Here is a 72,089-nt window from a genome sequence, read left to right on the forward strand (position 1 = left end):
TACTCATACAATTCAGCACCACAACATCACATGAAATCATATAGTACATACATAACCGAAATCTACTTCTTATAAATACTACCTAATATTATTCCTTTTCTCCCCCCTTTATAATCACTAGTGCAATTGTATATTACTTAACAAAAACAATTCTATATCGTACAAAATATTGAATAATGTTACCAAATCACATGCGTCATAACATCCATGATAATGTAAGTATAATTCTAACCAATATTACTATGTGGAAAATTACTCGGACTTGAAACACATTCCTCCCAACCACGAATTAGGTTCACGAGTTCCCCCCAAGCTAAGATATGCTTGCCAATTGAACCAACCACACCATTGATTCCTTGATGGTTTCTTTTATAAGTTTCCTTCTCAATATATTTTAGCAGCATCCCACTTTTGGAATCCTTGATGGTTTCTTTTATAAGTTTCCTTCCCATAGATTTTAGTAGCATCCCACTTTTGGGTCTCCCAACCCTTTTATCCGAGGCCTTTCATTTTTCTTGTTTTTTCAAAAAAGTCTCTTTCCTTTTTCTTTAAAGCCCACCTTTTTCTCCCGCAACCCTTTATTTAACCTGGACTTACCATCTTTCTCCAACTAAGTGATTTAATATGATATTTCTCTCCCTTCATATCAAATCTTGTCTATTTTCTCGTAAGGATTTTTAGGAGATATTTAGGGAAGATTTATCGTGAGTTTAACCACCAATATTGTTTCCAACTTGGAAAGAATCTTCTAACTACGATGTTTCTTTTCCGAGTAATTTCAAACATTTTATTTATTAATAATAATTTATTAATCACATTATAAAGAGTTCCATAGATTACATTATTCATAAATATGATATGGCTCCCCTTTTCATTCATTCAAATAAAAATAATTATAGTCCATGTTTATAGACAACCATTTATTAACATAGAAAACAGATGGGTGTTACAGAAAAAAAAAAAAAAAAAACACATTTATTGAATTTTGCATGTAATTGATTTCACACAATGTTAGTAACACTATATCCATATGTTGTTTATGTTCTTACAAAGTAGTAGGTATGTTTGTAAGCCCAATGGGAAATACTGTGAATTCATAAAGTATGTACCTGGTTCGAAAATTAGTTTTTGATATATTATCTTCTTTAATTCTCAATTAGTGATAAACATATATGAGATCTATCTTAGGAAACAAAGTTACTCCATTAACTTGGTCAAATAAATCATCTACTTGAGGCAGGGGATATTAATTTTTAATAATTAGCTTATATCGTTGATGATAATCAATACATAGTCTAAGCGTCCCATCCTTTTTCTTAACGAAAAGGACTAGTGAAGCCCACTGTGATACACTGTGTTTGATATGACCCTTTCTTAAAAATTCTTGCAACTATATTCTTAGCTCCATTAATTCCAATATACTCATCCAATTAGGGGCCTTTGATACCTATGTTGCTCCCAGTATTAAGTCTATGGAGAAATATATTTCCCTCATAGGTGGCAAACTAGGAATCTCATTAGGGGATACATCTTGATAACCCTGTACAACTTCCAACTCCTCGAAGGAATTAACTGACCTTCTTGGGAGTGATATTATATTTTAATAGCATAAAGTTGATATCCTTTTCTAGTAGCTTTCTTTAGTTGTAACATGGATATTTGATGCACTGAAATGGGCCTAGGTATGCCCCTTATAGTTTGTGTTTCCCCATATTTAGTGGTCTAAGCGGCTATTTTATCAAATCAATTGATAATTTCTCGGTGACCCTAAAACAAGTCCATTACTATTAGGACATCATATGAGTCTAAGAGTAATATATTTAAATTTACGATAACATGATTTCGATTTAATACAATTGAACATGCTTTTACCCAACTTGCAACCTTACCCTTTGCGCCAGTACCTAGCTAGACAAGCCATGAATTTTTATAATTTTAAGCCACTAATTTAAAATCTTCTACAACTTGAGGGCGAGCATAGCTCATAGTAGCACCTGAGTCAATTAATATAGAAAAGATTCAGTTACAGATATTACCTTCAATTTCCACCATAGTGGATTGATGTTTTTCCTATCATTCTTCCAATGTTTCACTACGGTGCAGAATGTTCTCGACTACATCATTGACGGTGGAGGACTCTTGGATGTTTTGTACATGTAGTGTTGATTTCTTGTTGTAGGGATAATTTCATAAAAGTTGGTGTTCACCACAACCACAACACTTTAACTGTTCTTTGTACTTTATGTTAAGCCCTTTATTAGGTTCAATTTATCTAGACCCAGTTTGAGTCTGCATTTGTGATTTTTGGGACTAATTATTATTTTTACTAAAACTCGGATGTTGGTTCCCCTTTCTAGATTGTTTAAATTCTTTAGTCATCCATTATTTTCCACCTACTAGAAATCGATCTTTCTTTTATTCAGTGAGGATTTTGAGCACTAAATTTTCTATTTGGCCTTTCGGTAACATATTCTCACTTTTCGGATAACCTCTCCCATTATAATAGGGTTATCATATTTAATCCATTCCTTAAAATAATATGGAATATGGCTAATAAAATGTTGTATTTTTACTTTTTCTTCCTTTACATAGGACACATATCGCAACAGATGTATAAATTTGGTCAGCAACTCATCCATGAATATATCTCCCAACTTTAAATGATGAAACTCATTTTTCCTATCAGCAAAATATTGTTCAGTCATGTATTTTTCCTTAAAGAACCGCTGGAATTCCTCCAAATTAAGATCCTTCCCTTCCAGATTATGAATTATTCTGACATCTTTTCACCATAGGGAATATTTTCCTAGTAACTGGTAAGTGGCTAGTGTGGCCTTCAACTTAGTAGAGTAATCAAAAACTTGAAAATATATGTTGATGTTGATAAACTATGCTTTTTCTACTTTCTCAAACTACCCATCATATGTTGAGGGCTTGATTTTTCGAAATTCTACATGTAATTCCACCAGTGGGTTTTTCTTGTATTTTCTATGGAATTTGGAAGAGTTATGCTTCTCCTCTTTATAATTTTCTTCTTGACTCTTATTCATCTCCTCAGATGTTATCTTCTTTGATATTTCTCCTATGTTTTCTCCTTCTCTCACAATTTGCACAGTCTTATGATTAGACTTTTTCGTCAAACGTTTGATTATTGTTCTTGTTCTATGATTTCTTTCAACAACTGCTCATGCCCAGTATGTAGATTTATTATTTTTGTTTGAATATTTTTCATCATGTCCACTAGTTCTATGGTAGGTACTTGTGCCTGTTGGTCCAGGTACACATGTATTTCTTCCTTGCCTATGTATGTGTCTCGATATGGATCTGCCATTATATTTACCTTTGAATTAGTCTTCACTATATTTATTTCTATTTGAAAGCAAAAATTCATTGTTAGACAAATTAATGGTTAGATTAAAGATTAGAGTTTTTGAACCTAATCACTCTGATACCACCTGTCACATCCTTATTGTATTAGGGTATTATGATGTACAACATAACTCTTTTTTTTATGTGTCACAACAATGAATTTAGTTATTTCATTACTTTATGGAAATTACACACACAAGATACATTCATATTGTGGAAACTTAGTCCAACTTAACACTTTGTTTCATCACAAATATGTTTGGGTGATGATTAATTTTCAATCTTCTAAGTTGCAATTGATACAAGCAAGGTGTGTGTGTGTGTGTGTGTGCGTGTCTATATATATAATTATATTATTTCATTCGACGTAACTATATAACATGGATTCTATAGAACTAACTTCTCAAAGAAAAAAACTATGGTATCCATATTTATATGACCATGTCGATCGACTTTATAGTGAATTTTAATGATGGGGTATCAAACCCTATATACCTCGCTACGCTCTCTAAGGATATGAGGTCTAACATTGCAGCAGTTCTTTAACTTGATCAGATGAAGCCGTGGCATGTGTCATTACATCCATTTGTTATTTCAGTGGTGAGGTCGAGACTCATCGATGACCCACATGGCTCAGGTTTTGATCAACGGTGGAATGGTTTAGGGTTAGTTTTTGTAACTGACACTGACAATCTCCCTGCTCATTCTAGCTCATTTGCACTCGCACCAGTGAGGGTTTTCAAATCTGGAATATTTGTTTGGTATCGATAAAACCCTATACAACTTTCCACTCTTAATCAACTTTTTTGATTATGTCAAATTTCATGTTTTGTCCTTTTGATTGAATTTCCCCATAGGAGCTTGTTGGTGCACTAATTTGGTAATCTTTTCTCTCTAATGAAGAATTTTCTTAATTCTTTTCTTGTTTGTTTTTGTTGCAAAATTTCTAAGTTCTTATTGTCATTTGTATATTTGTTAATCCTCACCCTTTGAATTCTGTCTCGACAGGGTTGCCGTCGGTCTAGGGTTTTGGGTGTGACTCTAGACAACCTTTCCGAGTGTCAGTGTTTAACATCAAGGTCATCGATGAACATGTCTCCTTTTAACTTGTTCCAGGTATGATTTTATCCTTACTAGTGCCTCCATAATTTCACATCTAGGTTCTAATTTTTTTTCTTGTTTTTAGAAAGAGGGTTATATATATACATATATATATAGTGAAAATGCAAGAATTTTGGGTCTTATTTTCCATGGTGTTTGAGCAAGTCAAACCCTTCTACCTCTGCCTTGATTTAGCTACAATGTTCACTATTAAAATTGTGCACTATTGAGTTTTTTATTACAAAGCCTTAGCATGCTCTTAACTCAAATTATGTATATTCGTTTGTAATTATAGGTACGTATATATGAGGGTTCTTTCTTCGAATATTTACTCTTTCACATGGAATCTCACAACTTATACTTCTCGGCTATGTCGCTTTCCACGTTCTTCCAAACTATATCTTATTTATCATTGAAAAGTATGGGGTTCCCTATCTTGGATACTAAATCATCTCCAGGGTTTCAAACTCATATTTTATTATTTTTTTCTAAAATTATTGAAAGGCCTTATAATGGCCTCTTTGTAAATAGATCTCAATTATTAGTATGGCATGCAATTGTATAGTTTTATATAGAGATGGAGTCAATACTTTGCAATTTTTTCTCGACTCCTCTGGTTATGGTATTTTAATAATTAAAGTACAATTTTCCGCATTCACATTGGCTTGCCATGGTTGTGTTTCTCTGGTTTGGTTGGACTATATGACTAAGTCATATAAAATTCAATACTCATTTTTATACAAAATTTATATTAGTTATAGATTATTGTCTCTTTTATGAATTAGTAAATCCTTTGTGTTCACCTTCTAGTAAGGGTTAACCAGTCCCTTTTAGTTTACTTTCAACACTTGCTCATATTTCATGAATTACTTATAATTATAATCTAGCTGAAAATAATGCAAATTTTACTTTTTTTTTGCTTCGAAATGTACAAAGACAACTATATACATCTGCTGAATGAACATAGTTACATATCAAATGGGAACTATTACCTCAAAACGGGTACTCAAGCCCAAAAACCCCCCAAAAAACATGAAAAAAACAACTCAAAAGTAAAAAGTGTTGATTCTGCATCACCATTTTTTTTTAGAGTCAATTTTCTATTTTTAAAAAATAACAGTAAAAAACAATAAAATCCATTTTGTTTGGTGCAAAAAACACCTTGAAATCGAAAAGTGTTGATGTCAGAATAATGTCTTTTTTTTAGGGTACATTTTCAACATTTTTTAATAATGACGTTAAAAATAAAATATCATGACTCTGAAAAACTTTAAATTTCCAACGATTTTCAAGGATGACATTAAAGATAAAATATCACGTCTTTGAAAAGCCTTAAATTCCAACGATTTTTAAACCTGACATTAAATTTAAAATATCACTTCTTTGAAAAACTTAAAATTCGAACAATTTTCAGGCATGGTGCTAAGAAAAAATACTTATAATTGTTTTCAACCATAGCATTAAAGATAAAATATCACGACTTAGAAAAACATTAAAATCTTGACAATTTTTCAACCATGGAATTAAAACCAAAGCTTATAACTACAAAACAATCTTAAGTTTTCAAAATATTTCAAGCATGACACTACGGAAAAAATGTATGACTAAAAAAACTTTAAAAATGAACCCCTGAATGTACGAGTTATTATATCAAGAGTAATTTTTTTAAATGCTAAATGTATAGCGATTTTAAAATCTTAGCCTAAGACAACTTGATACATTTCAAAAAAATGAAAAATCAACTATCAAATTGTGCATAATGCGATTGGGTTGCTAGACAAGCATCGACGCAAGCCCTATATATATATATATATATATATATATATATATATATATATATATATGAAAGATACATAAGAAAGCAAAATTCAAATATAAAACATATATAGAAAGGACAAAAAAAACTATACACTGTAAAAAAATTAACCATACCATGTAAAGAAAAAAAACCAAAGTAAAATCAATATAAATAAATAAAAAGGGGGGAAATATTTCAAAAATAGACATAATTTAAGAAAAAAAAGTTAAAGATTAACGAAAAAAAAAAAACAATTTCCTTTTTAAGTTAAAAAAATAAAATAAAACATTAAAATAATAATAATTTAAAAACTTAAAAAAAATTAAATCTCCTCGGCCACCCTGAGGCCCGACCAGCCAAGGGGTGGCAAAGGGACGATTCATGACAAAAAAAATTCAAATATCAAACAATATATAATAAAGATTAAAAAAACAAAAAAAACCAAAATTAACTAGTGGAAAAAAAAAATTAAAAATTAAAAATGAAAAGCAAAAACCATTTTTTTAAGCTAAAAAAAAAATGGCAACCCCATTTAAAAGAAAAAAAATTAAATAATTTCCAAAAAAAATATTAAATAAAAAAAAAAAGTTAATTTTTTTTGTTGAATCAAAAGAATTAAAATTAAAAAATATATATGAATTAAAAAAAAATATTCAAAAATTCAAAAAACTAAAATTGAAAAAATAAAAAAAAAAAGACCCGCCACCCGCCACACCTCCTTCCGCCCCACCCCACCATCACCCTCCATCCCTCCCCCTCTCCCCCTACTCAACCCCATGCCCCTCGCTCGCCCTCCACCCTCCCTCACCGCCCCACTCCACCCTCCCTTCCACGCTTTCCATCCACCTCCTTCCTCCCTTTCCCACCCACTCCCCCTCCCTCCCACGCTTTCCATCCCCCTCCTTCCTCCCTTCTCCACCCCACTGCCCCCTCCCTTGCTCCCTACCTGCCCCCTCCTTCCCTCTCCCCTTCCCTTCCCACTCCGCCCTCCCCACTGACTAGGGCCCCTTGCCAGCGGCCAAAGCACCCCTGGCGGGGGGCCTCGGGTAGGTGGATAGGGCTACGCGCAGCAACCCCCTGCTCGTCTGGGCCTCCTGCCAGTGGCCAAAGGGTTGCAAATTGATTCATGGAATTGGATTGCAACCCTTTGGCCACTGGTAGGGGGGTTGGTTACGCGCGGACAACCCCCACCCGCTAGTGGCCAAACGGCTGCAGGTCGATTCTAGGAATCTGCCTGTGACCCTTTGGCCACTAGTGAGGAGCTCGGGCGCGCAGCCTCCCTGCTTGCCCAGGCCCCCGGCTAGCGGCCAAAGGGTCATATGCTAACTTTAGAAATTGGACTCCAACCCTTTGGTTGTTGGTCGACGGCCTGGGTAGGCAGGAAGGGTGGAGTAGGGAGGGTAAGGGGTTAGAGGGAGGAGGTGGGCGGAGAGCGAGGGTGGGAGGGGTGTGGAGGGGGTGGCGTGGGGTGGGGAGGGAAGGAGGAGGAGGAGAAAGAGGGGGTAGGATTGGCTGTGGAAGGGGAGGGTAGGAGCTCAGCGGTGGGGTGAGGCAGAGGGATGGAAGGCGGGTGGCAAGATCTTTTAAATTTTTTATTATTTTTTTTAAGTTATTTTTCTTGTTTAATGCATTTTTTTTAGATTTTTATAATTTTAATATAAAAAAAATAAATTCCTAAATTTTTATTTTATTTTATTTTATTATTTTTAACTGTTTTATTTAAATTATTTAATTTAAATATAATTTTTTCTTTTTTATTTTTTATTTATTTGATTATTTGTTTGTTTGTAACCTTTTTTTTATTTTAATTTTTTTTGTAATTATAATTTTTTTTAAATGAGGATTTAATTTTTAATTTTTAATTTTTAACCTAAAAAAATGGTTTTAGATTTCTTTTTTGGTTTAATTTGTTTTCCCTTAAATTAATTTTTTTTTGAAAAATTTTCTTTTTTTTTTCTTTAATCTTTTATTCAAGTTTTTTGTTTTTATGAATTAATTTTATTTATTTTTACATTTTTATGGTTTTTTGGCTTTTTTTTTTATATATTTTTTGTATTTGATTTTTTTTTGTCATGTTTTTTTAATTTGTTTTTTTATGTTTTATTATCAACATGAAATCACCAACATTTAAAAAAAATTATCCACACTTAATACATTAGAAAATTTTAAGTGTAAAATATAAGCCCCCTAATCAAAAAGGGTTGATGCTCATCAACACTTTTCAAAATCAAGATGAAAATCACTAACAAAAAAAATTGTGTTCACACTTGATACATAAAAATATTTAAGTGTAAAAAATAAGCTCTCTAAAAAAATTATGTTCACACTTGATACATAAAAATATTTAAAGTGTAAAAAATAAGCTCTCTAAAAAAATGTGTTGATTTTGCATCAACACTTTTCAAAATCATCTTGAAAATCACTAACATTTAAAAGAAATGTTCATATTTGATACATAAAAAAATTTGAAGCGCAAAAAATATGCGAAGAAAAAAGGTGTATTCTGAATCACCATTTTTCAAAATAGGGTGATTTTTTTCTACCTCAAAAAAACGTGTACTAGGTAATTTTCTCGTTTGATCGGTAACTATGTTAATGGAAAAAAAGTGTTTTCTGAGACTTAAATCTTGTTCATATTTTCTAGAGACTTTTGCTCATTATATATATATATATATATATATATATATATATATATATATATATATATATATATATATATATATTCTATAATATAAAATCCTCTTCCTTTCATTCGATGTATGCATTGTTTTATGGCTACGATATTTCTTCTTACTATCTTTTACACATGCTTTCACTTACTGGTTATTAAGAGTTTACTTACAGGGACCACAACATAGATAGGGTATATATATATAACATATTCATCAATAATATTATTTCTATACATATTTTATCCACTTCCATGACACCTCCAAGAAAGAGAGAAAAGACAACAATTGAACAACCAAAGTGATGCTCGTAATCCTTAACCTTACTCTTTTCGTTTTTTTTTAATCTAATATCTATTTTCACTCTCTCCATAAATTTTCATCCTATAGGGATTAGGATAGAGGATTATTTTACCCTTTTACTCTCAATCTCGCAACAGAAGTTGCCCTTTTCACTTGTACCATATGTTTTTCTATAACGAGTTAGTACAGAAGAGAAATATGTTCTTCATGCATATGAACTACATGTTTAAAGATAATATCTCTAAACTTGTACTAATTATCAATAACTACTCTGCATCAAATATTCAACTTTTCTATCAATACCCGTTTTCTAAACAGTAATCAATCAATCACATAAATCATTAATTATCTACTTATCTAAAATTTCCTAGAAAATGTGCCAAAGGCTTCCATGTTCCTCCCAACCTACGTACTGGATTAATAGCTAGTTCCCCCTGAGCTTTCTCTCTAGTATTAGAAAAAAAGATGGAAATTTATTTTCACAATTCACTTCCTAACCCTTTTTGTAACGTCCTGCAATAAATTTCAGGGTTCAGCTGGTTTTTCTCTCCCACTAGTTCCTTTTCAGAATCAATTGTCTCTCTCTCCCACAATTCTTCTCCATAGACTACACCTCATGACTTTTATCTCCCATCATGAAAAAAAAATTCTTTTGGTTCTCTCTCCCAAAATTATCTTAAATATTGGCATATGGGAGGGTTTTCCTTTTTTTGGTCTTGCACCCTTCTCAGCATAATTGTTTTCCTGACAATTAATAATTTAAGTCTCATGTGCCAGCCTTCAACACATTTTGAATGATCTTTTTCTTTCCTTTTTTCTCTTAACACATAAAAATAGGTTATTTTCTCAATAATTAAAATAAAATAAAATAAATATTCATCAGCATGTCACATTCGCAGTCATTTTTTTCTAGCCAATAAGTAGTGTAAAATCATCAAGTAATTGTTCAGGGGTATGACATCTTTATAAAAATTGATAAAGTAGAGGCACTAAATGTTCAATAAAACAATGAAGTTGGCAACAAAAAATATTATTCAAATGTAATGTTCCCATTGAGCTATATGAAAAAAAATATAACATAAAATATAACATTCTTAATAGTGTTGATGTAATATGCAAAAAATGTACAAAACAATCGTGAAACTAGTCTCCCATAACTCTACACCAATGCGCAGTATAATTTCTCAGCAAAATCACAACTCCTACATCAACCAATGTCCAATTTGTGCCATGTGAAATAACAGGAACAATAGTAAATTTTAAATATAGATGTACAAATTTATTAGCTTTAATAGATCAATTATAAACAAGACAATGTTCATCTAAACAATTAAACAAATTTGAGTTATTTACAATTCTCATACATAGATTCCTACACTAATGCCTCAATAATGATAAAAGTAGTTTGACACCAGTAACCAATGGTAATCATTTACTATCAAAGCCTTAACGAGAAAAATATTTCAATGAAAATGAAAATGAGTAAACGAATTAAAGTAATAGTACCCTAATCATTCAATGTCAAATCATAGTGGACCAAAATTATATTAAGAAAATATAACTTTAGAGCAATGCATAGTATACTTTCTCAATAGAATCAGAACCTCTATTTCATAATCGTGTCATTATTTATATTCTTTCCAAGATTTTTTCTAACTTGATATCCTAACAATAAAAGAGTATGAAAGTAAAGATTTGTTTTAATTTTGACCCAAAATAAACAATTTTCAGCCTATGTAGGAGGTTTGAACTAGGAAATGTAAAAAAATTACATCCAAAAAAGCTCTCTGGCCCAACAGATACCATCTAGAGTAATAGGAAAAAAGACCAAGAGTCGAACGATTTAACTAGATGAGGATACCTCTACCCAAAAGAGAGACCATATGTCCTCTTGGAATTTTCTGTGTGTCATTACATAAGATTACACAGAAAAAGGAATATAATATCTGGGAGACAATATGTTATGGCCATCCCAAAATCTACCTCAAGAAATTATTTTCGCATTGCTATCACTCTCTAGGGTCTTCCCATTACACTAGAGTGGGTTTGTAGTAATGATGTTCGTCAAGAGTGTGGTGCCTTGTGGAGATTGGTTGATCATACGTCATTGGATGCTCAATTGACTGTAGGAGATGGGATCCAACGTAACTACTAGTGTGGAAAACACTGCTTCCAGAGGGACCAAGATTCACAGTGGCATTTTTAGATTCTCCACGAGGATGTTGATCCTTGGGTGACTAGTTATGAAGCCTAGAGCGATTTGCTACCGATCCAACTAGATACTGCTAATAAGATGTATGAACAATTGAACTTGCTAGCGAGGAGGAGTATTGGATCTCCATGCCTAGATATCCAAAATCCCTGTGAAGCACAACTCATGCATGAGTTAAATGGAATTTGATATTGAGGATGTCGCCTTCAATTGAAGCAGGAACATCTTCCTGGTCCCTATACATTCGACCAAGAACATTGAGAATATCCTAGAGGTGGTTTCCCATCCTACAAAGTTCATGTTCCTCTACGTCTACAACCATTTGATGACGGTGACTAGGGATACCATTGTCAATGTTTTCATCACCTTGTCCATGCTAGGGGGGGAGTGGTGGTCTCCCCCTTCATCTTCCTCCCTTGCAAGGGCCTTAGTGTTCCCTTACCATGTTAGCTCCAATGATCTCAAACTATATTCACTTGTCTACTATGGATTGTTGAATTTTGTTTCCATCCTCTGCCTATGTTGGTAGCCTCCTATACATGCTTCCTAACTTGCCAAGTAGAAGTATGAATGGTATGGATCAATTCAGACCATGAACGCAAAGGGAGGAAGTGCTTTCCACCTCCACCTTGCCTTGGACAATGAGCACTAGGGAGAGTATGTGAATGGCAATGTTGAACCACTGAGTTATGAGTTCTAGGGGTGATCATCATGAGGAATGTGATTTCTCTTTAATGGTGTTACATCACCCAGATCGAGGGAAAATGAAAGTTTTTTCTATTTTAAATTAATTTTTCCTTTAAATAATTAAAAATTTTCAAACATCTAAATTTGAATTGTTGTGGTTAAGAAGGAAATGCAAAGATATCATGACTTCCACTTTTTCTCCTTGACGCTAGTCATGGCGTGGCTTCGAACTTTACATTTAGTTATGCTAGGTATTCTTATCATGGAATAACATTTTCTTAGTTTCCATGTGATTTGTAACAATAGAAATTGAAATCTCAACGTTAGTTAAAAAGCTGCAACTTTTCTTTTTCACGTCCTTGGCCAAATTTAATTACTTGTCAAGATCCACACTTTTTGCAAATGATGTCATTGAATGGGAGGTCCGCAATCACAGTTTTTCTCCCCGCATCGTCTTAATCGTGCACACATATTTTCCCATTCCACACAACGTTCTAAGACTCCATAGAATATTGCGGAAACAAAACATGCCCATTGATGATCCACGATTCCACCGAGCTCCTAAGTTATACATTATGGGGGTGATTGTCAAGAGGGTCTATATTGCTTTTTAATGGAATTATGTCACCAAGATCTGGGGGACATGAAAACTTTTTTTTGTTTTAAATTAATTTCTCCTTTGAACAATTAACCATTTTCAAAATTCTAAACTATTCTAAACTTTGAAATGCCCAGGCTAAGAACGAAATACGTAGATGTCATGACCTTTACATTTCCTTCTCGGCATTTTCTCCTTAACATCCACCATGGCGTGCTTCAAACTTTACGTTTAGAATTCCTAGGAATCCCTGTCATGGAATAACATCTCATCAGTTGCCATACTATTTGTAATAGTGGCTATGGTCAGCTTTGCATTAGTTGAAAACTTGAAAATTTTCATTTTTTTATCATTTGACAAATTTAATAATATAATAATAATAATATCTATTTTTAAGGTCACAGCCAAGCTAGACACCAAATTGGTGTATGAGACCCCCTTGTTTGTGGGACAAGGGACCCACCTCCACGCAGCAATTTGACTGCTAAGTCTATGAAAGCATACATACTCTACCCCCCTCTGATTTTGAACCTATGACCTCTTACGAGGAAACACATGCTCTTAACCATTAGGCCCACTCAAGCTGTATACTTGTCAAGATCCACACTTTTCATGAATGGTGTCATCGAATGGTAGGTCGGCGATCATGGTTCTACACCCCGCACTAGATTACTCATGCACACATATTTTTCCGTTCCACAAATTGTTCTAAATATTTTAAAAATTTATTGGGAAAATCAACAAATAATTTACAAATTACTAAACATTTACTGTGAAGCATTGTATAATAATTATTGTTATGTAAAAAAATCAAAAACATCGAGAAGACTCCATAGTAGATTGCAAAAATGAAACATGCCCACTGATGATTTTGTTAATTGTCAAGATCCACGATTTTCATGAATGACGTCACTAAATTATAGATTTTCAATCACAGTTATGCCCCTCGCACTACCTTAATCACCCCCGCATAAAAACAGAGATTGTGTTTCTCTGCATCTATCCGGCTTGTTTAATATATTCATCAGCTCAAGCCCTAAGACTAGGCACTACTCTGTTTCTTTGGAACAAAAGTTTTCGTAATTGATTTCTTTCGTGAGCAACCCTCCTTGATTTGCTTTACAATGTTGCGTACTACCCCCACAAAATAAAACAAGAACAATTATCAATCAATTCATAAACTTCCACTAATCATGCATTTCAATTCATGTGGTAATGATAATTGATAAATAGGTTTTTTTAGATCTCCAAAAAAACCACGAGGCCAGAAAGTGAAAAACATGCATAATACACCATATTTAGGTGCATTTATTACGTCAGATCCCATTAATCATTAATTATCGAATTTTTCTTTTTGGTTTAATATTTTTACGTCAATAAAAAGAAAATAGTGGTCAGCGTACGTTCTATTCCTACCATGACAAAGGGAGAGTTCAAACATAAAACTATTCTTATCATGACAAAAATAGAGTTAAAATATAAAAATATGTAAACTTATAATAAGAATAGTATGAAAATTTTTAAAAGTAATTATTTATTTACAAAGTTTTATTAAGCCATGTCAAAACCTTACACCTTGGGAATGGTAGGACTAATTGAGCACAAAGATAAAATAACAAAATTTTACTATGGGCTCGCATGATGATTCAATATGGACTCGGATGATGATTCAATAGTTAAACTTTAGAAACAGAAAAATGAAAATTTTATTTTTAATGAAAGTGAACGCTGTCTATGGGGCTTTGGATTGATGGTGAATGGGTGCACTACTAAAGCACTCCTTGTGATAGGTCACTAGTTCAAATCCCTTGTGGGTGGTTACTTACCAAAAAAAGAAAGTGAAGGGCATGAAAAAAACGATGTTTTTTCATAACACTTAATCTAACCGCTCATCTTAATTCTTTTACATACACTTTTTCAAGAGAGGGATTGACTTATGCTATAGGTTTTTATTTAATTACTTTATCCTGCCAACTAATATAAAATTATGAATGTATCATGGTTTTTTGAAGTCAAAGTTTGAAACTCATAAAATTTGGTATTTTTTAAAATCAAATACTCTTAACTAGCTTCTACTCCTTAACCTGTAATCTTTCCAAGTGCAAATTAGCTCTCTTAAAATTTGATTTCTACTTGAATTATTTTGATCCGTCAAAATTCCCATTTAATTCATTAATTCCCAAAGTACAACAATCATATTGAATAAAATTTTACTAAAGGTTTCACTTCAAAAGAATCGCGTCTTCATGTCATCATTCCATGAGAGACAAAGAAAAAGCAACATTCAAAGTAAAAAACTAAGAGGAGGAAAATCATCAAACCATACTTTCAAATCAAGCAAAAAAAAATTAAAGGTAAAATAAGACACTAATTTAAAATTTTCATATATGGGAGATTTATGTCAAAAATTAAGGGAGGTGATGAGGTCTCAACAATACCCTGTTTAAAATGTAGACAATTTTGTAGACTACTTCTTCCAAAATGTATCAACTAGATTGGCTTCATTGAGCATTTTCTATCCATTTCCTGCATTGTTATTTCTTTCAAAAACTTCATTCATGATCGGAACTTAAACAAGAATGCAACAAATTACAAATATAACCATAAAGATAGACATGCAACGGAAATAACACTCCAGTTCAATAAATATCAAATACTAAAATATTCTTACAAACAGAATGCAAATCAAATTGGCTCGGACGATGGTAGCTTATCTCTGAGAAGACATGTGATGGCTACATGTATGTGAATTATGTTACAATGAGGCTTGAAGTCCTATTTATTATTTAGAAACAATGGAAAACCCTAAACATCCAAAAACCTTACCCTAGGAGATGAAGTGCCAAAACTATTGGCCCTGTTTGGGTAAATTGGTATATCAACTTCCCGGGGTCGTAACTTTGGCATACGATTTCCATTTGACGTGCACAATACCTCATTAGAAATATCTATTCGAGGTTTACCTCTTTTTAATACAAACATGAGACACAAACTCATGTTTCCATGGTTTTCCAAAAAAATGTCATTTGGGGCCTCAAAACGGCTCCAAAAGTTCATGGCCTAAAAACTCCCAAAAATAGTAAACTGTGCTACAATTAAGGAAACAAAAAATTTAAAGAGACAGCGTTGGGGGTCCAAATGGAATAGACAATTGGCCACCAATATCCACCTAGATTAGTCCTCCCCCCTTAGGAAGCAATGGTCCCCATTGCGTTGTGTGCCTCCATGAGATGGGGAAACTTCTTCTGAACTTAGTCCTGGGTGAGCCACATGCTTTGGTGCAAGAGTTGACCAGCTTTGACAACCCGATACAGTTGGATCTTCTGCTGGTGAGTGTTCTTGATTTGTTTCCATGATCCAATCAGTTGTGGTTTGTTCCATGCAGTCTGGGTTTAGCTCTGTTGGTGTGAGTTTTTCTGCAATGTCGGATTTGTCCAACAATGGTGGAAGGTATGGTCAAAGGTAGTCTACATTGAAAACTAGGTGTAGACCAAGGAAAGGTGGAATACTGAGCTTGAAGGAATTTACCCCTACAACCTTGGTGATGGTGTATGGCCCATATCAGAGTGGGCGAAGCTTGCGGTGGGGTCTAGTGAGGCGCTCCTTCTACAAATATAGCCAAAAATTGTCGTCGACCTAGAACTTGTGCAACACCTGATGTTCATCATGACACTGTTTATACTGAGCATTAGTTCTATCCAATATATCATGGACCTGCTGGCAGATGTGTTGAGTGTTCTCAATGAAGTTGTTAGCCTTGTCGACTTTGGACTAGACATGAGTTGAATCTTCCTGAGTGGATACAAATGGTATGACCATATCAATGGGACATAATGGCTGAAATCCCAGCCCTACTTGAAAGGGGTTGTTTCCTGTTGAGCTATGGAGAAATTTGTCATAGCTGTGATAGACATAGGGGCAGTTTTCATCCCATGCGCATGGATTATTCGAGTTGTACATTCGCATAATGTGTACGATCATCTTGTTGACAACCTTTGTTTGGCCATTAGTTTGGGGATGGAAATTCATGGGCTTAGCAACTTTGGTATCCAGCATCGACCAGAGACTTTGCCAAAATTCACTTAGGAATATGTTGTCCTAATCAAAGAAAATAGAATATTGGATCCCAAAGCGTACCCACACTCACTTAAAGAAGACCTTAGCAATTCCCTCTATTGTGATACTCTTCTTGCAGGCCGCCATAATAGCCATCTTAGAGAATATATCTACAACCACAAAAATGTAGTCGTTGTCGTTCTTCGTAGAAGGAAGTCCCAACATGTAATCCATGGAGATGGATTCCCAAGGTCGAATAGGAGTATGCAAAGGAATATATAGGCCTTACTTCTTGATGGTTAGTTTGGCAATGGTGCAAGCGGTGTAGAATCAAATGTACTTCCCAACATTCTGACGAAGGTTTGGACAATAAAAGTACTTCTGCAATACCATCATTGTTTTCTTTACTCTGAAATGTGTAGCGACCATACTGTAGTATGCCTCCCACATCATCTTGGCATGCTCACTTGAAGGAACACAGATGTGTCTCAGGTGGCATAACAGTACATCCTGGATGTGAAAATTTGGAACTTTCTTACCTTCCATGAGTGTCTGATATGTGTTGCCAAATTCTGGATTCCTATTGTAAAAATGCGGCCAACCCAAAGGCTTGTGCTCATAGGATTTGAGCACAGTGATCAATGCCATGAATGGTGGTCAACTGAGGTAGTATACAACATTATTGGTGTTTCCCTTCTTATACTTAATGTTCAAATGGAATTGTTGCAGGTATGTGGATCATTTTTTATGGCGATCGTTCTGCAACTTCCCTTCCTTGTGTATGAAATGGATGGGTCGGTGGTTTGTGTGGATGATTTTTTCCTTCCCTAGAATGTAATGCTTCTATAGATGAAACACCTGCACAATGGAATACATTTATTTTTCATAGGTGGGATACTTTCAGGCTGTGTCTAAAAGTGTCTCATTGTGGTAAGCCACTGGATGCTCCTGCTGAGTAAGGATTGCACAAATAGCATAGTTGGAGGCCTCCGTCTCAATCTCAAATGGTTGTTGCAGGTACGGTAATGTGAGCACTTGTGCAGAGTAGAGGCAATGTTTCAACTCAACAAATGCCTTATGTTGGGTTTCAGACCAAACTAACTTTTCTTCATCCTGCCCTTGGTGACTTGACTTAGAGGTGAGGTGATATGAGACAACCCCAACACAAACTTGCGATAGAAATTGGAAAGACCCAGAAAGCTGAAGAGCTCTGTTAGAGTGGTTGGGTCTCGGAAATCTTAGATGACTTGTATCTTGCTTAGGTTCACATGAACACCCGAATAATCAATGAAGTACCCCAGATATTGAACCTAGGTAAGGCCAAAAGTGCATTTCTCCAAATTGGCACACAACTTGTGTTGTCGCATGGTTTGGAGGACCTATCAAATATGGTGGAGGTTCTCTTCCCAACTCTCACTGAAGATCAAGATGTCATATAAATACACCACCACGAATGCATTGGTGAAGGGTCGCAATATGTCATCCATCAATCTCATGAAGATTGAGGGTGCATTTGTCAACCCGAAAGGCATGACAAACCATTATAAAAGGCCCTCCTTGGGTTTGAATGCAATCTTCCATACATCAGAGGGTTCGATAGGCCTATGGTGATAATCAGACTTCAAATCAATCTTGTTGAAATATTTGGCCCCCTTGAGCTAGTCCAAAAGGTCATCAATATAGACGATTGGGTACCTATTTCGTACAGTGATCTCGTTCAATGCCCAAAAGTCAATACAGAGTCTTCGGGTCCCATCCTTCTTCTATACCAATACATTTGGGCTCCCACAGGGTGATGAGCTTCGTCTGATGTTCCCTTTCTGCAACAAATCCTGAATCTTCCTCTTAATCTCATCGTTCTCCAGAGAAGAGCATCAATAGATCAGTCCATTAGGTAGCGGCATGCCCAGGGTTAGATCGATGGAGTTCTTGACCTAACAGTGTAGAGGCACCGCCACAGGTCAGGATAAAATTTCCCTGTACTCCTCCATGACCTTGTCCATCTACTGTTGTTGTGTGGAGGATCCCTATCTGGAAGTTGTGGCCACAATCTTCTTCTTGGGTTGAGGTTGAATCATAAGGAAAATAAATTTCCTGGTCTGTGAAATGATCTTACTATATTTCTTTGCAGTGATCAAAGAGATGGTGGTAGGTGGGGCTAACTCTGGTATCCTGTACAACTTACTGCCAAAAGTAATAATCATAGAGCGAGGTTTAGTCTCATACACAACATGTCGCTTCCACAAGTATGGTTTTCCTAATAATACATAACAAACTTCAAGAGGGGCAACATCACACGGTACCTCATTCATGAAGGGCTTGATGTTGTAGGGAAGGCGGCATTGTTGGCTCACACAGAGATCTTGTCCTTGGTGAAGCCACCTGATGGTGTATGGATGTGGATGTGTTGTAGAAGGTAGGTCCAACCGCTTCACAACCTCTGCTGAAATGAGGTTGTTTTGGCTCCCGTTGTCGACAGTTAACTACAATGGAGAACCCTTTACCCACATCTGTGAGTGGAAGAGGCATTCCCCCTCTAGATCTTCAAGCTCATTCTTTGAATCTTGGTGGTGGTCACGATGGCACTGGGCTTTGCATCAATGATCTACTGCCATTTTTCATTCCCCTAGTTAGGTTCTGACTTGGATTCAGAACATGCATCTGATTCAGAAGCCTATAGCTCTGTCACCAGTGATTGCCTGGCCTGATACTCACTCATGTTGTGAGTGGAGCTCTTATGGAACTCACACCATTTTCGTATGTGCTTCCTTGTCTTTGTGGTGTTTTCATTTTCTTGCAGCTTCGACGAGTTGTCTTGGGTTGCCCCACCTTGGCTTTGTCCTTTCCTTTGCTGTTTGGGGGCGCCTTTCTCTTGCTTCATATTCACAAATCCAAAGTGTCGTTTCTTTTGATTTAAACTTCTGCTCAATCTTGACAGCGTATTGGTACGTCGTTCCGAGTGAAGATATTTCTAGGAACTCCATCTCATCCTGGATGTATCTGTGTAAGAAGTCATGGTACTTGAGTACTAAATGTCGCTCAGAATCCTTGATACCCAATTTCGTGCGAATGGTATGAAAGGTACTAAAAATTTAATGAAAAAATGGATATTTGCAATATCTAATGGAAGTAGGGGTATTTTAAATAGGGAAAGTGTATCGGATATTTTGTAGCTAAATATAGCACATCTAAAAAGCTCCAACAAAAGACTTCATTAAATGTATTATCATGTTTTGAATGGGTGTATCTGCAATGGCATTTGGTGTTTCAGTGGAGGTATGCATTTTTGCATTCCTATTAAGTGATGGAGGGTGGAGTTGTAATGCACCTACTATTATAGAAACTTTTATAAGATATATATATGTTTTCAAGAAAATGGGAGAAATCAACTTTTATAAGATATATATATGTTTTCAAGAAAATGGGAGAAATCAAATTTCGGGATAATGATGCATTTGGTGTTTCAGTGGAGGTATGCATTTTTGCATTCCTATTAAGTGATGGAGGGTGGAGTTGTAATGCACCTACTATTATAGAAACTTTTATAAGATATATATATATGTTTTCAAGAAAATGGGAGAAATCAACTTTTATAAGATATATATATGTTTTCAAGAAAATGGGAGAAATCAAATTTCGGGATCTTCATTTCATTGATGGAGGGTGGAGTTGTAATGCACCTACTATTATAGAAACTTTTATAAGATATATATATGTTTTCAAGAAAATGGGAGAAATCAACTTTTATAAGATATATATATGTTTTCAAGAAAATGGGAGAAATCAAATTTCGGGATAATGATGCATTTGGTGTTTCAGTGGAGGTATGCATTTTTGCATTACTATTAAGTGATGGAGGGTGGAGTTGTAATGCACCTACTATTATAGAAACTTTTATAAGATATATATATGTTTTCAAGAAAATGGGAGAAATCAACTTTTATAAGATATATATATGTTTTCAAGAAAATGGGAGAAATCAAATTTCGGGATCTTCATTTCATTAAAGGTGCAAAAGAAAATGATTTTGGAGCAAATTTGGCCTTTAATACTCTCGACTTGTTGTAGAAGGAAATTATTTATTTAAAATGACCGAAGGACCTAATTTCTTCCGTTCATAAGGATTCAAAGGCATCCCAAGTTGATTATTAAACTAAGGGGTGAACATCTGTGCACTATATGTCTTAATAATGTATGGGGGCACTCTGGTATGTTAAGAGCTTAAGGCATTTTTCCTAAATCAATGTGGGAGAAAAATTAAAACAATGTCCACTATTCAACAACAATCAAATCCATCTATCGTAAGAGTTGAATCAGTTCTTAACGCATCAAGTAGTAAGTCAAGGACAACACATGTCATTAATTGAGCTTCAACAGCAAGCACGAGAAAAATTTCAAGAAATCTGGGATTGTCAGTTTTAGAGTCTTTCAGCGGCCGATGAGGCACTTGAAAGGGATTATGAAGAAAATAGTGATCTAGACTCCTTTGTTGGAGATTTAGAGAATTTAATGGATGCCAAAGAGGGTAAGGATGGTGAAATTGGTGATTCTGACACAAAAATAGCAGAAGAAGAAAAAGGTTGGAGCAGAGTTGACCTACACAGAAAAGGAAGGGGTGATGAGGTGTCATATTTTAAATGCATTCTATGAGAAAACAAAGGAAAATTTCAAAAATTCGTGATATGGGTTTTGTGTAGAATACCCCAAATTGACTTCAACGCAAGAAGTGTCCAAATATTCAGAGCGTTTTAAGCGATATTTCGAGTTACTCAGTAAGGTATATGCCCAACATTTGTAAAACGTGTTCAATAAGTCAATTTTCGTCTCTAAATCAACCAGATGATTCCTCTGTAACTATCTCAGATTATGAGCGAGGTGTTTGATGTAATTATTCTCATGAAAACATAGGAGCATGCATCCAAGCACAAATGCTTTAACTCTGAGTTAAATCCGTCAAAAGTACTGCCCGAAGAAATTTTTAATTTCATCTGACAGAGGTGATTAAATTGTTTATGAAAGTAAGGATACTAGTAAGCAACATAGTAATCAAGCTCATCTACAAGAGCTCTTACCAATAAGTGTTGATCCAGTAAGGAATTTTGGTTCAGTTACAGAAGACAATGGACATCCAAGCCATGGTCATTTTAGTAATGCTCTTAAATATTGAGGTCCAGGAGAGACAATCTCAAGTCAACCATAGTTCACATCCAAGACTGTGCAGCGTGAAATATACTCCCTGTAAGTGCCAAAATACATTGACGACTTATATCATCATTTCTAGATCTAATGGTTTTGCGGGAAGAAAAATTATACAAAAGATAAAATTTGAAGTGCTCCCATAAGTAGATTCATCAAACTGCCCACCGAAGAAATTGACAGTTCATATTTATTACGATATCACTTATTTACCAAAACCGCCAAAGGTGCTCCTACAAGTAGTTTCTAGTTTGATAAATGACATATGCGTGACAACATTTGCAGGCACGAAGATTTTGGAACACACGTAAAGTTAAATGACTCGAACATTAGTGTTGTGTCATAACGAAGAATCTGGATGCGAATAATTAAAGGACCATTATGAAACATTATATATGTTTGATATATATAATGTTTTAAAACTTTGTAGTTTTATTTTAAAAGAGCCTTTTAAATACACAATTTTTATAAGTGGGTAGAGCTTATTTTGTAACCATGTCAAGCATCAGTTTGAAACTAATTTGGAGATAGTTAATCAGTTAGGTCTAAGAGGGGAATTAAAAATATGGAAAAATATCAATAGGGGGGTTTAGAGTCCAGTCTTCATGACAGGGGATTATAAACCATAATATTCTTGAAGCCTAAATAATATATATCAGTTTGATTCCAATATTGGTGTTGCGATGATTGTTTTTCTCATGTGTCTCAAAATTTATATATGTTTTTCCTCTCTTGGACAGTGTAAAATGTAGTTGGCACTTTAGTTTATGTTTTTAATGAATTTACTTCATTGTACTCATTAAAATTTAGTTGCAATCATTAAAAAATAATCTTGAAGCCCTTAATGAAGCGCTCCACATCTGGGAATCTCATTCATATTCTTATTTTCATCCATCATTCTTTCTATAGATTTGAAGCATAGATTCTTAATTGTATATGCCAAAACATTGTCTCCTTCATTTTCTACTTTACATCTCCACCCTGCAACTCTCATAGTCTCTGGCCATTCTTCTTTAGAAGGCTAGGGTTTTGAAACCAAAACTTTGGGTTACAAGCCGTCATGGCATGTATTTTCGGCCATAATTTCAATCTTTTATCCAAAATCAAAATGTCTTAGGCACTCGTTCTCTCATAGCCAGGAACTGTCTCCTGAGGTACAACAGGGTTCATATTGGTAGGGGGTTAAGTAATGTGATTTTTAGGGGAATTTTCCAATATGTAGTCAAATTAAGGGTATTTCTTAATATGCCATGAATGCAGATGATAGGTCATAGGTTCATTGAGTGATGCCCCCGTGTCCTCATATCTCCCAACAAGTTAGTGTTGTTGCTTGATGGAGTCCTAGAACGAATTCCAAGTGGGTGCGGCTAAAAATAGTGAGGATGTACTTTTGTCCTTCTTCTCATGGTAGGTTTACCACCAGTCTTTGATGTGGGGGGCGACTTTAAGAAGCGCAAAATTAATCTTTTGCTGATTGGAAAAATCACGAACAAAAAAATATCCTTCTACAGTATTTAATCATTTATCTATGGCGTTCGCATCTATTTGACCTTCAAATATGGGGATGTCAAAGCTAACTTGTACCTTAATGGGTGTGTTGCTTCGAGAGTAGCTATTAGAAGGAGATGCATCGCCCTTGGGTAGCCGCTGAAGAATATGAGCAAATATTTCCATCATCGCGTTCCTCTGACACTTCGAGCAAGATTTTTAAAGGATCCCCTGCCCCCTCGCCTTTCTTCTCTTCTGCCATGGGAGGTTGTCGGGATTTGCGAGGCTGGTATTGAAAAGGTTTGGCCAGTTCAAGCCCTAACTCCTTATATTTGGACCTCATTGGGGACACGTAAAGAAAAACAAAGAAAGAGAAGGCCGCTCTAATGCCACTGATTCAAACTTAAACAAGAACACAACAACTTACAGATATAACCATAAATACAAAGATGCATAAAAAATAATACTTAATTTCATTAATATCAAATACTTAAATATGATTACAAACAAAATGGAAATAAAACTAGCTCGGGTGATGGTAGCTTATCTCTAAGAAGAGATATAGTGGCTACATGTGTATGAACTATGTTTACAATGACACTTTAAGGCCTATTTATTATTGATAAATAATGGAAAACCTGAAATATCCAAAAACCTAACCCTAGGAGATGAAGTGCCAAAACTATGGGCCCCAATTGGGTAAATTGGTACATCAAATTCTCGGGGTCATGACTTTGGCATACAATCACTGTTTGATGCTCACAATACATCGTTAGAAAGATATATCTGAGGACTACAAATTTTGAATGTAAACATGAATGAATACTTCAGTTTTCCCGATTTTCCAAAAAAACATCGTTTAGGGCCTTAAAATGGCTCCGGAAGTTCATGACCTGAAAAACTGCCAAAAATAGTAAATTGTGCTACCATTAAGGAAACAGAAAAAATGATAGAGAAATTGTTGGGGGTATAAGTGGAATAGGTGAGTGGCCACCAATATCCACTGGATAAATTTATCGTTGTGGTGTCCTTGCAATAGATAGTTGTCTTCCAACCCCATGACTTTCACAAATTTTATTAAATTCGTTAGAGGTACACTCACATCTTTTGTCTAATATGAAACATTGAATTTTCATATCAATCTTATTTTCAGCAAGAGCCTTAAAGGTCTTAAATTTCTCAATTGCCTGAATTTTTTCTCCAAGAAATGTTACCCGTGTCGTTCTTATATAATCATAAATTGAAAACATCAAATATCTGTCACCTTAAGAAGAGTATTTTCTGTCAAAATCACATAGGAGGGAATTTTGCTGACATGTTTCGAACCAGCTAGTGTGGTTCATCATCAGGACCAGATCAAGATGCAGATCATGGCATATTCTTAAATAGAGTGATGTAGGGACCAAAAGGTCATATAACAGCTATAATAAGGGCTAGTTTATGAAAAATAATATTTTAATAATATTCCTCTAAAGACTAGTTTATGAATAATAATATTATAATTTATAATAATTATTAAGATCAATAAACATTAATTAAGAAAAGATTGAAAAATATAAAATTAATAAGAAACAAGTAATCGAAGGCAAACAAAGATAGGGAATAGAGTAAAAAAATATAAAGAGGAATTAAGACCTGATTAATGAGTCAGTATCTTGTAAAAATATTAATTAATAGAAACTCAAATCAAACCCAAGCAATCAAAGAGGGAGGGATAAATAAATTAGGGTCAATCAAGAATAAGGGTCTAAGGTCCTACAATTAATATAAGGAGCCAAGAAAAATCAATAAATTCTAAAATAAATACTCAAAGCAGTTGAGATGAAAATAATACTAAAAGGCCAAGGAATTTAAAAAAAAAAGTAAATGGGAAAACTGACCAAAATAATATTAACATTCAATACAAATATCTATACCAAAAAAAGAAAAAACCAAATAAAAAAACAAACAAACAAACAACAAACAAAAAAAAGAACAAACAAACAAACAATTCATAAATGCAAACATCAAACCCTAAAAAACAAAATAATCCACAAAGAGAAACAAACTAGGAGGATAGGACAAGGACCCAACTTCTACTAATGTTCTAACCGTCGTCTCTATTTAAATTATTGGGCAAGATAGGATAGGGACCCAACTTCTGCTAATGTTCTAACCGTCATCTCTATTTAAATTATTGGGCCTTTTTTTTATTGCTAGTGCCTCTCTGAATTTACGATGATGTACATGAATAACCTTGGTAATGACATGGCCCTCCTCAATGCAAATGTGATGCTCAGATTTTTTTGCATGTTCTTCCAAAGCAAAGGAGTAGGTCATGAAATGCTTGATGCTAGCTGCATGCTCACAAATCCTTTGATTAATCGAGCGACTAGTCTCACCAATATAGGAAACCCCACATGATCGATGGATAATGTGAACACCTTTCTATTTTTGGGCTCCATAGGGTCTTTAACAGATCTTAGGGAGCTTCAGGTGGTATTTAGAGGCCTAAAGGTTGAAGGAACCTTATGATTCTATAGGATCCTTGTAATCTTGTCCATGGTTCCTTGGATAAAAGGGAGATGAACACCACAAAAACAATACCTGGTTTCTTTCTTAGCCTTAGGACCCTTTTCGGCTTTGACGAAAGCCTTAGTGTAATTGTGTCTGCTATACCCATTGTTTAAGAAAACAATCAGGAGGTGTGCATTCTCCTCATTGAGATGGTTTTTATCAGAAACCCTCAAAGCTCCAGTTGCTAAAGTATTGAGAACACCAAGCTTTTGAGCAGGAAAATGATGAGAATTAGCATGAAGATATTGCTCAGTATCAGTTTTCTTCTGAAAGGCACGATGAGAAAAAAGATCCATCATCATTCATTGAGAGGAGGAAGTCAAGGAAGGGAAGGCTATTATTGCTTTCAAATTCCATGGTGAACTTTATGGAATTAGATTGATTATTAAGATGAAGGAAAAATGTTCCAACTCTTCCTTGCCATGGGACCAAATGACACAAGTCTCATCCACAAACCTCTTCCAAATCTTAGGCAGAAGACGAGAAGAGGCCGAGGCCTTTGATTCAAAATCCTCCATGAATCGATTAGCCACCACAGGGGAGAGGGGAGAACCCATGGCGACACCACAAAGTTTTCTTATATAATTCCCCATCGAAGGAGAAGAAAGTGGAGGTTAGACAGATATCAACTAACTTATCAGTTTTATGATCCATAATGTGCTTTATGACCTCGATGGCATCGATGATAGGGATATTAGTGTAGAGGGAGACCACATGGAAGCTGACAAGATTTTCATCTGGATCAAGCCTGAAATCCTTCAATTCATTTACAAACAAGGCCAAGTCCTTGACAAAGGAATATATATTACCTACAATGGGCTTAAGCTTCATTTCTAAATATTTAGAAATAAGATAAGTCGACCCTCCTGTCATGTTGACAATGGTTCTCAGAGGATCCCATTCTTTATGGATCTTTGGAGGTCCAGAGATTCTGGGGGTAAGAGGGCTACTCTCAATGAGCTTACAGCTAAACGAGTTGACTGAGCTACTAGTCTTTATAGCAAAATCCACGCTTTTGGAAATCTTCTTCAAGGGGTCATTACTATGTTTCCTATAGCTCCTGTTATTGTGGATATTATCCATCATATTCCTCCTGTAATCCTCTTTATCAAGAATAACCACAACACCACCATTGTCAGCTTTGAGAACAACAATATCCTTGTTATTTTTTAAGGACTTGAGAGCATCAATTTCAAGCTTACTGATGTTGTTCTTGGGGGGCTTTGCCTTTCTAAGGACAACCACATAGTCTTGTCTGATGATATCTTTAGTGACTTTCGGTAAGTCTCTAATACCATATTCAATGTCACAGATGATATCGTCGACTGAGATCTTTCTAGGAGCAAGGGAAAAATTCAAACCCTTCTCCAAAAGACTAAAGACTGGGGTCAAAAGAAAAACTAGAGAGATTGACAACCTTATTGCAAGAGGAAGGAAGAAAATTAGAACTAACAATTTTATTCAAACCTAAAGTTCTAAAACTTTTCCTATTATTATTATTATTAGAATTAAAAATATAATCATTAACTCCATTATTGCTATTACTATTATTATTAATATTATTATTATTATTATAAACTCCTCCATCATCATCATCATCATCATCAAACAAATAATTAATATTAATATTATTATTATAAAAATCTATTTTATCATTATAAATAATTTTAAATTCCAACAGATTACCTGGCTTTTCAATTCTTTTGATATCAGCCCCAAGAGAGGTCGCGAAATAACTTGTCAACGACCATGCAAGTTAGATATTAGAGTTTGCACCAATCTTACTCAACAACGATTCTACCAATGACCCTTTCCAACCATCAATGGATTCGTTGTTCAAAGGAGGCCAAGATAGAGATCCCCTCGTTGATCTAGAGCTGTAACTAGCATATGGAGAAAGTTTCAATGCACTGACCAACCCTGAGTTCACAACAACTACATGCTTTGAACGTGAACCACGAATAGAGCTAGAGGAGCTAAACTAAGGTAAAGGTTACGAGAGGAGCGCCACCAGATTGGTGTTAACCAGTGACAGAGTAAGCGCTATCGTCAACATGATGAGAGAGAGGTGATAGAGTAGGGAGGCCAAACAGCGAAAGATAAATACTAAGAGGGAGAAACAATCGAGCAGGGGGGCATTCGAACAGGTGATCTTTTATAGCTATTGCAGCAAAAATGAGAGACAATTTCAGCTTCACCTTCAATAGTGAAAGGGTGAGAGACAGAGTCAACCCAAGACTCTCTGAGGGAATAGACCTGATTAGGAATGATTATGCTTGTGGAAGAATCATGAAAATGACAAGAGTCAATACCCTTTCTTGGAGAGCTTGATGAAATTCTTATATTTCTTTACTTTTGAGATGTCTTCCCTGCTAATAGATTTCAGCGCAGAGCATGCGTAAATCCGGGACCAAGGAGGAGAAAAAATCATATTCGAAAGCTCCAAATGTAGAGAAAGCAAACCACGAGAAACAAAATCAAGGCTATTTCTAACCTTTCCAATCTCCAAACGAGCTAAAAAAACTAGCATTAAGAAAAATGAGAAGGTAAATGGAATTATTAAGCTCTTTTCGGTAGAAATCACATAGGAGAAAATTATGCCGATGCATTTCAAACTAGCTAGTGTGGTTCATCATCAGGCCCAACTGACAATGTATATCATGGTACAAGCTTAAATAGAGGGTGATGTAGGTACCAAAAGATCATATAACAGCTATAATAACAACTATTTTATGAATAATAGTATTATAATTTATAATAATTATTAAGTTCAAAAAATATTAATTAATAAAAGATCTAAAAACATAAAAATTAATAAGAAACAAACAATCAAAGTCAAACAAATACAGGGAACAAAGTCAAAAAATATAAAGACGAGTCAAGACCTGATTAATAAGTCAAGGTCCTATAAGAATAATAATTAATGGAGACTAAAATCAAACCAAAGAAATCAAAGAGGGAGGGATAAATAAGTTAGGGTCAACCAAAAATAAGGGTCTAAGGTCTTATAATCAATATAAGGAACCACAAAATAAAGCCTAACATAAATACTCAAAGTGGTTGAGGTAAAAATAATACTAAAAAGCCAAGGAATTTTTTTTTTTAATGAGAAAACCGACCAAAACAATATTAGCATTCAATACAAATACTTATATAGAAATAAAAACAAAACAATTCATAAATAGAAACATCAAGCCCTAAAAAAAAAATCGCTAAGAGAAACAAACTAGGAAGACATGACAACAGTCATAAACTCAGTGTTGGTCAGCGTGTTGAGTCTTTCCCCATCTCCCAGTTAAAGCTCTAGATTAGCCAACATGTCTCTATCTCGTCCTCCTTTGAACAATGAATCTGTTGATGGTAGGAAAGGGTTGTTGGTAGAATCGTTGTCGAGTAAGATTGGAGCAAACTCTAATATTGATCCTACATGGTCGTTAACAGGTTATTCCACAACCTCTGTTGGGGATGATATCAAAAGAATTAAAAATGAAGGTAATCCATTGGAATTTAAAATTCGTTATAGTGATAATATATATTTTTATAATAATAATATTAATAATTATTTTTTTCTTAATAATAATAATAATAATAGAGTTTATAATAATAATAATAATAATAATAATAATAAGGGAGTTAATGATTATCTTTTTAATTCTAATAATAATAATAGGAAAAGTTTTAGAACTTTAGGTTTGAATAATATTGCTAGTTCTAATTTTCTTCCTTCCTCTTACAATAAGGCTGTCAATCTCTCTAGTTTTTCTTTTGACCCCTAGTCTTTAGTATTTCGGAGAAGGGTTTAAATTTTTCCCTTGCTCCTAGAAATATCTCAGTCAACAATATCATCTGTGACATTGAATATGGTATTAGAGACTTACTGGAAGTCACTAAAGATATCATCAGACAAGACTGTACGATTTTCCTTAGAAAGGCTAAGAGCCCCAAGAATAATAGAAGTAAGCTTGAAATTTATGCTCTCAAGTCCTTAAACAATAATAGGGATATTTTTTTTTTCTCAAAGCCGACAAGGGTGGTCCTGTGGTTATTCTTGATAAAGAGGATTACAAGGGGAAGATGTTGGATCCTCTCTAGAATAGTAGGAGCTACAGAAACTTAGTAAGGACCCCTTGAAGAAGATTTCAAAAGGTGTGGCTCTTGCTATAAACACTAGTATCTCAGTCAACTTGTTTAGTAATAAGCTCATTGAGAGTAGCCTTCTTACCGCCATAATATATGGACTTCCAAAGATCCATAAGGAATCGTTCCTCTAAGACCCATTGTCAACACAATAGGAGGGATGACTTATCTTCATCCTAAATATTTAGAAATGAAGCTTAAGCCCCTTGTAGGTAATAAAAATTCCTTTTTCAAAGACTTTGATTCGTTTTTTTAATGAATTGAAGTATTTTAGGGTTCATCCCGATGAAAATCTTGTGAGTTTTGTTGTGGTCTCAATTTACACTAATATCTCTATCATCGAGGCCGTCTAGTTCATCAAGTGCATTACAGATCCTGATGCTACTAAGTTAGTTGATATTTGTCTAACCTCCATTTTCCTCTCCTTTGATGGGGAATTCTATGAGAAAACATGTGGTGTCGCCTTGGGTTCACCCCTCTCCCCTATGGTGGCTAATCTATTCATGGAGGATTTTGAATCAAAGGCCTTGGCCTCTACTCTTCTTATACCTAAGATGTGGAAGTGGTTTGAGGATGACACTTGTGTCATTTGGTCCCATGGAAAGGAAGAGTTGAAAATTTTTTCCCTTCATTTTAATAATAAATCTAATTCCATAAAGTACACCATGGATTTTAAAAGTTATAATAGTCTGCCCTTCCTTGGCATCCTCCTCTCAAGGAATGATGATGAATCTTTTTCTCATCGTGTCTTTTGGAAGAAAACTCACACAGAGAAAAATATTCATGCTAATTCTCATCATTTCCTTGCTCAAAAGCTTGGTGTTCTCAACACTTTGCAACTAGAGCTTTAAGGGTTTCTGATGATGACCATCCTAATGAGGAGAAAGCACACCTTTTGAGTCTTTTCTTTAATAATGGGTATAGTAGACACCAATGCACTAAGGATTTCCTCAAAGCCAAAAAAGGTCCTAAGGCTATGAAAGAAACCATGGATCATTTTTTTGGTGTTCATCTCCATTTTATCCAAGGAACCATATACAAGATTGTGAGGATCCTATCCTATAGAAGCATAAGGTTCCTTCAACCTTTAGGCCTCTAAATACCATCTGAAGCTCCTTAAGATTTGCTAAACACCCAATGGACCCCAAAAATATGAAAGGTGTTTATGTTATCCATTTCTCATGTGGGGCTCCCTACATTGGTGAGATTGGTCACTTGATTAATCAAAGGATTCATGAGCATGCAGCTGACATCAAGCATGGAAGGACCCGCTCCTCTACTTCAAAAAAACATGCAGAAAAATCTAAGCATCACATATGCATTGAGGAGGCCCATGTCATTGCCAAGGTTAGTCATTTCCATCATCGTAAATTCAGGGAGACCCTCAAAATCAAAAAAAGGCTTGATAATTTAAATAGAGACAATGGTTGAAACATTAGCAGAAGTTGGGTCCCTGTCTTATCCTCCTAGTTTGTTTATATTTGCGAATTATTTTTTTTAGGGTTTTATGTTTCTGTTTATAAATTGTTTTGTTTTTATTTCTGTACATGTATTTGTATTTAATGTTAATATTCCTTTGGTCGGTTTTCCCATTTTTTATTTATTTTTCCTTGGCTTTTTAGTATTATCTTCATCTCAACCGCTTTGAATATTTATGTTAGACTTTATTACTTTTTCTTGGCTCCTTATATTAATTGTAGGACCTTAAACCTTTATTTTTGGTTGACCCTAATTTATTCATCCCTCCCTCTTTGATTGCTTCGTTTTGATTTTAGTCTCCATTAATTATTATTTTTATAGGATCTTGACTCATTAATCATGTATTGACTCCTCTTTATATATTTTGGCTCTGTTACTTGTCTTTGTTTGACTTTAATTGTTTGTTTCTTATTTATGTTTATGTTTTTCGATCTTTTATTAATTAATATTTTTTTATCTTAATAATTATTATAAATTATAATATTATTATTCATAAAATAGTCGTTATAGGAATATTATTAAAATATTATTTTTCATAAACTAATCATTATTATAGCCATTATATGATCTTTTGGTCCCTACATCGCCCTCTATTTAAGCTAGTGCCATGATCTGCATCTTCATCTCGTCCTAATTATGAATCACTCTAGTTGGTTCGAAATGCGTAGGATCTATTTTCTCCTATCCGATTTCTACCGAAAAGACTCTTCTTAATGTAATATGGATCACAGAAGTCTGAATTATATATATATATATATATATATATATATATATATATATATATATATATATATATATATATATATATATTTGTCGTGTTTGGTTCATAGAGGCCTGTATAAATAAGTTGCAATAGCCTGAATTTAGAGTGCTCTTTTATTTTGAATATAATTAACCCTGGTATTCATCCCATGATGACATGGCTTACTAATAGTGTTATCTAGTTTTGACAATTTTGACATATGCCTTACAACGTGTGTGGCACCCCCTTTTCATTTCCCCAAAAATTTTAATGTAATTGGGTACTTGAAATTTTCGGTTAGCAACATGTATACTATGTACTAAACTTGATTATGTGATGCATTATTCTATTTTATTAAGAAAAATTCTAAAGTTGAAGGAAGGGAGAAGGCAATAGATCATGATGCCGTAGGGAGGGTGAAAACTTAAATTAAGAGGGAAAATATACCTTAGGTGAATACTTCCCTCTGATATAATGGTTAGTATTCCCAAGAAGCTAAAAATAGCGGACGATGAAGGGTCAAGGTGTGATTATAAAAATACAATGGAGGAGAAAAAAATGGATTTTTCTTCTTGGTTCTTAAGCTTCTAGTTTTTTTCTCTTCTATTATTCTCTCATACATATATCTCTCTCACTTGGAGATTTGATCTGGCATGAGAAATAGTGGAAGACCCCATAGAGGTTTAGACCCTGTGACTAGTTAGGAGTTATGATTGATAGCCTATGAGACAAAGAGTGAGCTTTTTTTGTGTGTGAAGGAGAGTGACCTTCACCTTTTGTGTTAAATATACTTTGAAAATTGTATGTCAAATACTTGAGTTTAGTTTTCCCTAAAGGAATCAGGATATGACACGACGGTGGCCAACTATCAGAAAGATTGTGGCAAAGTTGAGCCTAAGGTGGAGTGGAATGTGGCTCACCCTATTTCAGTTCTAGTATTTTCTAGTTACAATACATGTATATGTATATGTCCGTGTGTGTGTGTGTGCTTATTTTGTGTTATTCATATATATTACATGGATGATTTAGTGATATGCATGAATTATTGTTATTGTTACATTATTTTATTTATGATCACTGTGTTGTTATGATAGTAAAGGCTTGAGAAGTGGGTTTTAATTCAATTGGCTATTGAATGTCAATGAATTGGGATGCATGGGAAATGTATGATAATTTGGGTAACTTCATATCTTTTCTATTAATTGCATGCCTTTCGTATTACTTGCATGCATTCCATATTAAATACACAATGAATTTTCTTTAATTTCCTTGTACATACTATAAGTGATCTCATGGAGTTTGATGGCTGAAGCCCATAATGTGATTTACAACATAAACAAGTAATCTTGCCATTTTTACTATAATGTTTCTTTCGGAATATCTATAAGCCAAAACTTGGACCATATTGAGGGGAAATATCATTGATCATATGTTTCAAATTTGAGATCTCATTTTGCTATATTTTTGGGTATATGATCTAAGGAAATCGATCTCACTAAATGCTTCTTCAAACAATTCATCTTGTAATTTTCACTATAACATTTCTTCTGGGAGGTTTTAGAGGTTGAAACATGCATCATAGTGAGGCGAAACCCCACTCATCATCTAGTTTAATTTTCAAATATTGATTCACTATAGCCTTGGAGTTATGCTCTAAGGTATTCAAGTTTCCTAAATTTTCAAGAAAAAAATCATTTTGTAATCTTTGCTATACTTTATCTTCTAAGAGGTTCTAAAGGCTTAAACTTGGACCATAGGAAGAGGAAAACCATAGGCCATCTGATCCAGTTTTTAGATCTTGACTCACTATATTTTCATAGTATTCTCTAAGAAAGTTGAGCTTCCTAAATTCTTATTCAAACAGGCTAGCTTGGAATTCTGGCAAACATTTCTTTCTAAGAAGTTATAGACTATGAAACTTGGAGGAGAAATAGAAAAATATCTCAAGGTACGTGTGGTATAAACTTTAGATTTTGGTACTCTATAATTTCTAATATATTCTCTATGGAAGATTAGGGTCTGAGAGAAATAAATTATGACCACAAACTATTTAATGAAATCCCCAACAAAATGTGGTTTCCTAGATGGTGATTAGACAATGTGTGGAATGTTTTTGACAAAATACTTTAGAGAAAATGTGTTCTGCCATAGCCCTAATGAAGGATTAGGGGTTTGGGTATATTATACAGTTGTATAAGAGTTGATTGTTAAGCTCATGAAGAGGAATAAAATTTGATACCCTGTATCCTTAATCAAGCATTAAGGCATTGGGTATGTTACAAAGTAGCCATAGAGAATCATTCAACACTGGACCTAGAAGGGTTTAAGAATGTTTTAAATGGGATTTCTGATACTATGTTATAAAGATCTATCATAGCATGGTTCAATGGTAAATCTGGATGGGCTCAAGAATATATGAAATGGGAACATTGATACTATGTTATAAATGGTATCAAAACCAAGGTTTAGTATTGACCCTTGATGGGTTTGAGTATAGTAAATAATTTAAGTTCTAAATTAATATTTATGCATGCACGTGTACTTATGTTAAATTGTTTTGTTGTATACATGAATATATTGATGTTACTTGAAGACTAATTTTATTTTGATCTAGAAAGATGGACATGCAAGCTGGAATAGGCCTATAGACAATGAAATAAAGCTAATAAACAAGTTTAATTACTATTGATTTTAATGGTACTAATAAATGTGTGTTATGTTAGATGATAAAAACTATTTTCGATAATAAAAAGAAAGATAAGGATGTAGAACAGAAAGGCATAGCTCAGTAATTAAATGATCCCCACTAAGGAAAATGGGAGAGAAGAGGGAACATTTCTCGACCTTATTAAGAAAATGAAGAGTTTGAAGGAATACCTTGAGAGTTGTAAAGTAGATAACGAAAGAATTATTAGAGAACAAGAAGTGTAGAAAAATATAAACAAGATACTACTACAAAACTTAGCATATATGTAAGGGTTGTTGCAACATGGAAAAATTGTTGCATATATAGAGGAGTATTATAGTGACAAGATCAGGGAATTCCTTTAACTAAGAATGGGAAAACTCACCTTGGATGACTATGCTAATTGGTTGATAATACTATTGGAATATGTGCCATTTCTCAAAGATAAATAGATGAAAATATAATATTTCTCAATGGATCACCAAGGTCATTTTATGGTAAGATAAATTCAGAGGAGCGCAAGACACTTGAATAAATTACTCAAAATGAAAAACAATGCTTTAAGCAGTTATAAAATGAGGTAAAACCTCATAAGCTTTAGCAGAAGAAAAGGTCATTTAAATGTTGGGGTTGTGGAGGACAAAACCTACTGAACATGAATTCACTCATCAACAACAAAGGAAGGATAACACATTTAAACTCGAGAAACATGGAGCAACAACTAATATTATAGAAAGAATTAAATCAAAGACAAAGAATTTGAAATGTTGAAGTTGCAAAAAGGAAACCTTTTTTTGTATTACCCTTATAAATAGCATGAAGGCAATGAAATCTATGATGTCGAAGAGACTACCTAAAAGAAAAAGAATACATAGTGTGTTAAAGGTTGGCACAACAATGGGAAATCAATAAAACAAATCCCTAGAAGTGGCAGTAAAGCTTTCCAGGAGTTGGATAGTTCCTAGAGAAATTAAGAAGGCTAAGGCAACGAACTTTGGTGGTGAGGTGAAGAGAAATGACGGAGAATCCAAAAAATATATCTAATATAATGAAGAAATCAATGAAATAAAATATGATTATAATATTTTAGTAAATAATGATGCCTAACTAAGGTAATCCAATTTCATAAGAATTCAAGTGGGATGGTTCCTCCCAGAATATTTAAAAATATTTGGGAATTTTAAGGTTGCCATATACCTTAGCAAATAATTTAATAGTTTGTTGAGTTTCCTTCCTACAATAAATGTAGAGAGAAGATATTGAATATGTAAAATCAAGTTGTACATTTAATTACAAAACCACATAAGCATGAGAAGGTTTGGTTTGTTACAAATATCAAAATATATAATTGAAATATTGCAATAAAAAATTAATACGATTGAATTGGTTGTTGAATTGAGATGTTATACTTCATGCATAAATTAATTGACTAACAATATATGTGTGTATGAATGGAATGGAATATGTGAAACTATGACACATGCATGAAAATATGTACATGCTTGGGTGCATTATTAGAGATATTGTTTAAAAGCATGAATTGGATACATAGTTAAAGTGCCCATTTTTAATATTCATTGAAATTTGTATGTAATGAAATGAAATGATAGAGTAGTGACTAAATGTGAGATTGAGATCATCTCATGGGTCATTTAGTATTAAAACTTCAAGTATGCTAAGGTGGTCACCTGAAAATGGACCTTATGAACATTATATTGAGGCACAATTATGAATGATGAACAGAATGATAGTAGATGTAGGTCAATAAAGTCATAAATGTAGATAGTTGGATTCCTTGAAAATATTTCAGCCGAGAATGCATGTTGATGGTAGCCAAGTAAGTAGGGAAAACTTCAAGTGAAGATAAAATGTAAAGAAATTGGGTAAGAATTATTTGTAGATGATTTTGATATATTTTGTTTATCCAATTTCATGTATGTAATGCATGGATTCTCGAGAAGAGGTATGGTTAAGGTAGGAAATTGTCAGCACATAAAGATTTAGTAAAATATTAGAAATATGTGAATGCATGAAGTTTCCATGTTGAAACATAAATTAAATGAAAAAATAATACACTCGTGAGATCAAATGTGTTCGGTAATGCATCGAGATTTTGCATGCAAAAGTGGGGGTATGAAGTAAATGTAGGGAATGCATTGTCTTCATGCATCCATGGCTATTGGCCCTAAAGATTCTAAACTGAATAAAATTGACTCCATCATATAGTGTTGAGCATGTTTTTAAGGAACATGCAGTTGAAGGATTGGATTTTCCTAGTTTGAGAATTCTATGATTGTTGATCTATGAAGGCAAGTTTGTCATTAGTACATAGTGGGTTATGACAAGGGCAAGAATCCTTCAACGCGTAAAGATTTACAGAATACTTTTGATGCATCCATGAATTAATATGATATTATTTGATTATGACACTCATATTATGAATCATGATGGTACATATGCTTGGTGCATTGAGTGCATGCATACTTGTATGGAACAATCAATTGTATTATTGAATTCCATGAAAGGAAATAAATTCTAATACTCTTAAGGAAATTTTTAGTAGAAAATGAGTGGCATGAATCCCTCATCCTGAAAAACAAAGTGGAAAATAATTACTCACGAATTTAGAGATAAGTATCTTAGTGGGGAAAGTGGTTATGTAACTCTCAGTTTCAACCCTTTAGGTTGTTGGAATAAATGTTTGATTGAATTATGAAATACTTAAAATGATTGTGATATAAATATATAATGAAATGATAGTTTCATTTCAATACATCTTAAATCAATTGAAATTGATAGAATTATTATGTGTCTAACGATTTTGAGATCACTTCAGGGGATGTTATACATTTTGCAAAGAAGATATTCTATGTAATAATGCTTACCATTGTTTGGTTGAATGAAAGTTCAGACTATAGGTAGAGTGTTGGAATTGGGTGTGAGATAAAATCCACTATGAAATATAAAAATATTAGCATCTATGAAGGAGCCCAACATCATAAATTAAAGTCTCATGTTTGTGAGATATGGCTTTTAGATTAAGCAAATTTGGGAAAACTAACATTTCTAATTTGAAATTTTTGACTATATCTCATGGGAACTGGATGTTGTGATATAGGTGAAATGATGAAGAAAAGAGCCCATGAATAAGGCCACTATGGTGACATTGTAGATATGTTACACACTTTGATTACCTCATGGGAGAAATTCATAAAGGGCACCTTGACTATAAGACTCCATTATAAATGTAGTGTAATCCATGTCATAAATGAACTTAACTATAATGCTCTAACAATATCAATAATCCCATACAGAAAACCTCTAAGGCAGGTAGATCAACCAAGGATGGGGGTTTCCTGGGCCTGAAAGGGTGAGTAACTGATGGGAGAAGATATTTGCCACACACTCACTAGGACGTGAATATAACATCACTTATACAATGCAGATAATGAGATGAAATTTTTACATGTGGATGAAAATGAGGAAAATAATACCCATAAAGATAAGTAATGGTTTAAAACACTCGAGTTAAAAATTCAACTTATTTTGGAAAAAAAAATCCAAGTTTCTTGCAAAAGATGGTTGAGTAAGAAAACTAATTATAAGACATATGTGACTTTGATCTGTTAGTGTAGGTACTGAATCGATCACTATTGGAAGTAAGTAGGTTGATACATAAGAGAAAAGAGGCATTTTGTGCCTAATACTATAACCAATGGCACAAGAGTTTTGATATCTAAATCTTATGATTTCAGTTTGCAATACTAAACACTGGTAATCTATTTTATTGTAGGAAAATTTGGTCTTGTACAAGATAGCTATATAAGGTCAAGAGGTAGTCAAACCTGACACAACATACATAAGGATAAAAGAATAAAAATTTAAGAGAGGTATACTTTTGATGTAGATAAGGAAAGGATGAATACCATTGTTGTAGTGAAAGACAACACCTAGGCTGGTGTTGTTACAGCCAAAGAAAATCCAATATCAATGGGAACAACTAGGACAATGTTCCAAGGGGGGAGTTGTGACACGCCCTTTTCCTTTTCCCAAAATTTGTGCTGTAATTATATACTTGTAATGTTGGGTTACTAGCATTTATATCATATACTAAAATTTATTATGGGATGTACTATTCTATTTTATTTAAAAAAAATCTAGAGATGAAAAAAAGGAGTGGTCAACATATCTTGATGCCTTGGGGAGGGGTAAAGCTCGAATTAAGAGGAAAAATATACCTTTGGTGAATATCTCACTTTGTTGTGATGGTTATTCTTCCAAAGAATATAGAAGTTTGTGAAGATGAAGGTCAAGTTGTGATTCTAAAGATAAGAGGGAGGAGAAATCAAGGGGTTCTTCTTTTGGGTTCTTAAAATTCATGTTTTTCTCTATTTTATTAACCTATCATACATCTCTCTCTCTGTGATAAATTTAATTTGGAAATGTAAATGGTGGGAGAACCTAGAGAGATTTTGATCCTATGATTGGTGAAGAGTTATGAGTAACAAACTATGTGATAGATAATGAGTTTTTCTTGTGTGTGAAGGAAAGTGACCTTCACTTTATATTTTATATTTGATATGAAAAATGTGTGCTAAAACCATGATTTTAGTATCCCCTCAAGGTATCAAGATCTAGAATGAGGATGGCTAGTCATGGGAAAAATTACAACACAATTGAGCATAAGCTGTGGTGGAACATGGCTTATCTTATTTCAGTTCTAGTATTTTCTAGTTTTAATAGATATATCATTATTTCTTCTCTATTTATATTTATTACATGAATGATTTAGTGATATGTAGAAATTATTGTTATTGTTATATTATTTTATTTAATATCATTATGCTAGTAATGATAGTCAAGTTTGAAGAAGTGGATTTCAATTCATTTGGATGTGGAATTTAAATGAATTGGGACACATGGAAATGAATGGAAATTTTGGGTAATTACATGTATTATTTTTAAATTGCATACTTTCCCTATTATCTGCATGCTAAATTTTATTTAATTTCCTCTACAGGCTATAGTTGAGTTCATGGAGTTTAATGGTGGAAGCCCAAAAATGTGATTTATGGTGTAAACCCATCTTCGAATTTTTGCTATAAATTCTCTTCTGGGAGGTCCTAGAGGTTGAAAATTGGATCATAGCGAGATGAAATTTAATTGTTCATTTCGATCATTTTTCATATCTTAGTTCATTGTATTTTCAAATATCGAATTCGAATAAGTCATATTTCTTGAATGCTTCTTCAAACTGGACATCTTGGAATTTTCACTATAAATTTTCTTTTGGGAGGCTCTATAGGTTGACAAGGTTTAAACTTGGAGCATAATGAGGAGAAATTTGTTGATGATCTAGTTCAATTCTCACATATTGAATCTCTATATTTTTGAAGATATGCTCTAAGAAAGTTGAGCTTCTCGATTTCTCCTAAAATAAGGGCAGTTTGGATTTTTCACTAATTAGAGAAATTTGAGGTCTAAAATGAGCCTAAAAAATGTACAACCAAAACCAAATTTATAAGAACAATAGGAATCAAGATGATGATCTCAACCATGGGTGATGATTCACCATTTTTTGAGTAAAAGAGTAAAAATATTAAGAAAAAAAAACTATTTTTCAACTCATATTTTAGACTTATCTCCCTACGATCTTACTCAAATTTTTAGCAAGAGCAATTGTTGGATTCATAATTTAATCTCTCATCCAAGGAGTGTCCATGTTGCATACTTTTGATGGAACCTGCTACACACAAAATGAGAAATGCATAAATAAGTATGATTGCAATCACATTTTTTCATGTATTTCTCATTTTTAGTGTAGCAGTGTCCATCAAAATTATTCAACATGGATACTCCCTATATGAAGAATTAAATTATGCATAAAAAGAGTGCTCCCACTCGAAATTTTAGTAAAACCATTGGGAGATAAGCTAAAAATATGAGTTGAAAAATAAGTTTTTTCTTTTTTCCCTCTAAAATTTGATGTTGTAATCTAATATTATTTTACATTTTCCACTATTATTTTACAATATTCCTTAGGAGGCCCATTTTAGACATCAAAATTTCTATAACGATAACTTTTCTTGTGGGAGGTTCTAGAGCCTCAAAATTGGACCAAAGTGAGGTTATATCTCACTGATAATCCAGTTCATTTTTAAAATCATGATTTACTATATTTTTAGACCTATGCTCTAAGAAAGCTTAACTTCTTGAATTCTTCTTAAAACATGTCATCTTTGAATTCTTTCCATAACTTTCTTTATGAGAGGTTCTAGACTATGAAACTTCAAGAGGAAGAAAAAACATATTAGGTTTCTTGTGGTAGAAATTTTAGGTTTGGTCATTTATAATTTTTTAGATATACTATGTGGAAGATTGAGGGTTGAGAGAATTAAATAATGCACACAAATTGTTGGAAGAAATTCACAAAAAAAATGTAGTTTGTGGATGGTGATTAGAATATGTTTGGAAACTATATAATAAAATTATTTATATAAAATATAATAATTCACATCCCTAATTAAGGAGTAGTGAGCTGGGTACATTACAAAGTGGTTTTAGAGATGATTCTTAAGCTCATAAAAGAATGAAAAAAATTGATACTCCATATCCTTAATCAAGCACTAAGGCACTGGGTATGTCATGGCATGTGCTTTGCTTATTTTGATTAGATTTTCAAATTTGATGTGACCTGTAACACCCCCTCCTAGGTCTACCCAAATTAACCATGAAAACTAGGGTAAACATGAGACGAGAGGATACTATGATCAAATTCGATGTATTATGTGACCTTAAGGAAGTGGAATTGACGGAACATCACACACAATCATCCAAAATCATTAACGAAACCCTTAGGAGATAAGTCATCCACCCAGACAGCTTGTCCCGACGTCCCACTATTGTTTTGGTTCTCTTAGGCCATAGTCGATCTCATGTTATGGGAAAGGGCGTGATCAGCAACCTAACGTCGCTCTCACAATCATTATTGCTAGTGTACGTGGACCAAAATTGCCAGTTTTGTGCGAGTGATCCCATGATTTAAGCCACTTTTCTAGCCTAGAATCCTGGCCTCTTATGAGAACTTGCTACAACCTTCAAAATTCATTAAAGACATGATAAAAATTCTTACCAATAAAAATCAACCTTAGGACTAGGCATGAGCATCCCCAACCGAGATTGACATTCTGTTAAACACTTGGCATCAATGCAACCTATAGGTCTAGGATACAAGACAGAGCATAAATGACTCAAACAACTTATGAAACATAACTAGAAGAATCACATCCTTCTACATTCAAATAGTAACTCATCAATTAGGTCTTGCATCCATCCATTTAACAGTTACAAGTAAATACATGAAATAACCATGACATGAGCCAGTCGTTTAACAATGCTTATAACCAACATTAAACCATGTAAATGTCAGAGACAATACAACCATTAAATTCGTATATAAATTAGTGGAAAAAGTAAGAGAAATTAGATTTTATTAGTCACAGGAAAACCCGACCAAGTTCAGGACTTCCACGTACCACCCGACCGTAGACATGGTTGAACCAAATCTCTCTTTTAACCAGTCACCCTCGTGGCATATTCCAAGCATGAATGTGCAATCTCATTGAAAAACCAATCAAAGAACAACCAAGGGAATCCAAAGGTTAAACCACCTCCACCCTCATCAAACCGTGATCAAACCAAAATCGGTGCTTTGATCACAACTGAATAAAACTTGGAATACCATCTGGAATCCATCACTATCCTTGAGGAATTTTCTGTCTCCTTGTCTCTTAGGCTTTACTACAATACAAACCTAGATCACTAAGCCCTAAACCGAGACATCTCCCTCGGGCTTTACCATGTATCCTTCCAAAATGGGTCAAGGGATTCCTAGGCCTTTGGAAATCGGACTTGAGACCACCATCGCCCGAGATTATAAAATCCATCTAACAAACCAAGGCTCAAAAAACTAAAATAAACATCCCAACACCATGGCATATGGAAAAACACAATGATAGGATGAGAACCCCTGACATAACCCAGCAAAACCATGCCACTGACATCAAGACAACCATACACTAACATGCAAATCACACATGAAAAATGTTACCTACAAGTATTATTGTTGAAGCTGCTTGATCTTACTCTTCTTCCTTGATCCTTTCTTTCCTTCCTTTCCCTTCGCTTCCATTTCCTTCCTTGATCCAAAGCTAGAGTGCTCCAAGAAAACTCTAAGTGACCAAGAGTGAGAGACAGATAGAGACTAATGAGAGAGCTCTAAACTTGAACTTGACAAAGCCTTGAATTGATCCTTAGAAGCCTTTTTATGCATGAGGCCTCTAATTTCTTCATTTTCCATTATTTAGTTCAATTTTTTCCTCACATGCAACCTTGACCTATCACCTTACTTTTCTCCTAATTTTTTTTGTTTTCATAAATAAATGTACCAAAATTCCTTTTTTCCTTTTAATGCCTTTTCCTTAGCCGTTTTCAATTTTCCTTAGCTAAAACATACATCTAGTTACGCCCACTAGGATACCTTTGCCAAACATTCAACTTGGAATAAGTGTCCCTTAACCATGGTCTTATTTTTCCTTTATTAACCTTTATTACACGAAATTTTTACAAGGGATATTACATAACCCTCCCCCTTGGGGAAAAACCATCCTCGGTGTTAAAGCACACCATGACCTCAACAAAATGTTTGAAAACAGAACATACTGCCTATGGAACTTTATACTTATCTCTTTGCAGTATTTATAGTGAAAGACCTTCTCAAAAGAAAAGCATCATGACAACATGATGACATAACAACCATAATAATATGACACTAATACCACTTATTGGAGCTTTATAAGTTAGCTAATCTTGGTATTTACATCCATATATATATATATATATATATGCATATACAAATACCAAAGACATCAACAAAACATATACCAAACATCACACCAAAACTGCTTTAGATTCTTCCTTATAACCCGCATCTCCTTCTCCATGTCTTCCAACATGTCTGGTCCAATAAGAACCCTATTCACTTGATCACACTAGATGATGGGAGTATTACAACTCCACCCATACAATGTCGTGAAAGGAGTCATCCTTAATAATTCTCTGTAACCATTGTTGTATATGAACTCAACCAAAGGAAGATACTCCTCCCATTTAGTATGTTGGTGCATCATGTGCATCCTTACCATATCCTCCAAAATCCTTTTCACCCTCTTTGTCTGTCCATCTATCTATGGATGATACGTTGTACTGAAGGCCAATTATGTACCCAAGTATGTAAATAGCTCCTTGCAAAACTTAGAAGTGAACTTTGCATCCCTGTCCATCACAATTTTCTTTGGAACATCATGCAGTCTCACTATCTCTATGATGAAAACCTATGCTACCATGGAGAAGCACCCTTCGATTACCAACATATCACTAGATTATGTGCCATTGAAGTTATTCATAGAAGGAGAAGCAAAAAATATGCAAAAGAGTGAAGCGAGCATATTGAACAAGAGATTCTTAGATGATGAATATATAGTAATAATCATTCCATAACATCCATATCGAGATGCATCTAGCTCAACTAGTATATCTGATCATCTCTAGTCTCCTCACTTATATTCATATTCCCAACCCCTTCCCCTGTCTCATTCCCCCCCCCCGAGAAAGCTATTATGTACCTCTCAATGTTCATATCCTTAATCAAGCACTAAGGCACCGAGTATGTCATAGCATGTGCTTTGCTTATTTTGATTAGATTGTCAAATCTAATGTGACCTGTAACACCTCCCAGGTCTACCCAAAGTAACCATGACAACCGGGGTAAACATAAGATGAGAGGCTACTATGATCAAATTCAACCTCCTATGTGAACATAAGGAAGTGGAATTGATAGAACATCATGCACAATCATCCAACATCATCAACATAACCCTCAGGAGACAAGTCAGCCACTTAGATAGCCTGTCCCTGGGTCCCAATATTGTTATGGATCTCTTAGGCCATAGTCGCTCTCATGTTATGGGAAAGGGAGCGACCAAAAAACTAAAGTAGCTCTCACAGGCCTATCTACCAGCAACTATGGACCAAAATTGCTAGTTTTGTGCTAGCAACCCCAAGATTTAAGCCAATTTTCTAGCCTAGAATCCTGACCTTTTCCCAGAAATTTCTAAAACCTTAAGAATTCATTAAAGACATGATAACAATGTTGATCAATCAAAATCAACCTTAGGATTAGGCCTGAGTATCCCCAACCAGGACTGAAATTCTATCAAACACTTGGCATCAATGCAACCTATAGGTATAAGATACAAGAAAAAGCATAATTTATTGAAACAACTTGTGAAACATAATGAGAAGGATCACCTACTTCTCCATTGAACTATTACTTCATTAATTAGGTCTTGCACCCATCCATTTAACAGTTACAAGTAAATACATGAAATAACCATGAAATGAGCCAATCAATTAACCATGCTTATAACCAGCTTAAAACCATGTAAATATCAAAGATAAGATATCCATTAAATCCACATATAAATCAATGAAAAAGTAAGAGAACTTAGCTTTTATTAATCATAGCAAAATCTGACCAGGTTCAAGACTTCCACGTACCACCCAACCATAGACATCGTTGAACCAATCTCTCTTTCAGCCAGTGACCCTCGTGCCATATTCCAAGCATGAATGTGGGATCTTATAGAATAACCAATCCAAGAAAAACCAATGGAATCCAGAGGTTAAACCACATCCACCCTCATAAAACCATGATCACACCAAAATCGGTGCTCCGATCACAACTGAACAGAGCTTGGAATGCCATCTATAATCCATCACTATCCTTCAAGACTTTTCTATCTCCTTGTCTCTCATGCTTTATCGCAATCGAAATCAGTGAGAAAGTAAGAGAACTTAGCTTTTATTAATCATAGGAAAATCTGACCAGGTTCAAGACTTCCACGTACCACCCAACCATAGACATCGTTGAACTAATCTCTCTTTCATCCAGTCACCCCCGTTCCATATTCCAAGCATGAATGTGGGATCTTATAGAATAACCAATCCAAGAAAAACCAATGGAATCCAGAGGTTAAACCACATCCACCCTCATAAAACCATGATCACACCAAAATCGATGCTCCGATCACAACTGAACAGAGCCTGGAATGCCATCTATAATCCATCACTATCCTTCAAGACTTTTCTATCTCCTTGTCTCTCATGCTTTATCGCAATCAAAATCTAGATCACTAGGCCCTAAACCGAGACATATCCCTCAGGTTTTACCGTGTATCCCAACAAAATTGGTCAAGGAATTCCTAGGCCTTTGGGAATGGAACTTGAGGCCACCTCCGCCCTTGATTCTGAAATCCATCTGGTAAACCAAGGCTCAAAAAACCAAAATAAACATCCCAACACCATGGAATCTATGAAAAGGCAAGGCTAGGCTTAAAACCATTGTCATAACCCTACAAAACCATGCCACTGACAAAAAGAGAACCATACACAAACATGCAAAGCCATGGATGTCCAAACTAGCTGGGAAATCACACATGCAAATGGTTACCTGCAAGTATTCCTACTAAAGCTGCTTGACCCTGCTTTTCTTCCTTGATCCTTGCTTTCCTCCCTTTCTCTTTTCTTGCTTTTCCTACCTTGAACCAAAGCTATAGTGCTCCAAGAAAACTCTAAGTGTCCAAGAGTGAGAGAAAGAGAGAGAATAATGAGAGATCTCCAAACTTGAACTTGAAAAAAGCCATGAATTGATCCTCAGAATCCTTTTTATGCATGAGGCCTCTAATTTCTTCATTTTCCATTATGTTCCTTCAATTTCCTTCGCACGTGAAACCTGAGACCTTTCACCTTACTTTTCTCATAATTTCCTTTATTTTCATAAATAAATGTGCCAAAATTCCTTTTCTCCTTTTAATTCCTTTACCTTAGCCTTTGCCAATTTTTCTTAGCCAAAACACACATCCAATGATGCCCACTAGGATATCTTTGCCCAACATTCATCTTAGAATAAGTGTCCCTTACCCATGGTATTTTTTTCCTTTATTAACCTTTATTACATGAACTTTTCACCAAGGCTATTATAGAGCCCCCTCCCCTTGGGGAAACACTATCCTCGGTGTTAAAGCACACCATGACATTAGCAAAACCGCAGAAAATAAAACATGTTGCCTATGGAGCTATATACTTAGTTGGTTGCAATATTTACAATGAAAGACCTGGTTAAAAGGAAAACATCATGACAAATTAAGAACGATAATAATATGACACCCATATCGCTTATTGGAGCTTTATGACAGCTCATGGTGGTATTTACATCCATATATTAATACATATACAAATACTAAAGATATCAGCAAAATATATACCAAACATCAAACCAAAATTGCTTTGCCTCAATTGGAAAAAAATGAAGGATATAGGTCCCGCATCTGATCTGCGATTTCCCATGTAGCTTCATTAGGCCCAAAATGCTTCCATTGCACTTTAACTTGCTCTGTTTCTCTGTTCATGTGCATGATATGTTTCCACTACAATATGCACTGAGGCTTCGGCTGGAACTCTCCTTCTTGCTCCACCTGCAATATAGACCAATCAATAACATGATCAACATGCTTTATATACTTCTTAAGCAATGAAATATAGAAAACATCATGGACTTTTGTTGTTGGAGGTAGTGGATGTCGATATGCCACTGGTCCAATCCTTTCAATGATCTCAGAAGGCCTGCAATACCGTGGTGCCAACTTGGCATATGAAACAATCCTTAAAGAGATTTTCTTGGGCTTGATGTGTGAATACACATGCTCCCCAACCTGAAACTCATTAAATACCCTGTGCTGATCTGCATAACTCTTCTACATATCCTGTGTTTCCGTTAGATTCTTCTTTCTAACCTGCATCTCCTCCTCCATGCCTGCCAACTTGTTCAGTCCAATAAGCACCCTATTCACTGGATCACTCTAGCTGATAGGAGTATTAGAACTCCACCCATATAATGTCTTGAAAGGACTGATCCTCAATGACTCCTCATAACCATTATTGTATGCGAAACTCCATCAAAGGAAGATACTCCTCCCATTTCCTCTATTGGTACATCATGTACATCCTCAGCATATCCTCCAAAATCTTGTTGATTGTCTATGTCTGTCCATATATCTGTGGATGATAAGTTGTATTGAAGTCCAACTCTATACCCAAACCTGCAAATAGCTCCTTCAAAAACTTGGAAGTGAAATTGGCATCCTTATCCGCAACAATTTTCTTTGGAACATCATGCAGTCTCACTATCTCTCTGATGAAAACATGTGATACCTCACTGACTGAATATGTACCTTCACAGGAATGAAGTGAGCTACCTTGTTCATCTTGTCAACCACAGCCATAATAGAATCATTTTGCTTCATTATCCTTGGAATACCTGTGATGAAATCCATGGAAATGACCTCCCATTTCCATTCCGGAATTGCAATAGGTTATAGTAAACTAGCTAGATGCTTGGATTTCATCTTTACCTGTTGACATTCTAAACATCTAGCCATGAACTATTCCACTTTCTTCTTCAGATTTGTACAATAGTAGAACTTCTTAACCACCGTCAATGTCTTCTGACATCCTGGATGACCCAAGTATGGCTTGACATGAAACTCCCTCAAGATAAGCTTCTTGAGCTCACTACAATTCGACACATAGATATTGTCTCCAAATGTCACCAAACCATTTGTAGTGAGATGATACTCTGCATTCTAGTCACCGGTACCTATACTTTCACCTGTATCTATACCTATACCTGTGATGTGTTGTAACCTTTGCATAATATCCATGTATTTGTCATCGTGTTGGCTTGCCTATGAGAGAATATCCTGTAACTCTATCCCATTAGAGCTCATAGCTTCTATATGATTTACAGGTACCTTCCTGCTAAGAGCATCTGCAACCCATTTCTTCTTCCTTTTGATACATCTGATCTCGAAGTCAAACTCGCTAAAGGTATCCAACCATCTAGCTAACGGAGCAATGGAACACATAAAATATTGCAGAAATATCAGAAAATGACACAGATATACGTGGTTCACCCATGGGCTACGTCCACCTCGAACAGCCAGTCCTTCTTTCTATTATCCAGCAAAATGATACAACCTACAGCAAAACCGCTGTAATATCCTCTGTTTTCTCTCACAGTCTCACCTCTATGTTTCTCGCTCACCGAATACACATCTATATCACAGCCTCAAATACAATGGAGAAGGGCAAAAACCCTAAACTAAACATAAGTTCTACAGTCTCATCCGCCTAATGATTGACTAGAAATTACTATACTTTTACAAGGCAATTTTACAGTTGTTTTTAGCTTGCGCTTCCCAAAATCACGGCAGCGATTATTACGGGGGTCCAATATGCCGGTACTATAGAAGATAATCAGGCTCCACACCCAACAGTGTGGCATTTGGATTTGGTTGGTCAAGAAAATACCTCAAACCATTATGATCTCTCGTCGACACAAGCCATCTATCCAGAAGATAGTGTCTCCACATCTTCAATGCATGTACGATTGGTTCCAACATGAGAAATCCAGTGTCTTGAATGCATGTATGATTGCTTCATTCTCATTAAGTTTCCGTGACTCATAGCACACTACTTTTCCTTCTTGCATGAGGAGTCCACAAGTTCTCTCTGGCATGTGTCTGCACACACTATAAACTCCTTCTCCAGATCCACAATATTTAGCATTGGTGCATATGTTAACAATTGTTTAAGCTACTCAAAGCTAGCATCAAATTCATCCGTCCATTCAAACTTTACGTTTCCTTTGCAATGATGTGATAGGATATGCAATGCATGAGAACTTCTTGATGAGCCTCCAGTAGTAACCTGCCAATCCCATAAATGATCTCGCCTCATCTATATTCTTAGGAGTTGCCCACTCCATGATGTCCCTTACATTTTCTGAATCTACTGCAATTCCTTCCTTGGAAACAACATGTCCCAAGTAGTGTACCTTAGTATGAAAAAAGCTGCACTTGCTAAACTTAGCATACAACTGATCATCTTGTAGTAACCTCAACATTGTTGCTAAATGTTCAACATGATCTTCGTCATTTTTAGAATATACCAGTATGTTATCAATGAATACAATAACAAACTTGCTTAGATAAGGAGGCAACACACTATTCATCAAACACATAAATGTAGCTGGAGAGTTAGTCAAACTGAATGGAAAAACAACAAACTCATATTTCCCATACTTGGTCCTGAACACAGTCTTGAAGATATGCTCTTCCTTTATGCGTACCCGATTGTATCCTGATCTCAGGTCAATCTTAGAGAACACTGCTACTCCCTTTATCTGATTAAACAAATCATCAATACTTTGGAAATGGCATTTGTTCTTGATCATTAATTTGTTTAGCTACCTGTTATTAATGCACAATCTAAGAGTCTCATCTTTATTCTTTACGAACAACACTGGTGCACCACAAGGCAATACATTTGGCCTAACGTATCCCTTGTCAATCATCTCCTTTAACTGCAACTTCAACTTTGCCAACTCACGTGAGCTCATCTTGTATGGTTCTTTTGATGTTAGATCCACCCTTGGAACTAACTCAATAGAGAAATGTACCTCCCTATGAGGTGGAAACTCTGTAATTTCCTCAGGGAATACATCCTGAAACTATTGCAAAACTGGGTATCTTCTTAACACATCTGCATCCTCAACCTCCTTACCCTTGTCACTAGAAATGTGCACTTCAAACATCACACAAACGTTTTTGTGACAATGCTTAGCCTGCATAGCAGTAACCATCCTCACTTATGTAGGGTTCTTCTTTCCCTGCAAGGTCCTCTTTTCCCCACTATCATCCACACACTCAATGGCCTTGTCAAAGCAATCCATTTTGGTTCTAATAAGGTATAGCCAATCCACACCTAAAAGCATGTTATACGATCCCAATGGAAACAAATTCAAGTGTGTTGTTGTAGGCATACCATTTAACTCAAATGCACAAGCTCTTAGCTAATGGTGAACTCGCTTCTTCATACCTGTAGCCAACTATACCAACCCATATTCTGCATGGACTTCTTTTCTCAAAACACACTTATCCACAAGGTTAGGATTAATATAGCTATAGTTATATCAAGGATCAATCAAATAGAAACAACTTGATTTCAAAGCTTGTTGTCGATCTCAATGATCAATGCCTGATGGTCTCCCTACCTGTTGTACATAATTGCATAGATCTGTGCAATGTTATGACCAACATCACCAATTGTGTCAGCCTCCAAAGCATTATCGATCTAGTGTCTACCACCACTCTGATACTATATACAATAGTTATTATGATGATCCTTACAACATATCCAATACTACAATGGTTCCCTACCACCACCTCTAGCCTACTGCTCTCCATGTCCCTTCTCAGCTGTATCGAATCTCTTGTAAGGAACTGTGTTTTATTTATCACCTACACCTTCAGGTATTCCTCACTTTGGTGTCCATTTTCCTTTAGCTTTCTCATTTCCTTTCAAGTCACGCTTCAGCTCAAATTTTCACTTTCACTTCTCATAACAATGCTTCAACTTTTAGATGGCCTCCTCCAAATATCTAGGCTCATTGAACTCAATTCGATCTCTATATACTACTGGAATTCCACTTATGAATATTTGAACCTTGGCCTTCTCCTCCTTAAGGTAAGGCACAGATCTCAACAACTCCACAAATCTGCTACTATACTCATCATCTGTCATAGAACCCATCTGCAACTCATAAAACTCCTTATCTATGTCATCATAGTACCTCTTCTACAAGTACTTCTTCTTGAAGACACTTTAAAAATGCATTCCAAGTCAAATCATGTTATGAAACCAACTCAAAAAAAGATAGAAAAGAGAGATCAACGCCTTAGAATTCAACCTCTTTGAGGGGGCAACCTCCTTTACATTACACAAATGAACAATTCTTGGATGATACAAATGAAATGACCTCCTTTCTATATATAGGAGTCTAAGGAGTCATAACATAATCAGAGCTGACATAACAATAATAATGTAAGGGCATAATAATAACAATAGTGGGCTTCTATGGGGCACAATAGTAACAATATGGGCACTACATGGGTACATCAATATAATAAGTGGGTTGTACTAATAACAATAAGGGGTTACACTAGTAGTATAGGGGCCTAACATGCCCCTCTCCTTCAAAAAGCATTGTCCTCAACACTTGAGTAGCTCTTGATGCTTCTGTATAAAAATCTTTTCCTCCCATGTGGAATCTTCAGCGGGTAAGTTCTTCTACTTGATGAGATACTCTACAATTGATCAATTTAGTAGCTGTCGGGTTCTTGTTTCTGTGACTGCTCCAGGTTCCAATATGATTTTTCCTTCCTCTTCAATTTCTGGCAATATTGCTTGAATTGGGATCTTTTCCAACTTTTGAATAAGTGGCCATACTTCTTCGTCCTTGTTCCATTCATCCCTTGCCTCATTTATCCAATCTGGTTGGATAATAGAAATAGCCCAAAACAATGCTTCCACATCCTCATCCTTGAAGAGTCTTCCCATTCGGTAAGGTCGCCATTTTTTAAGTGCATGTAGTATTGCCAACATTTCCTTCTCATAAATAGCTTGCTTGAGATGTAGCAGTAAAAATGCCCAATCACCTACATCAAAACATTTTTCACTACGATGTTAATCTACCTGTTGTTTCGTTTGATTTTGCACCGAAGTGGATTTATCCTTTAAAAGTTGGAGAACTTTTTGTTGATGCTCAATGTGATCTTTCACTGCTTGAACCTTTTTCTTCTTCATATTTCCTTCTATCTCTAGAGTTTTAGGAGTGGTAATTTCTTCCAATCCTTTACAAGATATTGTCAGATTGATTTCTTGATGCTCGATGTGATCTTGCACTTCTTGAACATTTTTCTTCTTGATATGTCCTTGTATATTGATAGTTTGAGGAGTGGTAATTTCAACCAATGAATTACAGGATGTGGTTGGATTCATTTATTCTTTCTCGATGTTATCTTTCACTTCTTGCACCTTTTTCTTCTTGATATGTCCTTCTATCTTGAGAGTTTGAGGAGTGGTAATTCTTGCCAATGCTTTACAAGATATGGTCTGATTCATTTCTTCTTTCTCTGGGGTGGGGTCCTCGTGTATATCTTCTTCTTTTGATGTTTCTTGATCCTTTTCTTCCTCCTCTTCATATTATATGTAAAACAATTTCTTCTCTGCACACTTATGACCTTTAGTGCATTTGCTATCACAATTGTAACAAAGACCTTTTTCTCTTTTTTCTTCCAATTGTTGTGGTGTAACCCTTGTAGGTTGTGGAAGGCTAGGAGAAACAACACTTCCATCTTTATAGTTGTGAGGGGTATGCTTCCTCGTTTCCATAATTTTTCTTTCCACTATGTCACAAAGCCCTTTTACTTTTTCCAATTGTTGTGGTGTTGCTCTAAAGAAGGTGTTGCTCTTTGTATCCTCATAATGTGCTATCATTTCCTCCGTGAAAATTGACCACGTAACAAGTTGTTTACGAGAACAAAGCCTTCGTACCATAAAAATTTATCCGGTTATAAATATGAAGATGCAATACATACCTTTTGTAACAGTGATACACCATGTAGATCAAAATATTGCTCCATCTGAAGTATCCAATTTACCGAATCCTTGCCATCAAACTTCTTCATCTTGCTTTTTCTTAATTTTAGGAGATCGATCTTGAAACAACTGTAACTCTGTACTTTCGGATATTTAAGTTTTGAAATTGCAACCTGTAGTAGCCCTCTGTGTCCTCTTTCCAATGCCACCAGTCTGATCCAAATTGGATTCTCCAAGAGAGGGTTATGCACAATCTCCCAAGATGACCTGATTATAAACCTTTCCAAAAGAGCAAAATTATATGAAGTTCCACGTGTCATTGTTTCGACCTTTGGCACTGAAAATATATATAAAAGAAACTACAATCCGTCCTCTTTTTGTAACTTCTTACAAAATTTCAATCTGATGCTCAGAGAGAAAGTTATGACGATTTTCCCCAGGTCACCTGTTTGGAATTTAATTCAAGAGTCTTCAAAAAGACCGAACTTCCTCAGAACATATCTCCACAAGTATAGTGCGAAAAGCTCTGAAATTTGGACCTGAGATTCAGTGCCATTTCTTATCAAATGGGCTTTTTTTTTATCTTCTGAAACGTCGCATAAAGAAATTTATAGTGAAAATTCTATGATGACCTATTTGGAGCAGTGAAACCCTAGAATCCAAAGCTCTGATACCAAATGTTATGAAAACAACTCACAAAAAAATAGAAAAGAGAGATCAACGCTTTAGAATTCAGCCTCTTCGAGGGGGAAACCTCCTTTACATTACAGAAATGAACAATTCTTGGATGATACAAATGAAAATACCTCCTTTCTATATATAGGAGTCTAAGGGGTCATAACATAATCAGAGCCGACATAACAATAATAATGTAAGGGCACAATAATAAGAATAGTGGGCTTCTATGGGGTACAATAGTAACAATATGGGCACTACATGGGTACATCAATATAATAATTGGCTTGTACTAATAACAATAAGGGTTACACTAGTAGTATAGGGGCCTAACAAATCATCTTCATCAACTTTAATATTATTCACATCTTCCCACCAAATATTCTATTTACCTTTGAGACTGAAAAGGGTTGTCCTAAACAGTCATGTGATTTAAAGAATTTCCTCATACCAAGAAACCATGCCTCTGCATCTTGTGATTTCTTCATCTCTACATCAAACGTATGTGGATTTGCCTTCTTGAACTCATTCGATAAGTATCCCTTATCACTCATCATGTAAGGGTAATAATGACAATGATCATACTACCTGTTAGAACCAGAACTAGAATAGTACCTATGTCTAATACCTCTCCTATATGGAGTGTCAAACAACCTGCCATATTTGATCGTGTTATATCTATCTGACCTATTCCCACCATAAGAACTTTGTCTACTAGGATACCTACTGCCATATGCACCATTAGTTATGTACTCTTGCCCATGGATGATCCGAAGTGGCCCTGTTGCTGCAATTCTAACAAACTCTAAAGTAGTATTGCATTCAACTCTACTTGTTTCTCTTGTGCCTTCTTCATTTTATCATTTTCCAAATTGTAGTTCCTTATTTCTTCGTGCAAGCTTCTCAATGTGTTTGCTAAATTAGAAGAATTCCCCACACCATGTTGCTCATCTGATGCATAGGGAGATTTTATGTAGTCTACTACCTTTCTAGCCATTTGATATCTTTCCTACAAGGAATATTATGTCAACTAAACCAAATCTCAATAAACCAATGCACCTTAGCATAATTCGGGGAGGATACCTTGTCTACAAGATCATCAAGTCAACGTGATACATGTATAGCATACATACATCTACCAAATAAGTGCATCAATGCATAAACATCATTCTAGGTAGGGTCCAGTCATCAATGTAAGGCCATATCAACAATTCATGCTATTATGTTATGCATGACAACAATTGTTATTCCATCGTACACATTTCCACACGAAACCATCAACATGCATAAGCAATGCCTAATCAACTACACATACGTATGAACGCATGTAGTCGAGCATAAGTGATCAATTCTTGTAATCAACCTACAAGACTAATACATGAAATCAAATAATCAAGAATGCAATCCAACATACAAGGATGTAATCAAGATACATATAATCATATAACCAATCATATACTTCTGACATTGCATTCTATAAAATTGACATCAAGTTTCTCACAATAACCCTACTACAACCATGATCAACATGATACAATTGATCCAGGTGGATATTGGTAGCCACCCACCTATTTGACATAAACCCCCACCATTGTTTCTTTCATTCTTTTCAGTTTCCTTAATTGTAGCATAATTTACTATTTTTGGAAGCTTTTTAGGTACTGAAATTCCGAAGCTATTTTGAGTCCCTAAACGATGTTTTTTGGGAAAATCATGGCCAACATGCCTTGTAGACTGATTTTGGCCACTCAAAATTTGTATTCCTTCGATAGATATTTCTAACGAGGTATTGTGCATGTCAAATGAGGATCATATGCCAAAGTTATGCCCCCGAGAAGTTAATGTACCAATTTACCCAAACGGGGCCCATAATTTGAAGCTTCATCTCCTAGGGTTAGGTTTCTTGATGTTTAGAGTTTTCCATTGTTTCTCAATAATAAATAGGCCTTAGAGCCTCATTGTAACACAATTCAGAGGCATGTAGCCACCACATCTCTTCTCAGAGATAAGTTACAATTGCCTGACCTAGTCTTATTTCCATTCAGTTGTAAGAATACTTCAATATTTGATATTAATAAAATGAAGTGTTATTTTTGTTGCATCTCAGTATTTATGGTTATATCTATAATTTTTTGTGCTCCTATTTAAATTAGGATAAGCAATACAACAAACACATGGAACACAAGTGTAAGAGAGACACATGCAACTAAGATGCACGCATGACCAACACACACCGCCGATCCAATCTGAGGGGTGAACCATTCTCTGACACTAATCCATAATGCCCCCCCATAGGTCTACCCAAATTAACCATGACAACCAGGGTAAACATGAGACAAGATGCTACTATGATCGGATTCGACTTCCTATGTGACCTTAAGGAAGTGGAATTGACAGAACATCACACACAATCATCCAACATCATCAAAAAAACCCTCAGAGATAAGTCAGTCACTCAAATAGCTTACCCATGGGTCCCACTATTGTTATGGAAATCTTAGGCCATAGTCATTCTCATTCTATGGGCAAGGGAATGACCAACAACCTAAAGTTGCTCTCATAGGATTGCCTGCCAATGACTGTGGACCAAAATTTCTAGTTCTGTGCTAGTGACCCCTAGATTTAAGCCACTTTTCTAGCCCAGAATCCTAGCCTCTTCCCAGAACTTGCTACAACCTTCATAATTCATTAAAAACATGGTAACAATGTTGATCAATAAAAATCAACCTTACGACTAGGCCTGAGCATCCCCAACTGGGACTAACATTCTGTCAAACACTTGTCATAAATGCAACCTACGGTCTAGAATACAAAACAAACCATAAATGACTGAAAAAACTTATGAAACATAACCATAAGGATGACCTCCTTATCCATTGAATTACTACCTCATCAATTAAGTCTTTCATCCATCCATTTAATAGTTACAAGTAAATACATGAAATAACAATGACATGGGCCAGCCATTTAACCATTCTTATAACCAGCATAAAACCATGTAAATATCAAAGATGATACAACCATTAAATTCACATATAAATCAATGCCAAATTTAGAGAACTTAGCTTTTATTAATCATACGAAAATCTGACCAGGTTTAGGACATCCACGTGCCACCTGACCATAGACATGGATGAACCAATCTCTCTTTCAACCAATCACCCCCATGCCATATTCCAAGCATGAATGTGGGATCTCATAGAACAAACAATCCAGGGACAACCAAGTGAATCCAGAGGTTAAACCACCTCCACCCTCATCAAACTGTGATCACACCAAAAATGATGCTCGGGTCACAACCGAATAGAACATGGAATGCCATCTAGAATCCATCACTATCCTTGAGGAATTTTCTATCTCCTTGTCTTTTAGGATTTATTTCAATCCAAAACCAGATCACTGGGCCCTTAACGGAGACATCTCCCTTAGGATTTACCATGTATCCCACCAAAACCAGTCAAGGGATTCCTAGGCCTTTGGGAATGGAACTTGAGACTACCTCTGCCCGGCATTCTGAAATCCATCCAACAAACCAAGGCTCAAAAAACATAAATAAACATCCCAACACCATGGCATCTAGGAAAAGGCAACGCTAGGTTGAAAACCACTATCATAACCTCGAAAAACCATGCCACCGACAATAATAGAACCATACATCAACATGCAAATCCATGCATGTCCAAACCAACTATGAAATCACACATGCAAAAGGTTACTTGCAAGTATCCTTGTTGAAGCTGCTTGATCCTGCTCTTCTTCCTTGATCCTTAAATTTCTTCCTTTACATTTTCTTGCTTGGGCCTCCTTTGATCCAAAGCTAGAGTGCTCCAAGAAAACTCTAAGTGACCAAGAGTGAGAAAGAGAGAAAATAACGAGAGAGCTCCAAACTTGAACTTGACAAAAGCCATGAACTGATCCTCATTATCCTTTTTATGCATGAGGCCTCTAATTTCTTCATTTTGCATTATTTTCCTTCAATTTCCTCCTCACATGAAACCCATGACCTTTCACCTTACTTTTCTCCTAATTTCCTTTATTTTCATAAATAAATGTGCTAAAATTCTTTTTTTCCTTTTAATGCCTTTGTCTTAGCCTTTGCCAATTTTCCTTAGCCAAAGTACACATCCAGTGATGTGCGCTAGGATATGTTTTCCCAACATTAAGCTTGGAATAAGTTTCCCTTAATCGTGGTCTTATTTTTCCTTTATTAACCTTTATTACTTGAACTTTTCACCAGGGCTATTAGATGACCAAGCCTCCCATGTGATAACCAACTCTCATTTATTTTACATACACAACACATTGTTGGAAGTCATGTTTTCCCTTGCTACTAGTTTTCTTGTTTATTATTTTCTTATCTCACATCCTTTAGAATGAAATGTGATATCATATCCTTGATCACACATTTGAATGACACTTAGGAGTTTTTTTTAGACCTTAAACATATAGGAAATTCTTCGCTTTAGTTTTTCCATTATCAATATTGATTGTTCCTTTTCCAGTTATCTTTGTTGATGCATTGTTTCCAACTATTACTTTTCCTCCATCTTCTTCTTTTAGATTAAGAAATTTAGTTTGGTGTCCTATCATGTGCCTTGAGTATCCATTATCAACATAGTATTTTCTTTCCTTGTTCTAAGCATATCATGCAATATCACATTCTTCTTACTACTCTTACTTCTATTTCTATATTTTTGGATATTGTTTCTTATCCTTGAGTATGCCTTCTTTGATATCTTGATTTAGAGGAATGATTAAACTATTTTTACAATATCATGCTTTGTTCCCATAGTTACAACACTTATATAACTCAACATGACCTAGTATAGGATCAAATGAGTGATGATTTCTAGGTGTATTTTCATTCAAACTTCTCAGATTTCTCTTCTCTTAGTTATTTCTTCAGTTATTATGGGAAGATTTATTCTTATTTATCTTATGACTAGCTATACAATTTATTGTCTTATGATCAAAATTATTATAGGCATAGAAGTAACCCAAGAAAATATATTGGTACCTAAAACAACTTGAGGGAATAGGTCTTCTAAACCACTTTTGATTGAAGGAATATTTAGGTCTCTTCTATTCCATCACCTTTTTTCTGAAGTTGTTGATAGGATCATGTTTTTTCTAAAGTGTACCTTTATTTTTAAGTACATAAACAATCCTGTTAGGTTCGTATTTGCATTCCTTTTCTGATGTCTTTGTACATGACTCCCCCTTGGGTTTCCATAACTTTCTTTTATAGAAAAGACATGTCTTGATTAAAGGTGTGTCATGTCATTTGAGAATATGATCTAACATTTCAATGCCTTCTACAAACTTTTAACTTTGGTTTGGTTAAGTAGTTTCTTTCTCTAGTTCCCTTCTCAAGGAGACAACTTCAACTTCTACATTTTCATAATGTGTTTTCTTTTTTTCTAGTTAAATTGTTAGTATTTATTAGAATGTTATTTTAAGTCTGTTCTAGTTCAATTTTTAGGACAGTGATTGATACTCCATCACAACCTTCATTCTCATACTTCTACAATTGTTTTTTTAGTTGTTTCACCTTTTTCCTTAGAATTTTGTTTCTTCCAAGGAACTTACAAGTTCTACTTCAAGATCTATCTCCCCTTCAACTTCTTCTTTTGAATTTGGGTTTTTCATTTGACCAATTTGGTTCATATCTTGATATTAATAGCTGTGAATAGGAACTCTCTATTTTATTATCATACACACATTCATCAGTTCCATTAGATGAACCACCATTCAAGTTTCGAATAAAACTCTTCTTTTTTATATAACATTTCTTTTTATGATTCTAATATTTGACTCTAACATTATAACTGATTTTATCATCATTAACCTTTACTATTGCATTGGGACATTTAGATGCATAATGTGTTATTCTACCACACTCAAATAATTTGAATGGAGTCTTACCTTTGAATTTTCTAGATCCACTTTTTAATTTTCTCACCAATTGAGCTTATTCATCATTTCATTCATAGATGGAAACTTCATGGGCCTTTTGACTAATTGTTTCCTATTCTTATTTTAATGTTTCTTCCTTTGAACCTAAATTATCTTTCTCTGTTCTCATTTCATATGTAGTGAGGATTCCATTTAGAGCATCCATACATAGATTTTGAAGGTCAATTATCTCTTCAATGACTCAAACTTTTGGACTAAATCATGAGGAAAGAGCTATCAATACACTGTGCACAATTATAGATTCCTAAATTGTTTCACTGAGTTCTTTTATAGTATTAGCAACGTCATCTACTTCAAGAACAGAGGTTGCAACAATCTAATTTTCATTCATCTTCAAACTCTCAAACTATCCTTTATGAGTTTGACGCTTTTCTCTTTTCACCTTTTCATCTCTTTCATAGCTACTCTGAAGGTTGTCCCAAATCTATTTTCAGATTTAAAGTGCACTACCTTGATAAATTATGTATATATTAAACCACTCAAGATGGAATTATTTTCTTTTGTGTTGTTTAATTATTTCTCTTTATCATCTAAATCAATTCGAGGAGTTGTTGGAATCTTATAACCATTCTCAACAGATAGTCAAATAATAGTTCCTAAAGACTTAATATATGTATTCATCATTATCTTCAAGAATTTGTAATTTGTGCCATCAAATGGGGACCTTTTCTTGAGGGATAACCCTTATGACTGGTTATTATCCCTTATGTTCTACCTTCTGGTGGTTAAAATATCCTTAAAGGAACTTATATTTTATACGAATTGTTGAATTATGATTATAATAAGAGGGGGCTGAATCAATATAATGGAAAATTTTAATAATCTAAAATTATTCAAGCCGTATAAACATCAATCATATAATAAACACATGAGAACACCAGATATATGTGTAAACTTTCAAGGGTAAAAACCATAGAACTCATTTGTAATGATATTCTAATAGGCACCAACCTATTGTTACATCACTTCACTGGCACCAAGCATAATGAGATATTTGTCCCCTAATTTTATAAAAAGAAACATAAAGGAGACATATATATTCTGATTCTATATGCACCAACCTTAAGGGGAAGCCTATCCCCTGATTAATAATGATTCTATGTTATGTTCTACCTTTTTCTTCTCAATTCTACACTCTTCTCTCTACTCTATTGTTCTACACGGTTCCAATTTTGATATTCTCAATGCTCCAAACTTCTCTCTACTACATTCTTTATAATTATGTCAATGTAGTTTAATCACTATGAGGTTGATCTACTGTAAGAATTAATCACTACTCCCTCACTTATTCGACACTCCATTCTAGTCTCTTCCTTCACAAGGTATTCCACAACTCTCTTAGTCTCACCATTTTTATCTATTCTCTCCTAAGTATTCATCCTCTTCATGTTATTTTTAACAATTTCAATTTTGTTTCTTTGTTTTAAGAGTAATTTAAATTATTTTTCTCTACATTTATAGATTACGACCTCCTTTACCATGGATATTGATCCAGGGTATTGAAACATGGGATTATGGGTTAATTGGGTCACATTACTCCTCATAGACACCAAGTTATTGTGTTCCTTTCTTTTCTTATGGGGGAGCTTATGTTTCTCATTACTTGTATGGTTTCGCTCAAATTATTGCTTCCTTCCATCCAACCCTTTACTTCTCACAATCTTCACATATTCCCACACCTCTGACCACAAGCCCATCATATTGAGAGTATGGAATACTAGAACATTTTCAAACTTTACATCTTTTAGTGTGGTGATGATCATCCCTCAAAAGACACTCTTTAACATTGTGCACACTTCCTTTTCATACTAGGTACTAGATTATTTTCATATCCTTTTGGGTCGAGGCTCTAAACCATCAAGATATTGTGACTAAGTGTTGTGACCTTATTGTCCACACGGAACTTTGACTACTATAACCCTGTCTCCATACTAGAGATTGTTTGAATTCTTTGGCTTAGAGTGTTATACCATTAGGATATTGGGATTGCATGATGCAACCTTGGTCCTAACACATTGCTCTGGTATGCCCCATTTGCAAAGGTCCCAGTATGAGTACTTTATCTCCAAGTTCTAAAATATTAGGAACTCTTGACCACACACTATGACCTTCATCCTAACATACCACTACAATAGACATAACTGCAGTTAGCAAAATTGGTCAACATGTCTGTAATTGATGAAACTTTCTCCAATATCACATCATACCAGTGAATACTGGAGGCTCTAACATTGGTCGATTCTAGTACTCTGGTATCCCAATATGAGGTACACAAGGGATAATCCTTTGCATATGTGATTTTTGGCCCATAACCTTCGTTTTTATACAGTTTAGCCAAAACAAGATACACAAGAAATGTTTACCAAACACAGTCTTGGCATGAGTCTTGAGATATCAAGTTCTACCACATTAAGCCACCATAAGCTAATCACTATCAATCACATGTTTCTACTACCATGGCATCCATCACATCATTTATGCCATGACCTATTGAATACTCGACTTGATGTGTGTGTGTGTATATATATATATATATATATCTGAAATTCAACACCAAGTGGTCCAGTATGGGAGCCACCATTACTAAGTCACCTGCCAATTAACTTGTCATGTTATATGTTGTGACCAATCAATGATAGCTATTTGTTTGAGTGTTGACATGTACTTTCCATGTGTCACTTTCCACTACTGCCAAACCATTGGATATTCCACCTATTTTCCATCTGGTTCCTTTTCATGATGTTTCCATGTTATACTCGACAGGAGACCATGTGCACACCCCTACTTTAACCACCATGCATGTGTGAGTTTGATATCAATCTGGGTTATTAGATTGATCCATTTTCATCCATTTGATCCATCGCCTGCACAAGTACTAATGCAGGAAAAACCTACAATACCCACAGTATGCATATAAAATGCATAATCTCGTCTGTCCCAGGAATCTCAATGACCTCCCTGGTCAAACATTCATTATTTAAGGTTTAAGGCCCCTTAATCAAATCTCATATGGAACGAGTTAATTACTAACTCCAATCCGACCGTTTGGTAATCCTATTTCGCGGAACCTTATAACTCAACCCTTCATCCTTTATAACAATTGTGGTTAATTCCATAACCACGCATATTAACCACACCCAACACTATAAGACAACTCCTCATATATCACAATCGCAGAGTTTCATCGAACTCAATAGAATATGTATTCAGAACTCCTGACTTGCGATATGTGTTTGCCCTTTTCCACCGTTGATTTCATCCACCAGATCAACGGTTGTCGCAATATCACATCACACCAACATGTGACTTCATCGTCTCTCACATGCAATATGTGATAACACAATCAGACTTCAAATAAAATAAAACTGTGTCTATAACCTTCTCAGGTTTACTTAAATCTCCACCATTGATCTTACCTTTAATCTAACAGTTGATGTCTTCCCAATCAATAGAGTTTCTCGGTGATCTTGTGTTGTAGATCAAAACCAATTTGGTCTGAAGGTCCACAATGATATCACACAGACCACTTGCACGATGTTTAACCGGTCTTACGGAGCCGATATAGATTATAAACCTTAACCTATAAATGGTCCAGCCTTGAAGTTAAAGTTCGATCACTTTACAACCCGATATCCATTGGATAATGGAGGCCATCAAATCCTATGGTCTGCGGCCCTTCAACTAGCATGGGGGTTATCAAGCTCTCAACCCCAGTAGTTGAATATGACATAAGCAGATGAATTTTGCGATCAACGGCTAATAACCATTGCAGGCCTTCAACCGCGATCAAGGCATCACGTACTCTCTACCCCCGCTGTAGTTACTAATCACCGTCGATCTACCAGATCCATCGGTCCGACAGTCTAGATCGATTCCCACCATTCTCCTTTCGTAGGTACTTAGATTTAATCTTCGTTGTTTAATTCTTTTACTTATGTGGCACAACTTAATCTTGGTAGCCCACCACCTTCAGCCTCATTCATTGATCTTCATATTCAACGACTCTTGTGCATTGATCCTTATTTCTTCACCCTTTTCTTTACTTCGCTTTTATGTCGTTCTCCAATGTTCTTTTGTGATTCCGATTTTCTTTAGGGTTTTGGTCCTTCGTTGTTCTGCCACATAACTCTCCTTAACTCCGCTCGCCTTTATGCTCCTCCACCATCACTGTAATATTAAAGGCTTCCTCTGGTACTGTTGGTGTGTACAAAGCCATAACACCTCTTTGTTATTCTTCTCTATATTTTGCCTCTAATTCTACACATACAACTTCTATTACATAGAACTTGCTTCTAGTTCATAGATAGATTACAATAAAATTACTCCATACACACACATAAACTCAGAATTGAGTTGTTTGTATTAATAAACAAGTATTTACATAGTTTCTTCTCTCAGGCCTGATTTCGAATATCAGTGTCCTCTGTTTAACAATCTTCCCATAGGCTTACAAATAAACTCTTCACACTCTAACTCCTGACTAACTAGCTAACCCCTGACTATGCCTTTTAGGCATACATTTATACAAAAGGATTCTACAACCAATTCCTGGTTTAGATCCATAATGTTCTCAACAAAACCCTAAGATCTCTTCCTTATCTCTAAGGATCCTCTCCAATCCACAAAATCATGAACTAGCTCCTAATCTAAGATTTACAATTAATTCTCAATCTCTCAATCTCTCAACTATCCTGATTCTCTCATGTTCTCCTACATTCGAGAATATTTACTAATATGCCTCACTATACTTAATTAATCCATGTTCTACTTTCTCTCATTAAAATCACTCAAAACATTAATAATTACATTAATTCAAAACATAGGAAACCAACCTCCTTGAAAACACAAGCCCCCCTATGTCTACTAAGATACAATGATATTATTGAGCTGAATGCTCCTGCATCAGACTCTCAAGGTTGAAAATAATCATGGTCTCCTGATCATGTACTTCTGATTTGTGTCCTCCTGGATCCCATACTTTGTTCTATAGTCTGTCCTTTGTTGTTTCTGTTGTTTGTTGTTGTTCTCTAGGTCTCGACACTTTATGCTGCATTCCCCACTAGCTATGCTCTCACAGTCTGCTGTTGTCTTTTTCTTGTTTCCAATTTTCTTTCTTTCTATTGTCTTCTCCCTTTGAGACTGTTTTCTCATCAAATGCATCATCAATTCAATTTATATGTCCAACTCATTTCTTTGATGGAAACTTTCCTCTTCCTCTCTTGCATATCCTTTGCAAACTTCATCAGGTTCTTTCTTCCCTACTGGTGCTTTCAGCCATTTCTCTAGTAGCTGCAATTCTATCTCCCATTCATTGATCCTTTGATGAGAGTTTAGTCCTTCTTCTTTATTGACTGTCTCAACAGTTTCCCTAGCTATCTCCACTGTGCCTATCATCATGATGGAATTATGATCCTTTAATATATTTTCAGCTAACATAGTCTCTTCTTTAAATTTTCCTTTAACCTTCTACTGGTTACTTTCACTTCGTAGTTGCTAGCTCCTTGCGGCCACCATTACATCCTTACCTTGTTGTTTCTTTTCAACTTCCATTTCTTCTCCAAATAAATTTTGTTCAATTTATTTTATCACAACATCACACTCATTCATTATATGTGTTGTCCCTGCAAACAAACTATTTGTTTGTGAATCAAAACACTCTTCTATCCCCATGTATTTTAAAGACCCTCTACTACTATTAAGTACTATTGTAAGTGCTTCTTTTCTATTTCCATTTCCTCCTAGCAAACTCTCCAACAATTCAATTTCCTCCTTACATTTAGCAAGTGTCTTATCACAACGCTCTTCATTTCCAACTTCATCCTTTACACAGTCATATTGCCCAATGATTCAATCGGACTACCTTCCATAGACAATTCTATTTCATTTATCTCCACAGAAATAAGTTCACGTTCAACACTTATAATCCCTGTATTCACACAACAATTGTCAGTTTGAAAAATGTACGGCTCAACAACCTCAACTAACGTTTCACATACCAGCGTTTCAGGTTGATCTTCATCTCCTTCATCCACAAGGAATTGTCCTTGTTATATAACAGTCCCAAATATCAATTCATCAATAATTCCTTTCTGCTGCAACAATTCAATATTTTCCTCATTCAAGAGGCATTCTTCATCATACTCTGCTCTAGAATACTTATCCTCTAAAAGGTACTCTTTATCCTTTGGCAGTACATCAATATGCTGATCAAAGTTCTCCTTTGAACTCTGGTAACTTTCGTCAAGTTTCATGATAGCTTCATAAGACTACCAATCCTCTCCAAAACCTGCACTCACAAAACAATCATTATAATTAAAAACATAAGACCTCAGTGTATCTTCTTCCATTGGCAACACTTCAGTATGCTACTCTGAACTATCCCAATAGTTCATTGATCTCCATTCTTCATCTTCACCCACAATTTCACCCTATTCTGGTTTACAAATGGAAATTTCAATTTCCAACTCAGTGTCTCTGAGTTTTCCCATCAGCCACTTTACTTGCCTTTGTTGTAGCCTTCTTTGTATCTTATGCCACTTTACTACCTTTTTCCTCAAGACCCAACCTTGTCTCTAGTTTTCCTCCAGTATTCTCCTTAATGCATCAAGTTGTTCTTTCATCTCTGCAATTTCCTTGTCAAATTCCTCTTGACTCATTCTCTTGCCATTTGCCTTGGCATCCTCCTTCTTCAATTTTCGTTTGCTGTAGTCTTCCTCAGAACATTTGCTATGAATATGAATAGTCATTTTCTCCTCAATCTCTATGAGTTCCTCACTCATTCCCTATGATTTGCATTAAAGCCTCTGCCACAACAAATCCTCCTTACTGCCACTTACCTCACCAAGCTTTCCTTGATACTTGTCTGTTAGCAAGCCTTTGGTTGTCTATCTCTGGAACCTCTTTTGATCACTTCTCTCTGCTCCTTCTAGGCTTCAACTCATATGAATCTTCTAAGAACACAATTGTCCTCTTGTATTTCAATCACAATGAAATACTTGGTTCTGGCCACTTCTTCTTTCACTTAGAAAGTCTTATCAGCTTCTTTCATTACTTAGCAATTCTACCCACATCCTCTGTGGAATTTCCCTTATGATCATCTTGTGAGTTGCAGCAATACCTTTGCAGTAATAGGTATCCTTCTTGCTACATATGCCTTACTAAGCTTCTTTGCTCTGAGCTCAGTCATATAGCATCTCTCTGGTCCTTTCTTCTGGAACCAATTGAGTACTCCTTGTTCTAGGCTACTACAAGTTTTCTCACCTTCTTAGGTTGTTACTTTTGTATCAATATAAATACCACACACTCTCCAATATTCAAATCAAATCAAAATAAAAACATACCATCTCACCTTCAATATCTCTACATGATCTTGTTCTACCATTCGCCTGCACTTTGAATAGATTGTCCTCTATTCCCTTGCATCTGCAATTCTCCCAATATTCTACTATACTTTATTCCTGTCTGCTTACTATTTGTCAGATTAGAATCTGGTCTCCTCTTGCCTGCTTTCATCACCATTCACCTGTATACACACCTTCAAAACATAGCCATGTTCTAAATTCTTTTCAAAGAATTTTTCACACAAAATTTCTTTGTGCTACTTTAATATCAAATGTTTCAACGACAATTCAGCTTTGATACCAAAATGATGCAGGAAAAACCTCCAATACCCACATTATGCATATAAAATGCATAATCTCATCTGTCCCAAGAATTTCAATGACCTGTCTAGTCAAACCTTCATTATTTAAGGTTTAAGGCCCCTTAATCAAATCTCATGTGGAACGAGTTAATTACTAACTCCAATCTAACCCTTTGGTAATCATGTTTCGCATAACCTTATAAATCAAACCTTCATCCTTTAAAACAACTATGGTTAATTCCATAACCACGCACATTAACCAAACCCAACTCTATAAGCCAATTCCTCATATATCGCAATTGCGGAGTTTCATTGGACTCAATAGAATATGTATTCAAAACTCTTGACTTGCGATATGCGATTTCCCTTTTCCACCGTTGATTTTGTCCACCGAATCAATGACTGTCACAATATCGCATCACACCAGCATGTGGCTTCATCGCCTCTCGAATGTGATATGTGATAACACAACTGGACTTCAAATAAAATAAAATTATGCCTATAACCTTCTCGGGTCCGCTTAAATCTCCACTGTTGATCTTACCTTTAATCCGACGGTTGATGTATTCCCTGATCAATAGAGTTACTTAGTGATCTTGTGTCGTAGATAAAAACCGATTTGATCCGATGGTCCACAATGACATCACAAAGACCACTTGCACGATGTTTAACCGATCTTACGGAGCCGATATAGATTATAAACCTTAACCTATAAATGTTCGTGTCCACCCTTGAATTTAAAGTCTGATCACTTTAAAACCCAATATCCATTGGATAACAGAGGCCATCAAATCCTATGATCTGTGGCCCTTCAACTAGCACATGGGTTATCAAGCTCTCAACCCCCGTAGTTGACTATGACATAAGCATTTGAATTTTGCGATCGACAACTAATAACCATTGCGAGCCTTCAACCTTGATCAAGGCATCTCGTAATCTCTACCCCCGCTGCAATTACTAATCATTGTCGATCTACTAGATACGTCGATCCGATAGTCCAAGTCGATTTCCGCCTTTCTCCTTCTGCAAGTACTTTGATTTAATATCTGTCGTTCATTTCTTTTACTTATGTGGCACAACTTAATCTTGGTTGCCCATGGCCTTCAACCTCATTTGTTGTTCTTCAGATCCAACGACTCCTATGCATCGTTCCTCATTTCTTCACCCTTTTCTTTACTTCGTTTTTATGTCATTCTTCAATGTTCTTTTGTGATTCTGGTTTTCTTCAAGGTTCTGTTCTTTCGCTGTTCTGCCAGATAACTCTCTCCTTAACTCCACTTGCCTTTATGCTCCTCCACCTTCACTATAATACTAAAGGCTTCCTCCTGTACTATCAGTGTGTACAAATCCGTAACGCCTCTCTATTATTCTTCTCTGTATTTCGCCTCTTATTGTACACATACAACTTCTGTTACATAGAACTTACTTGTAGTTCACACACAGATTACAATAAAATTACTCCATACACACACATAATCTTAGAATTAAGTTGTTTCCATTAATAAATAGGTATTTACACAGTTTCTTCTCTCAGGATTGATTTCCAATATCAGTGGCCTCTGTTTAACAATCTGCCCATAGGATTACAATCAAACTCTTCACACTCTAACTCCTAACTAACTAGCTAACCCTTCACTATGCCTTTTAGGCTTACATTTATACAAAAGGATTCTACAACCAATTCCTGGTTTAGATCCATAATATTCTCAACAAAACCCTAAAATCTCTTACTTATCACTAAGGATCCTTTCTAATCCACAAAATCATGAACTAGCTCCTAATCTAAGATTTACAATTAATTCTCAATCTCTCAATCTCTTAACTATCTTGATTCTCTCATGTTCTCCTACATTCAATAATATTTAGTAATGTGCTTCACTAGACTTAATTAATCCCTATTCTAGCTTCTCTCATTAAAATTTCTCAAAACATTAATAATTACATTAATTCAAAACATAGGAAACCAAATTCCTTGAAAAAAAAAGACCCCCTATGTCTACTAAGATACAGTGATATTATTGAGTTGAATGCTCCTGCATCAAGTACACTATAAACTCCATGCATGTTGTGAGCCTGATATTGACATGGGTCATTGATCTTCTCAACATTTGAAGCAACTTGATGTCTGAGGTTGCTAATCATGGTTTAATCACTAATTAGCAAGTAATATTAGAGGACTTTGATTTTTTAGAAATGTCACTGATTTGAGTTATAAATGTTTCAATTATTTCTTCATCTATGACATTGTGCCTTGGCTTATACACTACTATTGAGCTCTCCTAGGATTTATAGCATATCTCACTTGGGAAACACCAAATTTCATTCTAGGTGTTCTTCGGCCTTCTGCTGCTTGATCTTGGTTTGGATCCCCTTGAGATTGAAATCAATGAAACTGCATAACTTGACATCATAGTGTTTCTTCTTGGTCTTGGTTTTTCCCCCCTGAGCTTGGCATCAATGAAACTATATAACTTGAAATCAATGATAACACATACAATGACCATTAATTACAATGCACAATGTAACACTTGACAAGAGTTTTAAGAAAATACAATTTGAATAAGTAAACCTGAGTAATAGAGATGTGGTTGATAAGGTAAAATTATAAACCAATGTAAGAGGAATAAAACCATCCAAATTGTTTGATTTCCATTATGAATCTACATATGCATTTCCTTATTCAACTTTTGAGAAAGAAACATAAAATGTTGTATGAAGGAAGAGAATAAAGAATTAGAAGTGGCTTTGCACCAAAGTAATTGTTCACTAAGCCAATATCCACCATCAAGCCAATTTAAGTTTTAGAATACATGATCAAAGTAATTTGGGGATTAGTGTTATAGCTCCAAATCTCATTCTTATGGTTTGTGATGCTATACTCATGGCCTAGGGCAACCCGGACCTGGTCCTAAAATTAAAAAAAACAGTGTTTTATCCCTTATACGCGACATTGCCTTGAGTTAAACGCGTGTATATGCGGGTATGTGTATAGCCAACCCGCGTGTATGTATTAAAACACTTAAAAAAATACAAAACTCCTTATTTTCGGGTGGGGATCGCGGGTTTTACCTGCTGATCACCTGTTAGTTCTCGTGGCCCAATTGTTCCCAACCAACTCCTAACTAAAAAACTACTTTGGAGATGGTATAAAAAGACCTCAAAGGGAAGGCCTAAGGGAGGAGAGAAGAGAGAAAAAGGTTATTATGCTGAGATTTTTCCCTTGACCAGGTCTGAAGTCCCTTGTGCCTTCTGCACTTCCCCCATTTTGTACAGGAAACCTTTGTTTCCTTGTGTGTTGATGTTTATCCACCATTTATGACATCATGGAGAGAGTCATGGAAGGAGTTTTGTTAGAGGCTTGAGGCTGGAATGGATCCGGAAGGAAGCTTTGCTTGGAGCCTGCTGAAGGTGACTCAGGTGAAAATATTCCTTTTTATGTACTTTATTTGTCTATAATAAGAGAAACACATGTCTTGGTTCCTGAAATGAATCTTCTTTATGTTAATGATATTCATGTTTAGAATTCATATGTAAATGGTTGTTTGGATTTCATAACTAACTACCTTTCCTTATAACATGAAGATGGTTTCTTTATAAGTTTTTGTCCATGTACTGATATATTCTTTGAACTGGTTGTTTTGTAGGACAAAAGAGAAGAAGGGAACTCCAAGGAGGGTTTGGACCCTAAAGGCCTTCTCAAACGTAGGACAAAAGGTACATACCCTTATCATAGAATTTGCTTATAATAGCATAATGGTTGTATGAATGTATGTTTCTTTGAATAGATAACTTTCAGTCTGCTAGGGTTTCAACCCAAAAAGCCCTAGGGGAACATTTCCCTCTATCAGAATTGGCGACTCCACTGGGGACAACACTCTTGTTGTTCCTAGTTTGTGTGTTTTTCAAGCCAATAAGGGCTCAGCTGCCTTGTCTGTTTGCTGTTACTGTCTGGTCTGTTTTTGAACTTTAAGCTTTCCCAATTTCTTCAGTGTGTTTTTTTTATTTTTCTTGAAGCTTTTCATATATGCTGTTTTTCTTAGATACAAAAGCGTATATACGCTTGTTTCTTTGAGTGAACCCGTGTATACGCAGGTTTCCTCA

This window comes from Pinus tabuliformis, chromosome 2_2 (assembly GCF_031772625.1).
Source record: "Pinus tabuliformis cultivar Carrire ecotype Pingquan chromosome 2_2, CPIR1, whole genome shotgun sequence".
NCBI classification, from domain to species: Eukaryota; Viridiplantae; Streptophyta; class Pinopsida; order Pinales; family Pinaceae; genus Pinus; species Pinus tabuliformis.